Source organism: Hemitrygon akajei, unplaced genomic scaffold (assembly GCF_048418815.1).
Source record: "Hemitrygon akajei unplaced genomic scaffold, sHemAka1.3 Scf000066, whole genome shotgun sequence".
Classification (NCBI taxonomy): domain Eukaryota; kingdom Metazoa; phylum Chordata; class Chondrichthyes; order Myliobatiformes; family Dasyatidae; genus Hemitrygon; species Hemitrygon akajei.
This window is the reverse complement of record NW_027331952.1, coordinates 1,160,369-1,232,457: the sequence shown is the minus strand read 5'-3', so window position 1 is coordinate 1,232,457 and position 72,089 is coordinate 1,160,369.

The following is a 72,089-nucleotide window of genomic DNA, read 5'->3' as shown; positions in this document are numbered from 1 at the left end:
CTGAACCTGTACCCTCCATAACCTCCCTGTCTCACTGGAACGTACCAATGCAGAACTACACACAAATATGCGCTGAACCTGTACCCCTCCATAACCTCCCAATCTGACTGGAACGTACCAATGCAGAACACCACACAAATATGCCCTGAACCTGTAACCTCCATAACCTCCCTGTCTCACTGGAACGTACCAATGCAGAACTACACTCAAATATGCCATGAAACTGTACCCCTCCATAACCTCCATGTCACACCGGAACGCACCATTGCAGAACGCCACACAAATATGCCCTGAACGTGTACCCGCCCATAACCTCCTTGTCTCACTGGAACGTACCATTGCAGAACACCACACAAATATGCCCTGAAACTGTACCCTTCCATAACCTCCCAGTCTCACTAAAACGTACCAATGCAGAACTCCCCACATATATGCCCTGAACCTGTACCCGACCATAACCTCCCTGTCTCACTGGACCGTACCACTGCAGAACTCCACACAAATTTGCCCTGAACCTGTACTCCTCCATAACCTCCCTGTCTCACCGGAACGTACCAATGCAGAACTCCACACAAATATGCCCTGAACCTGTACCCGTCCATAACCTCCCTGTCTCATTGGATCGTCCCACTGCAGAACTCCACACAAATATGCCATGAACCGGTACCCTCCATAACCGCCCTGTCTCACTGGAATGTACCAATGCAGAACTCCACACAAATATGCCCTGAACCTGTACCCGACCATTACCTCCCTGTCTCACTGGACCGTACCACTGCAGAACTGCATACAAATATGCCCTGAACCTGTACCCTCCATAACCTCCCTGTCTCACTGGAAAGCACGAATGCCGAACTCCACTCAAATATGCCCTGATCCTGTACCGTGCATAACCTCCCTGTCTCACTGGAACGTACCATTGCAGAACACCACACAAATATGCGCTGAACCTGTACTCCTCCATAACCTCCCTGTCTCACTGGAACGTACAAATGCAGAACTCCACACAAATATGCCCTGAACCTGTACCCGTCCATAACCTCCCTGTCTCATTGGATCGTCCCACTGCAGAACTACAAAAAATATGCCCTGAACCTGTACCCCGGCATAACCTCCCTGTCTCACTGGAACGTACCAATGCAGAATTCCACACAAATATGCCCTGAACGTGTACCCGCCCATAACCTCCTTGTCTCACTGGAACGCACCCATGCAGAACTCTACACAATTTGCCCTGAACCTGTACCGGTCCATAGCCTCCCTGTCTCATTGGATCGTCCCACTGCAGAACTCCACACAAATATGCCATGAACCTGTATCCTCCATAACCTCCCTGTCTCACTGGAACGTACCAATGCAGAACTACACACAAATATGCCCTGAACATGTACCCCTCCATAACCTCCCTGTCTCATTGGAACGTACCAATGCAGACCTCCGCACAAATATGCACTGAACCGGTACCCTCCATAACCTCCCTGTCTCTCTGGAACGTACCAATGCAGAATTCCACACAAATATGCCCTTTACGTGTACCCTCCCATAATCTCCTTGTCTCACTGGAACGCACCAATGCAGATCTCCAGACAAATTTGCCCTGAACCTGTACCCCTCCATAACCTCCCTGTTTCAATGGAACGTACCAATGCAGAACTCCACTCAAATATGCCCTGATCCTGTACCGTGCATAACCTCCCTGTCTCACTGGAACGTACCAATGCAGAACTCCACACAAAGTTGCCCTGAACCGGTACCCTCCATAACCTCCCTGTCTCACTGGAACGTACCAATGCAGAATTCCACACAAATATGCCCTGTACCTGTACCCGCCCATAACCTCCTTGTCTCACTGGAACGCACCAATGCAGAACGCCACACAAATTTGCCCTGAACCTGTACCCCTCAATAACGTCCCTGTCTCACGGGAAAGTACCAATGCAGAATTCCACACAAATATGCCCTGAACGTGTACCCGCCCATAACCTCCTTGTCTCACTGGAACGCACCAATGCAGAACTCCACACAAATTTGCCCTGAACCTGTACCCCTACATAACCTCCCTGTCTCACTGGAACGTACCAATGCAGAACTCCACACAAATATGCCCTGAACCTGTACCCCTCCATAACTTCCCTGTCTCACTGGAAAGCACGAATGCCGAACTCCACTCAAATATGCCCTGATTCTGTACCGTGCATAAACTCCCTGTCTCACTGGAACGTACCATTGCAGAACACCACACAAATATGCCCTGAACCTGTACCCCTCCATAACCTCCCTGTCTCACTGGAAAGTACCAATGCAGAACTCCACACAAATATGCCCTGAAGCTGTACCCGACCATAACCTCCCTGTCTCACTGGTACGTACCACTGCAGAACTCCACACAAATATGCCCTAAACCTGTACCCTCCATAACCTCCCTGTCTCACTGGAACGTACCAATGCAGAACTACAAACAAATATGCCCTGAACCTGTACCCCTGCATAATCTCCCTGTCTCACTGGAACGTACCAATGCAGAACTACAAAAAATATGCCCTGAACCTGTACCCCGGCATAACCTCCCTGTCTCACTGGAACGTTACCAATGCAGAATTCCACACAAATATGCCCTGAACGTGTACCCGCCCATAACCTCCTTATCTCACTGGAACGCACCCATGCAGAACTCTACACAATTTGCCCTGAACCTGTACCGGTCCATAGCCTCCCTGTCTCATTGGATCGTCCCACTGCAGAACTCCACACAAATATGCCATGAACCTGTACCCTCCATAACCTCCCTGTCTCACTGGAAAGTACCAATGCAGAACTCCACACAAATATGCACTGAACCTGTGCCCGACCATAACCTCCCTGTCTCACTGGAACGTACCACTGCAGAACTCCACACAAATATGCCCTGAACCTGTACCCTCCATTACCTCCCTGTCTCACTGGAACGTACCAATGCAGAACTACACACAAATATGCGCTGAACCTGTACCCCTCCATAACCTCCCAATCTGACTGGAACGTACCAATGCAGAACACCACACAAATATGCCCTGAACCTGTACCCTCCATAACCTCCCTGTCTCACTGGAACGTACCAATGCAGAACTACACTCAAATATGCCATGAAACTGTACCCCTCCATAACCTCCATGTCACACCGGAACGCACCATTGCAGAACACCACACAAATATGCCCTGAAACTGTACCCTTCCATAACCTCCCAGTCTCACTAAAACGTACCAATGCAGAACTCCCCACATATATGCCCTGAACCTGTACCCGACCATAACCTCCCTGTCTCACTGGACCGTACCACTGCAGAACTCCACACAAATTTGCCCTGAACCTGTACTCCTCCATAACCTCCCTGTCTCACCGGAACGTACCAATGCAGAACTCCACACAAATATGCCCTGAACCTGTACCCGTCCATATCCTCCCTGTCTCATTGGATCGTCCCACTGCAGAACTCCACACAAATATGCCATGAACCGGTACCCTCCATAACCTCCCTGTCTCACTGGAATGTACCAATGCAGAACTCCACACAAATATGCCCTGAACCTGTACCCGACCATTACCTCCCTGTCTCACTGGACCGTACCACTGCAGAACTGCATACAAATATGCCCTGAACCTGTACCCTCCATAACCTCCCTGTCTCACTGGAACGTACCAATGCAGAACTACACACAAATATGCCCTGAACCTGTACCCCTCCATAACCTCCCTGTCTCACTGGAAAGCACGAATGCCGAACTCCACTCAAATATGCCCTGAACCTGTACCCTCCATAACCTCCCTGTCTCACTGGAACGTACCAATGCAGAACTACACACAAATATGCGCTGAACCTGTACCCCTCCATAACCTCCCAATCTGACTGGAACGTACCAATGCAGAACACCACACAAATATGCCCTGAACCTGTAACCTCCATAACCTCCCTGTCTCACTGGAACGTACCAATGCAGAACTACACTCAAATATGCCATGAAACTGTACCCCTCCATAACCTCCATGTCACACCGGAACGCACCATTGCAGAACGCCACACAAATATGCCCTGAACGTGTACCCGCCCATAACCTCCTTGTCTCACTGGAACGTACCATTGCAGAACACCACACAAATATGCCCTGAAACTGTACCCTTCCATAACCTCCCAGTCTCACTAAAACGTACCAATGCAGAACTCCCCACATATATGCCCTGAACCTGTACCCGACCATAACCTCCCTGTCTCACTGGACCGTACCACTGCAGAACTCCACACAAATTTGCCCTGAACCTGTACTCCTCCATAACCTCCCTGTCTCACCGGAACGTACCAATGCAGAACTCCACACAAATATGCCCTGAACCTGTACCCGTCCATAACCTCCCTGTCTCATTGGATCGTCCCACTGCAGAACTCCACACAAATATGCCATGAACCGGTACCCTCCATAACCGCCCTGTCTCACTGGAATGTACCAATGCAGAACTCCACACAAATATGCCCTGAACCTGTACCCGACCATTACCTCCCTGTCTCACTGGACCGTACCACTGCAGAACTGCATACAAATATGCCCTGAACCTGTACCCTCCATAACCTCCCTGTCTCACTGGAACGTACCAATGCAGAACTACACACAAATATGCCCTGAACCTGTACCCCACCATAACCTCCCTGTCTCACTGGAAAGCACGAATGCCGAACTCCACTCAAATATGCCCTGATCCTGTACCGTGCATAACCTCCCTGTCTCACTGGAACGTACCATTGCAGAACACCACACAAATATGCGCTGAACCTGTACCCGACCATAACCTCCCTCTCTCAATGGACCGTACCACTGCAGAACTCCACACAAATATGCGCTGAACCTGTACCCGTCCATAACCTCCCAGTCTCTCTGGAACGTACCACTGCAGAACACCACGTAAATATGGCCTGAACGTGTACCCGCCCATATCCTGCTTGTCTCACTGGAACGTACCAACGCAGAACTCCACACAAATTTGCCCTGAACCGCTACACTCCATAACTTCCCTGTCTCACTGGAAAGTACCAATGCAGAACTCCACACAAATATGCCCTGAACCTGCACCCTCCATAACCTCCCTGTCTCACTGGAACGTACCAATGCAGAACTCCACACAGATATGCCCTGAACCTGTACCCCTCCATAACCTCTCTGTCTCAGTGGAACGTACCAATGCAGAACTCCACACAAATATGCCCTGAACCTGTTCCTGTCCATAACCTCCCTGTCTCATTGTATCGTCCCACTGCAGAACTCCACACAAATATGCCATGGACCGGTACCCTCCATAACCTCCCTGTCTCACTGGAAAGTACCAATGCAGAACTCCGCACAAATATGCCCTGAACCTGTACCCGACCATAATCTCCTTGTCTCAAATGAACGTACCACTGCAGAACTCCACAGAAATATGCCCTGAACCTGTACCCTCCATAACCTCCCTGTCTCACTGGAACATACCAATGCAGAACTACAAACAAATATGCCCTGAACCTGTACCCCTCCATAACCTTCTGTCTCACTGGAAAGTACCAATGCAGAACTCCACACAAATATGCCCTGAACCTGTACCCTCCATAACCTCCCTGTCTCACTGGAACGTACCAATGCAGAACTACACACAAATATGCCCTGAACCTGTAGCCCTCCATAACCTCCCTGTCTCACTGGAACGTACCAATGCAGAACTCTTCACAAATATGCCCTGAACCTGCACCCTCCATAACCTCCCTGTCTCACTGGAACGTACAAATGCAGAACTCCACACAGATATGCCCTGACCCTGTACCCCTCCATAACCTCCCTGTCTCACTGGAATGTACCAATGCAGAACTCCACACAAATATGCCCTGAACCTGTACCCCTCCATAACCTCCCTGTCTCATTGGAACGTACCAATGCAGACCTCCGCACAAATATGCACTGAACCGGTACCCTCCATAACCTCCCTGTCTCTCTGGAACGTACCAATGCAGAATTCCACACAAATATGCCCTTTACGTGTACCCTCCCATAATCTCCTTGTCTCACTGGAACGCACCAATGCAGATCTCCAGACAAATTTGCCCTGAACCTGTACCCCTCCATAACCTCCCTGTTTCAATGGAACGTACCAATGCAGAACTCCACTCAAATATGCCCTGATCCTGTACCGTGCATAACCTCCCTGTCTCACTGGAACGTACCAATGCAGAACTCCACACAAAGTTGCCCTGAACCGGTACCCTCCATAACCTCCCTGTCTCACTGGAACGTACCAATGCAGAATTCCACACAAATATGCCCTGTACCTGTACCCGCCCATAACCTCCTTGTCTCACTGGAACGCACCAATGCAGAACGCCACACAAATTTGCCCTGAACCTGTACCCCTCAATAACGTCCCTGTCTCACGGGAAAGTACCAATGCAGAATTCCACACAAATATGCCCTGAACGTGTACCCGCCCATAACCTCCTTGTCTCACTGGAACGCACCAATGCAGAACTCCACACAAATTTGCCCTGAACCTGTACCCCTACATAACCTCCCTGTCTCACTGGAACGTACCAATGCAGAACTCCACACAAATATGCCCTGAACCTGTACCCCTCCATAACTTCCCTGTCTCACTGGAAAGCACGAATGCCGAACTCCACTCAAATATGCCCTGATTCTGTACCGTGCATAAACTCCCTGTCTCACTGGAACGTACCATTGCAGAACACCACACAAATATGCCCTGAACCTGTACCCCTCCATAACCTCCCTGTCTCACTGGAAAGTACCAATGCAGAACTCCACACAAATATGCCCTGAAGCTGTACCCGACCATAACCTCCCTGTCTCACTGGTACGTACCACTGCAGAACTCCACACAAATATGCCCTAAACCTGTACCCTCCATAACCTCCCTGTCTCACTGGAACGTACCAATGCAGAACTACAAACAAATATGCCCTGAACCTGTACCCCTGCATAATCTCCCTGTCTCACTGGAACGTACCAATGCAGAACTACAAAAAATATGCCCTGAACCTGTACCCCGGCATAACCTCCCTGTCTCACTGGAACGTTACCAATGCAGAATTCCACACAAATATGCCCTGAACGTGTACCCGCCCATAACCTCCTTATCTCACTGGAACGCACCCATGCAGAACTCTACACAATTTGCCCTGAACCTGTACCGGTCCATAGCCTCCCTGTCTCATTGGATCGTCCCACTGCAGAACTCCACACAAATATGCCATGAACCTGTACCCTCCATAACCTCCCTGTCTCACTGGAAAGTACCAATGCAGAACTCCACACAAATATGCACTGAACCTGTGCCCGACCATAACCTCCCTGTCTCACTGGAACGTACCACTGCAGAACTCCACACAAATATGCCCTGAACCTGTACCCTCCATTACCTCCCTGTCTCACTGGAACGTACCAATGCAGAACTACACACAAATATGCGCTGAACCTGTACCCCTCCATAACCTCCCAATCTGACTGGAACGTACCAATGCAGAACACCACACAAATATGCCCTGAACCTGTACCCTCCATAACCTCCCTGTCTCACTGGAACGTACCAATGCAGAACTACACTCAAATATGCCATGAAACTGTACCCCTCCATAACCTCCATGTCACACCGGAACGCACCATTGCAGAACACCACACAAATATGCCCTGAAACTGTACCCTTCCATAACCTCCCAGTCTCACTAAAACGTACCAATGCAGAACTCCCCACATATATGCCCTGAACCTGTACCCGACCATAACCTCCCTGTCTCACTGGACCGTACCACTGCAGAACTCCACACAAATTTGCCCTGAACCTGTACTCCTCCATAACCTCCCTGTCTCACCGGAACGTACCAATGCAGAACTCCACACAAATATGCCCTGAACCTGTACCCGTCCATATCCTCCCTGTCTCATTGGATCGTCCCACTGCAGAACTCCACACAAATATGCCATGAACCGGTACCCTCCATAACCTCCCTGTCTCACTGGAATGTACCAATGCAGAACTCCACACAAATATGCCCTGAACCTGTACCCGACCATTACCTCCCTGTCTCACTGGACCGTACCACTGCAGAACTGCATACAAATATGCCCTGAACCTGTACCCTCCATAACCTCCCTGTCTCACTGGAACGTACCAATGCAGAACTACACACAAATATGCCCTGAACCTGTACCCCTCCATAACCTCCCTGTCTCACTGGAAAGCACGAATGCCGAACTCCACTCAAATATGCCCTGAACCTGTACCCTCCATAACCTCCCTGTCTCACTGGAACGTACCAATGCAGAACTACACACAAATATGCGCTGAACCTGTACCCCTCCATAACCTCCCAATCTGACTGGAACGTACCAATGCAGAACACCACACAAATATGCCCTGAACCTGTAACCTCCATAACCTCCCTGTCTCACTGGAACGTACCAATGCAGAACTACACTCAAATATGCCATGAAACTGTACCCCTCCATAACCTCCATGTCACACCGGAACGCACCATTGCAGAACGCCACACAAATATGCCCTGAACGTGTACCCGCCCATAACCTCCTTGTCTCACTGGAACGTACCATTGCAGAACACCACACAAATATGCCCTGAAACTGTACCCTTCCATAACCTCCCAGTCTCACTAAAACGTACCAATGCAGAACTCCCCACATATATGCCCTGAACCTGTACCCGACCATAACCTCCCTGTCTCACTGGACCGTACCACTGCAGAACTCCACACAAATTTGCCCTGAACCTGTACTCCTCCATAACCTCCCTGTCTCACCGGAACGTACCAATGCAGAACTCCACACAAATATGCCCTGAACCTGTACCCGTCCATAACCTCCCTGTCTCATTGGATCGTCCCACTGCAGAACTCCACACAAATATGCCATGAACCGGTACCCTCCATAACCGCCCTGTCTCACTGGAATGTACCAATGCAGAACTCCACACAAATATGCCCTGAACCTGTACCCGACCATTACCTCCCTGTCTCACTGGACCGTACCACTGCAGAACTGCATACAAATATGCCCTGAACCTGTACCCTCCATAACCTCCCTGTCTCACTGGAACGTACCAATGCAGAACTACACACAAATATGCCCTGAACCTGTACCCCACCATAACCTCCCTGTCTCACTGGAAAGCACGAATGCCGAACTCCACTCAAATATGCCCTGATCCTGTACCGTGCATAACCTCCCTGTCTCACTGGAACGTACCATTGCAGAACACCACACAAATATGCGCTGAACCTGTACCCGACCATAACCTCCCTCTCTCAATGGACCGTACCACTGCAGAACTCCACACAAATATGCGCTGAACCTGTACCCGTCCATAACCTCCCAGTCTCTCTGGAACGTACCACTGCAGAACACCACGTAAATATGGCCTGAACGTGTACCCGCCCATATCCTGCTTGTCTCACTGGAACGTACCAACGCAGAACTCCACACAAATTTGCCCTGAACCGCTACACTCCATAACTTCCCTGTCTCACTGGAAAGTACCAATGCAGAACTCCACACAAATATGCCCTGAACCTGCACCCTCCATAACCTCCCTGTCTCACTGGAACGTACCAATGCAGAACTCCACACAGATATGCCCTGAACCTGTACCCCTCCATAACCTCCCTGTCTCAGTGGAACGTACCAATGCAGAACTCCACACAAATATGCCCTGAACCTGTTCCTGTCCATAACCTCCCTGTCTCATTGTATCGTCCCACTGCAGAACTCCACACAAATATGCCATGGACCGGTACCCTCCATAACCTCCCTGTCTCACTGGAAAGTACCAATGCAGAACTCCGCACAAATATGCCCTGAACCTGTACCCGACCATAATCTCCTTGTCTCAAATGAACGTACCACTGCAGAACTCCACAGAAATATGCCCTGAACCTGTACCCTCCATAACCTCCCTGTCTCACTGGAACATACCAATGCAGAACTACAAACAAATATGCCCTGAACCTGTACCCCTCCATAACCTTCTGTCTCACTGGAAAGTACCAATGCAGAACTCCACACAAATATGCCCTGAACCTGTACCCTCCATAACCTCCCTGTCTCACTGGAACGTACCAATGCAGAACTACACACAAATATGCCCTGAACCTGTAGCCCTCCATAACCTCCCTGTCTCACTGGAACGTACCAATGCAGAACTCTTCACAAATATGCCCTGAACCTGCACCCTCCATAACCTCCCTGTCTCACTGGAACGTACAAATGCAGAACTCCACACAGATATGCCCTGACCCTGTACCCCTCCATAACCTCCCTGTCTCACTGGAATGTACCAATGCAGAACTCCACACAAATATGCCCTGAACCTGTTCCTGTCCATAACCTCCCTGTCTCATTGGATCGTCCCACTGCAGAACTCCACACAAATATGCCATGGACCGGTACCCTCCATAACCTCCCTGTCTCACTGGAAAGTACCAATGCAGAACTCCGCAAAAATATGCCCTGAACCTGTACCCGACCATAATCTCCTTGTCTCAAATGAACGTACCACTGCAGAACTCCACAGAAATATGCCCTGAACCTGTACCCTCCATAACCTCCCTGTCTCACTGAAACATACCAATGCAGAACTACATACAAATATGCCCTGAACCTGTACCCCTCCATAACCTTCTGTCTCACTGGAAAGTACCATTGCAGAACACCACACAAATATGCCCTGAAAGTGTACCCGCCCATAAACTCCTTGTCTCACTGGAACGCACCAATGCAGAACTCCACACAAATATGCCCTGAACCTGTACCCTCCATAACCTCCCTGTCTCACTGGAACGTACCAATGCAGAACTACACACAAATATGCCCTGAACCTGTAGCCCTCCATAACCTCCCTGTCTCACTGGAACGTACCAATGCAGAACTCTTCACAAATATGCACTGAACCTGTACCCCTCCATAACTTCCCTGTCTCACTGGAACGCACCAATGCCGAATTCCACTCAAATATGCCCTGAACCTGTACCCCTCCATAACCTTCTGTCTCACTGGAAAATACCATTGCAGAACACCACACAAATATGCCCTGAAAGTGTAACCGCCCATAACCTCCTTGTCTCACTGGAACGCACCAATGCAGAACTCCACACAAATTTGCCCTGAACCTGTACCCCTCCATAACCTCCCTGTCTCACTGGAACGTACCAATGCAGAACTACACACAAATATGCCCTGAACCTGTACCCCACCATAACCTCCCTGTCTCACTGGAAAGCACGAATGCCGAACTCCACTCAAATATGCCCTGATCCTGTACCGTGCATAACCTCCCTGTCTCACTGGAACGTACCATTGCAGAACACCACACAAATATGCCCTGAACCTGTACCCGACCATAACCTCCCTCTCTCAATGGACCGTACCACTGCAGAACTCCACACAAATATGCGCTGAACCTGTACCCGTCCATAACCTCCCAGTCTCTCTGGAACGTACCACTGCAGAACACCACGTAAATATGGCCTGAACGTGTACCCGCCCATATCCTGCTTGTCTCACTGGAACGTACCAACGCAGAACTCCACACAAATATGCCCTGAACCTGTACCCCTCCATAAACTCCCTGCCTCACTGGAAAGTAACAATGCAGAACTCCAAACAAATTTGCCCTGAACCGCTACACTCCATAACTTCCCTGTCTCACTGGAACGTACCAATGCAGAACTCCACACAAATATGCCCTGAACCTGCACCCTCCATAACCTCCCTGTCTCACTGGAACGTACCAATGCAGAACTCCACACAGATATGCCCTGAACCTGTACCCCTCCATAACCTCCCTGTCTCACTGGAACGTACCAATGCAGAACTCCACACAAATATGCCCTGAACCTGTTCCTGTCCATAACCTCCCTGTCTCATTGTATCGTCCCACTGCCGAACTCCACACAAATATGCCATGGACCGGTACCCTCCATAACCTCCCTGTCTCACTGGAAAGTACCAATGCAGAACTCCGCACAAATATGCCCTGAACCTGTACCCGACCATAATCTCCTTGTCTCAAATGAACGTACCACTGCAGAACTCCACAGAAATATGCCCTGAACCTGTACCCTCCATAACCTCCCTGTCTCACTGGAACATACCAATGCAGAACTACAAACAAATATGCCCTGAACCTGTACCCCTCCATAACCTTCTGTCTCACTGGAAAGTACCAATGCAGAACTCCACACAAATATGCCCTGAACCTGTACCCTCCATAACCTCCCTGTCTCACTGGAACGTACCATTGCAGAACCACACACAAATATGCCCTGAACCTGTAGCCCTCCATAACCTCCCTGTCTCACTGGAACGTACCAATGCAGAACTCTTCACAAATATGCCCTGAACCTGCACCCTCCATAACCTCCCTGTCTCACTGGAACGTACAAATGCAGAACTCCACACAGATATGCCCTGACCCTGTACCCCTCCATAACCTCCCTGTCTCACTGGAATGTACCAATGCAGAACTCCACACAAATATGCCCTGAACCTGTTCCTGTCCATAACCTCCCTGTCTCATTGGATCGTCCCACTGCAGAACTCCACACAAATATGCCATGGACCGGTACCCTCCATAACCTCCCTGTCTCACTGGAAAGTACCAATGCAGAACTCCGCAAAAATATGCCCTGAACCTGTACCCGACCATAATCTCCTTGTCTCAAATGAACGTACCACTGCAGAACTCCACAGAAATATGCCCTGAACCTGTACCCTCCATAACCTCCCTGTCTCACTGAAACATACCAATGCAGAACTACATACAAATATGCCCTGAACCTGTACCCCTCCATAACCTTCTGTCTCACTGGAAAGTACCATTGCAGAACACCACACAAATATGCCCTGAAAGTGTACCCGCCCATAAACTCCTTGTCTCACTGGAACGCACCAATGCAGAACTCCACACAAATATGCCCTGAACCTGTACCCTCCATAACCTCCCTGTCTCACTGGAACGTACCAATGCAGAACTACACACAAATATGCCCTGAACCTTTAGCCCTCCATAACCTCCCTGTCTCACTGGAACGTACCAATGCAGAACTCTTCACAAATATGCACTGAACCTGTACCCCTCCATAACTTCCCTGTCTCACTGGAACGCACCAATGCCGAATTCCACTCAAATATGCCCTGAACCTGTACCCCTCCATAACCTTCTGTCTCACTGGAAAATACCATTGCAGAACACCACACAAATATGCCCTGAAAGTGTAACCGCCCATAACCTCCTTGTCTCACTGGAACGCACCAATGCAGAACTCCACACAAATTTGCCCTGAACCTGTACCCCTCCATAACCTCCCTGTCTCACTGGAACGTACCAATGCAGAACTCCACACAAATATGCCCTGAACCTGTACCCGCCCATAACCTCCTTGTCTCACTGGAACGTACCAACGCAGAACTCCACACAAATTTGCCCTGAACCTGTAACCCTCCATAACCTCCCTGTCTCACTGGAACGTACCAATGCAGAACTACAAACAAATATGCCCTGAACCTGTACCCGCCCATAACCTCCCTGTCTCACTGGAACGTACTACTGCAGAAATCCACACAAATATTCCCTGAACCTGTAACCTCCATAACCTCGCTGTCTCACTGGAACGTACCAATGCAGAACTAGAAACAAATATGCCCTGAACCTGTACCCCTCCATAACCTCCCAGTCTCACTGGAACGCAGCAATGCCGAACTCCACTCAAATATGCCCTGAACCTGTACCCCTCCATAACCTTCTGTCTCACTGGAAAGTACCATTGCAGAACACCACACAAATATGCCCTGAAAGTGTACCCGCCCATAAACTCCTTGTCTCACTGGAACGCACCAATGCAGAACTCCACACAAATTTGCCCTGAACCTGTACCCCTCCATAACCTCCCTGTCTCACTGGAACGTACCAATGCAGAACTCCACACAAATATGCCCTGAACGTCTACCCGCTCATAAGCTCCTTGTCTCACTGGAACGTACCAACGCAGAACTCCAAACAAATATGCCCTGAACCTGTACCCTCCATAACCTCCCTGTCTCACTGGAACGTACCAATGCAGAACTACACACAAATATGCCCTGAACCTGAACCCCTCCATAACCTCCCTGTCTCACTGGAACGCACCAATGCCGAACTCCACTCAAATATGCCCTGATCCTGTACCGTGCATAACCTCCCTGTCTCACTGGAACGTACCATTTCAGAACACCACACAAATATGCCCTGAACCTGTATCCCTCCATAACCTCCCTGTCTCACTGGAAAGTACCAATGCAGAACTCCACACAAATATGCCCTGAACCTGTACCCGACCATAACCTCCTTGTCTCAATGGAACGTACCACTGCAGAACTCCACACAAATATGCCCTGAACCTGTATCATCCATAACCTCCCTGTCTCACTGGAACGTACCAATGCAGAACTCCACTCAAATATGCCCTGATCCTGTACCGTGCATAACCTCCCTGTCTCACTTGAAATTACCAATGCAGAATTCCACAGAAATATGCCCTGAACGTGTACACGCCTATAACCTCCTTGTCTCACTGGAACGCACCAATGCAGAAATCCACGCAAATATGCCCTAAACCTGTACCCTCCATAACCTCCCTGTCTCACTGGAACGTACCAATGCAGAACTACACACACATATGCCATGAACCTGTACCCCTCCATAACCTCCCTGTCTCACTGGAACGTACCAACGCAGAACTACAAACAAATATGCCCTGAACCTGTACCACTCCATAACCTCCCGGACTCACTGGAATGTACCAATGCAGAAATCCACACAAATATGCCCTGAACCTGCACCCCTCCATAACTTCCCTGTCTCACTGGAACGCACCAATGCCGAACTCCACTCAAATATGCCCTGAACCTGTACCCCTCCATAACCTTCTGTCTCACTGGAACTTACCATTGCAGAACACCACACAAATATGCCCTGAAAGGGTACCCGCCCATTACCTCCTTGTCTCACTGCAACGCACCAATGCAGAACTCCACACAAATTTGCCCTGAACCTGTACCCCTCCATAACCTCCCTGTCTCCCTGGAACGTACCATTGCAGAACACCACACAAATATGCCCTGAAAGTGTAACCGCCCATAAACTCCTTGTCTCACTGGAACGCACCAATGCAGAACTCCACACAAATTTGCCCTGAACCTGTACCCCTCCATAACCTCCCTGTCTCACTGGAACGTACCAATGCAGAACTCCACACAAATATGCCCTGGACCTGCACCCTCCATAACCTCCCTGACTCACTGGAACGTACAAATGCAGAAATACACTCAAATATGCCCTGAACCTTTACCCCTCCATAACCTCCCAGTCTCACTGGAACGTACCATTGCAGAACACCACACAAATATGCCCTGAACGTCTACCCGCTCATAAGCTCCTTGTCTCACTGGAACGTACCAACGCAGAACTCCAAACAAATATGCCCTGAACCTGTACCCCTCCATAACCTCCCTGTCTCACTGGAACGCACCAAGGCCGAACTCCACTCAAATATGCCCTGATCCTGTACCGTGCATAACCTCCCTGTCTCACTGGAACGTACCATTGCAGAACACCACACAAATATGCCCTGAACCTGTACCCTTCCATAACCTCCCTGTCTCACTGGAACGTACCAATGCAGAACTCCACACAAATATGCCCTGAACCTGTACCCGTCCATAAACTCCCTGTCTCATTGGATCGTCCCACTGCAGAACTCCACACAAATATGCCATGGACCGGTACCCTCCATAACCTCCCTGTCTCACTGGAAAGTACCAATGCAGTACTCCACACAAATATGCCCTGAACCTGTACCCGACCATAACCTCCTTGTCTCAATGGAACGTACCACTGCAGAACTCCACACAAATATGCCCTGAACCTGTACCCTCCATAACCTCCCTGTCTCACTGGAACGTACCAATGCAGAACTCCACTCAAATATGCCCTGATCCTGTACCGTGCATAACCTCCCTGTCTCACTTGAAATTACCAATGCAGAATTCCACAGAAATATGCCCTGAACGTGTACCCGCCCATAAGCTACTTGTCTGACTGGAACGCACCAATGCAGAACTCCACACAAATATGCCCTAAACCTGTACCCTCCATAACCTCCCTGTCTCACTGGAACGTACCAATGCAGATCTACACACACATATGCCCTGAACCTGTACCCCTCCATAACCTCCCTGTCTCACTGGAACGTACCAACGCAGAACTACAAACAAATATGCCCTGAACCTGTACCACTCCATAACCTCCCGGACTCACTGGAACGTACCAATGCAGAAATCCACACAAATATACCCTGAACCTGCACCCCTCCATAACTTCCCTGTCTCACTGGAACGCACCAATGCCGAACTCCACTCAAATATGCCCTGAACCTGTACCCCTCCATAACCTTCTGTCTCACTGGAACTTACCATTGCAGAACACCACACAAATATGCCCTGAAAGTGTACCCGCCCATAACCTCCTTGTCTCACTGGAACGTACCAATGCAGAACTACAAACAAATATGCCCTGAACCTGTACCCCTCCATAACTTCCCAGTCTCACTGGAACGCAGCAATGCCGAACTCCACTCAAATATGCCCTGAACCTGTACCCCTCCATAACCTTCTGTCTCACTGGAAAGTACCATTGCAGAACACCACACAAATATGCCCTGAAAGTGTACCCGCCCATAAACTCCTTGTCTCACTGGAACGCACCAATGCAGAACTCCACACAAATTTGCCCTGAACCTGTACCCCTCCATAACCTCCCTGTCTCACTGGAACGTACCAATGCAGAACTCCACACAAATATGCCCTGAACCTGCACCCTTAATAACCTCCCTGACTCACTGGAACGTACAAATGCAGAAATACACTCAAATATGCCCTGAACCTTTACCCCTCCATAACCTCCCAGTCTCACTGGAACGTACCATTGCAGAACACCACACAAATATGCCCTGAACGTCTACCCGCTCATAAGCTCCTTGTCTCACTGGAACGGACCAACGCAGAACTCCAAACAAATATGCCCTGAACCTGTACCCTCCATAACCTCCCTGTCTCACTGGAACGTACCAATGCAGAACTACACACAAATATGCCCTGAACCTGTACCCCTCCATAACCTCCCTGTCTCACTGGAACGCACCAATGCCGAACTCCACTCAAATATGCCCTGATCCTGTACCGTGCATAACCTCCCTGTCTCACTGGAACGTACCATTGCAGAACACCACACAAATATGCCCTGAACCTGTATCCCTCCATAACCTCCCTGTCTCACTGGAAAGTACCAATGCAGAACTCCACACAAATATGCCCTGAACCTGTACCCGACCATAACCTCCTTGTCTCAATGGAACGTACCACTGCAGAACTCCACACAAATATGCCCTGAACCTGTACCCTCCATAACCTCCCTGTCTCACTGGAACGTACCAATGCAGAACTCCACTCAAATATGCCCTGATCCTGTACCGTGCATAACCTCCCTGTCTCACTTGAAATTACCAATGCAGAATTCCACAGAAATATGCCCTGAACGTGTACCCGCCCATAACCTCCTTGTCTCACTGGAACGCACCAATGCAGAACTCCACGCAAATATGCCCTAAAGCTGTACCCTCCATAACCTCCCTGTCTCACTGGAACGTACCAATGCAGAACTACACACACATATGCCATGAACCTGTACCCCTCCATAACCTCTCTGTCTCACTGGAACGTACCAACGCAGAACTACAAACAAATATGCCCTGAACCTGTACCACTCCATAACATCCCGGACTCACTGGAACGTACCAATGCAGAAATCCACACAAATATGCCCTGAAGCTGCACCCCTCCATAACTTCCCTGTCTCACTGGAACGCACCAATGCCGAACTCCACTCAAATATGCCCTGAACCTGTACCCCTCCATAACCTTCTGTCTCACTGGAACTTACCATTGCAGAACACCACACAAATATGCCCTGAAAGGGTACCCGCCCATTACCTCCTTGTCTCACTGCAACGCACCAATGCAGAACTCCACACAAATTTGCCCTGAACCTGTACCCCTCCATAACCTCCCTGTCTCACTGGAACGTACCATTGCAGAACACCACACAAATATGCCCTGAAAGTGTACCCGCCCATAAACTCCTTGTCTCACTGGAACGCACCAATGCAGAACTCCACACAAATTTGCCCTGAACCTGTACCCCTCCATAACCTCCCTGTCTCACTGGAACGTACCAATGCAGAACTCCACACAAATATGCCCTGGACCTGCACCCTCCATAACCTCCCTGACTCACTGGAACGTACAAATGCAGAAATACACTCAAATATGCCCTGAACCTTTACCCCTCCATAACCTCCCAGTCTCACTGGAACGTACCATTGCAGAACACCACACAAATATGCCCTGAACGTCTACCCGCTCATAAGCTCCTTGTCTCACTGGAACGTACCAACGCAGAACTCCAAACAAATATGCCCTGAACCTGTACCCCTCCATAACCTCCCTGTCTCACTGGAACGCACCAAGGCCGAACTCCACTCAAATATGCCCTGATCCTGTACCGTGCATAACCTCCCTGTCTCACTGGAACGTACCATTGCAGAACACCACACAAATATGCCCTGAACCTGTACCCCTCCATAACCTCCCTGTCTCACTGGAACGTACCAATGCAGAACTCCACACAAATATGCCCTGAACCTGTACCCGTCCATAAACTCCCTGTCTCATTGGATCGTCCCACTGCACAACTCCACACAAATATGCCATGGACCGGTACCCTCCATAACCTCCCTGTCTCACTGGAAAGTACCAATGCAGAACTCCACACAAATATGCCTGAACCTGTACCCGACCATAACCTCCTTGTCTCAATGGAACGTACCACTGCAGAACTCCACACAAATATGCCCTGAACCTGTACCCTCCATAACCTCCCTGTCTCACTGGAACGTACCAATGCAGAACTCCACTCAAATATGCCCTGATCCTGTACCGTGCATAACCTCCCTGTCTCACTTGAAATTACCAATGCAGAATTACACAGAAATATGCCCTGAACGTGTACCCCCCCATAAGCTCCTTGTCTCACTGGAACGCACCAATGCAGAACTCCACACAAATATGCCCTAAACCTGTACCCTCCATAACCTCCCTGTCTCACTGGAACATACCAATGCAGAACTACGCACACATATGCCCTGAACCTGTACCCCTCCATAACCTCCCTGTCTCACTGGAACGTACCAACGTAGAAATACAAACAAATATGCCCTGAACCTGTACCACTCCATAACCTCCCGTACTCACTGGAACGTACCAATGCAGAAATCCACACAAATATACCCTGAACCTGCACCCCTCCATAAATTCCCTGTCTCACTGGAACGCACCAATGCCGAACTCCACTCAAATATGCCCTGAACCTGTAACCCTCCATAACCTTCTGTCTCACTGGAACTTATCATTGCAGAACACCACACAAATATGCCCTGAAAGTGTACCCGCCCATAACCTCCTTGTCTCACTGCAACGCACCAATGCAGAACTACACACAAATTTGCCCTGAACCTGTACCCCTCCATAACTTCCCTGTCTCACTGGAACGCACCAATGCCGAACTCCACTCAAATATGCCCTGAACCTGTACCCCTCCATAACCTTCTGTCTCACTGGAAAGTACCATTGCAGAACACCACACAAATATGCCCTGAAACTGTACCCCTCCATAAACTCCTTGTCTCACTGGAACGCACCAATGCAGAACTCCACACAAATTTGCCCTGAACCTGTACCCGCCCATAACCTCCCTGTCTCACTGGAACGTACCACTGCAGAACTCCACACAAATATGCCCTGAACCTGCACCCTCCATAACCTCCCTGTCTCACTGGAACGTACCAATGCAGAACTCCACACAGATATGCCCTGAACCTGTACCCCTCCATAACCTCCCTGTCTCACTGGAACGTACCAATGCAGAACTCCACACAAATATGCCCTGAACCTGTTCCTGTCCATAACCTCCCTGTCTCATTGGATCGTCCCACTGCAGAACTCCACACAAATATGCCATGGACCGGTACCCTCCATAACCTCCCTGTCTCACAGGAAAGTACCAATGCAGAACTCCACACAAATATGCCCTGAACCTGTACCCGACCATAACCTCCTTGTCTCAAATGAACGTACCACTGCAGAACTCCACAGAAATATGCCCTGAACCTGTACCCTCCATAACCTCCCTGTCTCACTGGAACGTACCAATGCAGAACTCCACACAAATATGCCCTGGACCTGCACCCTCCATAACCTCCCTGACTCACTGGAACGTACAAATGCAGAAATACACTCAAATATGCCCTGAACCTTTACCCCTCCATAACCTCCCAGTCTCACTGGAACGTACCATTGCAGAACACCACACAAATATGCCCTGAACGTCTACCCGCTCATAAGCTCCTTGTCTCACTGGAACGTACCAACGCAGAACTCCAAACAAATATGCCCTGAACCTGTACCCCTCCATAACCTCCCTGTCTCACTGGAACGCACCAAGGCCGAACTCCACTCAAATATGCCCTGATCCTGTACCGTGCATAACCTCCCTGTCTCACTGGAACGTACCATTGCAGAACACCACACAAATATGCCCTGAACCTGTACCCCTCCATAACCTCCCTGTCTCACTGGAACGTACCAATGCAGAACTCCACACAAATATGCCCTGAACCTGTACCCGTCCATAAACTCCCTGTCTCATTGGATCGTCCCACTGCACAACTCCACACAAATATGCCATGGACCGGTACCCTCCATAACCTCCCTGTCTCACTGGAAAGTACCAATGCAGAACTCCACACAAATATGCCTGAACCTGTACCCGACCATAACCTCCTTGTCTCAATGGAACGTACCACTGCAGAACTCCACACAAATATGCCCTGAACCTGTACCCTCCATAACCTCCCTGTCTCACTGGAACGTACCAATGCAGAACTCCACTCAAATATGCCCTGATCCTGTACCGTGCATAACCTCCCTGTCTCACTTGAAATTACCAATGCAGAATTACACAGAAATATGCCCTGAACGTGTACCCCCCCATAAGCTCCTTGTCTCACTGGAACGCACCAATGCAGAACTCCACACAAATATGCCCTAAACCTGTACCCTCCATAACCTCCCTGTCTCACTGGAACATACCAATGCAGAACTACGCACACATATGCCCTGAACCTGTACCCCTCCATAACCTCCCTGTCTCACTGGAACGTACCAACGTAGAAATACAAACAAATATGCCCTGAACCTGTACCACTCCATAACCTCCCGTACTCACTGGAACGTACCAATGCAGAAATCCACACAAATATACCCTGAACCTGCACCCCTCCATAAATTCCCTGTCTCACTGGAACGCACCAATGCCGAACTCCACTCAAATATGCCCTGAACCTGTAACCCTCCATAACCTTCTGTCTCACTGGAACTTATCATTGCAGAACACCACACAAATATGCCCTGAAAGTGTACCCGCCCATAACCTCCTTGTCTCACTGCAACGCACCAATGCAGAACTACACACAAATTTGCCCTGAACCTGTACCCCTCCATAACTTCCCTGTCTCACTGGAACGCACCAATGCCGAACTCCACTCAAATATGCCCTGAACCTGTACCCCTCCATAACCTTCTGTCTCACTGGAAAGTACCATTGCAGAACACCACACAAATATGCCCTGAAACTGTACCCCTCCATAAACTCCTTGTCTCACTGGAACGCACCAATGCAGAACTCCACACAAATTTGCCCTGAACCTGTACCCGCCCATAACCTCCCTGTCTCACTGGAACGTACCACTGCAGAACTCCACACAAATATGCCCTGAACCTGCACCCTCCATAACCTCCCTGTCTCACTGGAACGTACCAATGCAGAACTCCACACAGATATGCCCTGAACCTGTACCCCTCCATAACCTCCCTGTCTCACTGGAACGTACCAATGCAGAACTCCACACAAATATGCCCTGAACCTGTTCCTGTCCATAACCTCCCTGTCTCATTGGATCGTCCCACTGCAGAACTCCACACAAATATGCCATGGACCGGTACCCTCCATAACCTCCCTGTCTCACAGGAAAGTACCAATGCAGAACTCCACACAAATATGCCCTGAACCTGTACCCGACCATAACCTCCTTGTCTCAAATGAACGTACCACTGCAGAACTCCACAGAAATATGCCCTGAACCTGTACCCTCCATAACCTCCCTGTCTCACTGGAACATACCAATGCAGAACTACAAACAAATATGCCCTGAACCTGTACCCCTCCATAACCTTCTGTCTCACTGGAAAGTACCATTGCAGTACACCACACAAATATGCCCTGAAAGTGTACCCGCCCATAAACTCCTCGTCTCACTGGAACGCACCAATGCAGAACTCCACACAAATTTGCCCTGAACCTGTACCCCTCCATAACCTCCCTGTCTCACTGGAACGTACCAATGCAGAACTCCACACAAATATACCCTGAACCTGCACCCTCCATAACCTCCCTGTCTCACTGGAACGTACCAATGCAGAACTCCACACAAATATGCCCTGTACCTGTACCCTCCATAACCTCCCTGTCTCACTGGAACGTACCAATGCAGAACTACACACAAATATGCCCTGAACCTGTAGCCCTCCATAACCTCCCTGTCTCACTGGAACGTACCTATGCAGAACTCCTCACAAATATGCACTGAACCTGTACCCCTCCATAACTTCCCTGTCTCACTGGAACGCACCAATGCCGAATTCCACTCAAATATGCCCTGAACCTGTACCCCTCCATAACCTTCTGTCTCACTGGAACGTACCATTGCAGAACACCACACAAATATGCCATGAAAGTGTAACCGCCCATAACCTCCTTGTCTCACTGGAACGCACCAATGCAGAACTCCACACAAATTTGCCCTGAACCTGTACCCCTCCATAACCTCCCTGTCTCACTGGAACGTACCAATGCAGAACTCCACACAAATATGCCCTGAACCTGTACCCGCCCATAACCTCCTTGTCTCACTGGAACGTACCAACGCAGAACTCCACACAAATTTGCCCTGAACCTGTAACCCTCCATAACCTCCCTGTCTCACTGGAACGTACCAATGCAGAACTACAAACAAATATGCCCTGAACCTGTACCCGCCCATAACCTCCCTGTCTCACTGGAAAGTACCACTGCAGAAATCCACACAAATATTCCCTGAACCTGTAACCTCCATAACCTCCCTGTCTCACTGGAACGTACCAATGCAGAACTACAAACAAATATGCCCTGAACCTGTACCCCTCCATAACTTCCCAGTCTCACTGGAACGCAGCAATGCCGAACTCCACTCAAATATGCCCTGAACCTGTACCCCTCCATAACCTTCTGTCTCACTGGAAAGTACCATTGCAGAACACCACACAAATATGCCCTGAAAGTGTACCCGCCCATAAACTCCTTGTCTCACTGGAACGCACCAATGCAGAACTCCACACAAATTTGCACTGAACCTGTACCCCTCCATAACCTCCCTGTCTCACTGGAACGTACCAATGCAGAACTCCACACAAATATGCCCTGAACCTGCACCCTCCATAACCTCCCTGACTCACTGGAACGTACAAATGCAGAAATACACTCAGATATGCCCTGAACCTTTACCCCTCCATGACCTCCCAGTCTGACTGGAACGTACCATTGCAGAACACCACACAAATATGCCCAGAACGTCTACCCGCTCATAAGCTCCTTGTCTCACTGGAACGTACCAACGCAGAACTACACACAAATATGACCTGAACCTGTACCCCTCCATAACCTCCCTGTCTCACTGGAACGCACCAATGCCGAACTCCACTCAAATATGCCCTGATCCTGTACCGTGCATAACCTCCCTGTCTCACTGGAACGTACCATTGCAGAACACCACACAAATATGCCCTGAACCTGTACCCCTCCATAACCTCCCTGTCTCACTGGAACGTACCAATGCAGAACTCCACACAAATATGCCCTGAACCTGTACCCGTCCATAAACTCCCTGTCTCACTGGAACGTACCAATGCAGAACTCCTCACAAATATGCACTGAACCTGCACCCCTCCATAACTTCCCTGTCTCACTGGAACGCACCAATGCCGAATTCCACTCAAATATGCCCTGAACCTGTACCCCTCCATAACCTTCTGTCTCACTGGAACGTACCATTGCAGAACACCACACAAATATGCCCTGAAATTGTAACCGCCCATAACCTCCTTGTCTCACTGGAACGCACCAATGCAGAACTCCACACAAATTTGCCCTGAACCTGTACCCCTCCATAACCTCCCTGTCTCATTGGAACGTACCAATGCAGAGCTCCACACAAATATGCCCTGAACCTGTACCCGCCCATAACCTCCTTGTCTCACTGGAACGTACCAACGCGGAACTCCACACAAATTTGCCCTGAACCTGTAACCCTCCATAACCTCCCTGTCTCACTGGAACGTACCAATGCAGAACTACAAACAAATATGCCCTGAACCTGTACCCGCCCATAACCTCCCTGTCTCACTGGAACGTACCACAGCAGAAATCCACACAAATATTCCCTGAACCTGTAACCTCCATAACCTCCCTGTCTCACTGGAACGTACCAATGCAGAACTACAAACAAATATGCCCTGAACCTGTACCCCTCCATAACTTCCCAGTCTCACTGGAACGCAGCAATGCCGAACTCCACTCAAATATGCCCTGAACCTGTACCCCTCCATAACCTTCTGTCTCACTGGAAAGTACCATTGCAGAACACCACACAAATATGCCCTGAACGTCTACCCGCTCATAAGCTCCTTGTCTCACTGGAACGTACCAATGCAGAACTACAAACAAATATGCCCTGAACCTGTACCCCTCCATAACTTCCCAGTCTCACTGGAACGCAGCAATGCCGAACTCCACTCAAATATGCCCTGAACCTGTACCCCTCCATAACCTTCTGTCTCACTGGAAAGTACCATTGCAGAACACCACACAAATATGCCCTGAAAGTGTACCCGCCCATAAACTCCTTGTCTCACTGGAACGCACCAATGCAGAACTCCACACAAATTTGCCCTGAACCTGTACCCCTCCATAACCTCCCTGTCTCACTGGAACGTACCAATGCAGAACTCCACACAAATATGCCCTGAACCTGCACCCTCCATAACCTCCCTGACTCACTGGAACGTACCATTGCAGAACACCACACAAATATGCCCTGAACGTCTACCCGCTCATAAGCTCCTTGTCTCACTGGAACGTACCAACGCAGAACTCCAAACAAATATGCCCTGAACCTGTACCCTCCATAACCTCCCTGTCTCACTGGAACGTACCAATGCAGAACTACACACAAATATGACCTGAACCTGTACCCCTCCATAACCTCCCTGTCTCACTGGAACGTACCAATGCCGAACTCCACTCAAATATGCCCTGATCCTGTACCGTGCATAACCTCCCTGTCTCACTGGAACGTACCATTGCAGAACACCACACAAATATGCCCTGAACCTGTACCCCTCCATAACCTCCCTGTCTCACTGGAACGTACCAATGCAGAACTCCACACAAATATGCCCTGAACCTGTACCCGTCCATAAACTCCCTGTCTCACTGGAACGTACCAATGCAGAACTCCTCACAAATATGCACTGAACCTGTACCCCTCCATAACTTCCCTGTCTCACTGGAACGCACCAATGCCGAATTCCACTCAAATATGCCCTGAACCTGTACCCCTCCATAACCTTCTGTCTCACTGGAACGTACCATTGCAGAACACCACACAAATATGCCCTGAAAGTGTAACCGCCCATAACCTCCTTGTCTCACTGGAACGCACCAATGCAGAACTCCACACAAATTTGCCCTGAACCTGTACCCCTCCATAACCTCCCTGTCTCATTGGAACGTACCAATGCAGAGCTCCACACAAATATGCCCTGAACCTGTACCCGCCCATAACCTCCTTGTCTCACTGGAACGTACCAACGCAGAACTCCACACAAATTTGCCCTGAACCTGTAACCCTCCATAACCTCCCTGTCTCACTGGAACGTACCAATGCAGAACTACAAACAAATATGCCCTGAACCTGTACCCGCCCATAACCTCCCTGTCTCACTGGAACGTACCACAGCAGAAATCCACACAAATATTCCCTGAACCTGTAACCTCCATAACCTCCCTGTCTCACTGGAACGTACCAATGCAGAACTACAAACAAATATGCCCTGAACCTGTACCCCTCCATAACTTCCCAGTCTCACTGGAACGCAGCAATGCCGAACTCCACTCAAATATGCCCTGAACCTGTACCCCTCCATAACCTTCTGTCTCACTGGAAAGTACCATTGCAGAACACCCCACAAATATGCCCTGAACGTCTACCCGCTCATAAGCTCCTTGTCTCACTGGAACGTACCAACGCAGAACTCCAAACAAATATGCCCTGAACCTGTACCCTCCATAACCTCCCTGTCTCACTGGAACGTACCAATGCAGAACTACACACAAATATGCCCTGAACCTGTACCCCTCCATAACCTCCCAGTCTCACTGGAACGTACCATTGCAGAACACCACACAAATATGCCCTGAACGTCTACCCGCTCATAATCTCCTTGTCTCACTGGAACGTACCAACGCAGAACTCCAAACAAATATGCCCTGAACCTGTACCCTCCTTAACCTCACTGTCTCACTGGAACGTACCAATGCAGAACTACACACAAATATGCCCTGAACCTGTACCCCTCCATAACCTCCCTGTCTCACTGGAACGCACCAATGCCGAACTCCACTCAAATATGCCCTGATCCTGTACCGTGCATAACCTCCCTGTCTCACTGGAACGTACCATTGCAGAACCCCACACAAATATGCCCTAAACCTGTACCCCTCCATAACCTTCTGTCTCACTGGAAAGTACCATTGCAGAACACCACACAAATATGCCCTGAAAGTGTACCCGCCCATAAACTCCTTGTCTCACTGGAACGCACCAATGCAGAACTCCACACAAATTTGCCCTGAACCTGTACCCCTCCATAACCTCCCTGTCTCACTGGAACGTACCAATGCAGAACTCCACACAAATATGCCCTGAACCTGCACCCTCCATAACCTCCCTGACTCACTGGAACGTACAAATGCAGAAATACACTCAAATATGCCCTGAACCTTTACCCCTCCATAACCTCCCAGTCTCACTGGAACGTACCATTGCAGAACACCACACAAATATGCCCTGAACGTCTACCCGCTCATAAGCTCCTTGTCTCACTGGAACGTACCAACGCAGAACTCCAAACAAATATGCCCTGAACCTGTACCCTCCATAACCTCCCTGTCTCACTGGAACGTACCAATGCAGAACTACACACAAATATGCCCTGAACCTGTACCCCTCCATAACCTCCCAGTCTCACTGGAACGTACCATTGCAGAACACCACACAAATATGCCCTGAACGTCTACCCGCTCATAAGCTCCTTGTCTCACTGGAACGTACCAACGCAGAACTCCAAACAAATATGCCCTGAACCTGTACCCTCCATAACCTCCCTGTCTCACTGGAACGTACCAATGCAGAACTACACACAAATATGCCCTGAACCTGTACCCCTCCATAACCTCCCAGTCTCACTGGAACGCAGCAATGCCGAACTCCACTCAAATATGCCCTGAACCTGTACCCCTCCATAACCTTCTGTCTCACTGGAAAGTACCATTGCAGAACACCACACAAATATGCCCTGAACGTCTACCCGCTCATAAGCTCCTTGTCTCACTGGAACGTACCAACGCAGAACTCCAAACAAATATGCCCTGAACCTGTACCCTCCATAACCTCCCTGTCTCACTGGAACGTACCAATGCAGAACTACACACAAATATGCACTGAACCTGTACCCCTCCATAACCTCCCAGTCTCACTGGAACGTACCATTGCAGAACACCACACAAATATGCCCTGAACGTCTACCCGCTCATAAGCTCCTTGTCTCACTGGAACGTACCAACGCAGAACTCCAAACAAATATGCCCTGAACCTGTACCCTCCATAACCTCCCTGTCTCACTGGAACGTACCAATGCAGAACTACACACAAATATGCCCTGAACCTGTACCCCTCCATAACCTCCCTGTCTCACTGGAACGCACCAATGCCGAACTCCACTCAAATATGCCCTGATCCTGTACCGTGCATAACCTCCCTGTCTCACTGGAACGTACCATTGCAGAACACCACACAAATATGCCCTAAACCTGTACCCCTCCATAACCTTCTGTCTCACTGGAAAGTACCATTGCAGAACACCACACAAATATGCCCTGAAAGTGTACCCGCCCATAAACTCCTTGTCTCACTGGAACGCACCAATGCAGAACTCCACACAAATTTGCCCTGAACCTGTACCCCTCCATAACCTCCCTGTCTCACTGGAACGTACCAATGCAGAACTCCACACAAATATGCCCTGAACCTGCACACTCCATAACCTCCCTGACTCACTGGAACGTACAAATGCAGAAATACACTCAAATATGCCCTGAACCTTTACCCCTCCATAACCTCCCAGTCTCACTGGAACGTACCATTGCAGAACACCACACAAATATGCCCTGAACGTCTACCCGCTCATAAGCTCCTTGTCTCACTGGAACGTACCAACGCAGAACTCCAAACAAATATGCCCTGAACCTGTACCCTCCATAACCTCCCTGTCTCACTGGAACGTACCAATGCAGAACTACACACAAATATGCCCTGAACCTGTACCCCTCCATAACCTCCCTGTCTCACTGGAACGCACCAATGCCGAACTCCACTCAAATATGCCCTGATCCTGTACCGTGCATAACCTCCCTGTCTCACTGGAACGTACCATTGCAGAACACCACACAAATATGCCCTGAACCTGTACCCCTCCATAACCACCCTGTCTCACTGGAACGTACCAATGCAGAACTCCACACAAATATGCCCTGAACCTGTAACCCTCCATAACCTCCCTGTCTCACTGGAACGTACCAATGCAGATCTACAAACAAATATGCCCTGAACCTGTACCCGCCCATAACCACCCTGTCTCACTGGAACGTACCACTGCAGAAATCCACACAAATATTCCCTGAACCTGTAACCTCCATAACCTCCTTGTCTCACTGGAACGTACCAATGCAGAACTACAAACAAATATGCCCTGAACCTGTACCCCTGCATAACTTCCCAGTCTCACTGGAACGCAGCAATGCCGAACTCCACTCAAATATGCCCTGAACCTGTACCCTCCATAACCTCCCTGACTCACTGGAACGTACAAATGCAGAAATACACTCAAATATGCCCTGAACCTTTACCCCTCCATAACCTCCCAGTCTCACTGGAACGTACCATTGCAGAACACCACACAAATATGCCCTGAACGTCTACCCGCTCATAAGCTCCTTGTCTCACTGGAACGTACCAACGCAGAACTCCAAACAAATATGCCCTGAACCTGTACCCTCCATAACCTCCCTGTCTCACTGGAACGTACCAATGCAGAACTACACACAAATATGCCCTGAACCTGTACCCCTCCATAACCTCCCTGTCTCACTGGAACGCACCAATGCCGAACTCCACTCAAATATGCCCTGATCCTGTACCATGCATAACCTCCCTGTCTCACTGGAACGTACCATTGCAGAACACCACACAAATATGCCCTGAACCTGTACCACTCCATAACCTCCCTGTCTCACTGGAACGTACCAATGCAGAACTCCACACAAATATGCCCTGAACCTGTACCCGTCCATAAACTCCCTGTCTCATTGGATCGTCCCACTGCAGAACTCCACACAAATATGCCCTGAACCTGTACCCTCCATAACCTCCCTGTCTCACTGGAACGTACCAATGCAGAACTCCACTCAAATATGCCCTGATCCTGTACCGTGCATAACCTCCCTGTCTCACTTGAAATTACCAATGCAGAATTCCACAGAAATATGCCCTGAACGTGTACCCGCCCATAACCTCCTTGTCTCACTGGAACGCACCAATGCAGAATTCCACACAAATATGCCCTAAACCTGTACCCTCCATAACCTCCCTGTCTCACTGGAACGTACCAATGCAGAACTACACACACATATGCCATGAACCTGTACCCCTCCATAACCTCCCTGTCTCACTGGAACGTACCAACGCAGAACTACAAACAAATATGCCCTGAACCTGTACCACTCCATAACCTCCCGGACTCACTGGAACGCACCAATGCCGAACTCCACTCAAATATGCCCTGATCCTGTACCGTACATAACCTCCCTGTCTCACTGGAACGTACCATTGCAGAACACCACACAAATATGCCCTGAACCTGTACCCCTCCATAACCTCCCTGTCTCACTGGAACGTACCAGTGCAGAACTCCACACAAATATGCCCTGAACCTGTACCCGCCCATAACCTCCCTGTCTCACTGGAACGTACCACTGCAGAAATCCACACAAATATTCCCTGAACCTGTAACCTCCATAACCTCCCTGTCTCACTGGAACGTACCAATGCAGAACTACAAACAAATATGCCCTGAACCTGTACCCTCCATAACCTCCCTGACTCACTGGAACGTACAAATGCAGAAATACACTCAAATATGCCCTGAACCTTTACCCCTCCATAACCTCCCAGTCTCACTGGAACGTACCATTGCAGAACACCACACAAATATGCCCTGAACGTCTACCCGCTCATAAGCTCCTTGTCTCACTGGAACGTACCAACGCAGAACTCCAAACAAATATGCCCTGAACCTGTACCCTCCATAACCTCCCTGTCTCACTGGAACGTACCAATGCAGAACTACACACAAATATGCCCTGAACCTGTACCCCTCCATAACCTCCCTGTCTCACTGGAACGCACCAATGCCGAACTCCACTCAAATATGCCCTGATCCTGTACCATGCATAACCTCCCTGTCTCACTGGAACGTACCATTGCAGAACACCACACAAATATGCCCTGAACCTGTACCACTCCATAACCTCCCTGTCTCACTGGAACGTACCAATGCAGAACTCCACACAAATATGCCCTGAACCTGTACCCGTCCATAAACTCCCTGTCTCATTGGATCGTCCCACTGCAGAACTCCACACAAATATGCCCTGAACCTGTACCCTCCATAACCTCCCTGTCTCACTGGAACGTACCAATGCAGAACTCCACTCAAATATGCCCTGATCCTGTACCGTGCATAACCTCCCTGTCTCACTTGAAATTACCAATGCAGAATTCCACAGAAATATGCCCTGAACGTGTACCCGCCCATAACCTCCTTGTCTCACTGGAACGCACCAATGCAGAATTCCACACAAATATGCCCTAAACCTGTACCCTCCATAACCTCCCTGTCTCACTGGAACGTACCAATGCAGAACTACACACACATATGCCATGAACCTGTACCCCTCCATAACCTCCCTGTCTCACTGGAACGTACCAACGCAGAACTACAAACAAATATGCCCTGAACCTGTACCACTCCATAACCTCCCGGACTCACTGGAACGCACCAATGCCGAACTCCACTCAAATATGCCCTGATCCTGTACCGTACATAACCTCCCTGTCTCACTGGAACGTACCATTGCAGAACACCACACAAATATGCCCTGAACCTGTACCCCTCCATAACCTCCCTGTCTCACTGGAACGTACCAATGCAGAACTCCACACAAATATGCCCTGAACCTGTACCCGCCCATAACCTCCCTGTCTCACTGGAACGTACCACTGCAGAAATCCACACAAATATTCCCTGAACCTGTAACCTCCATAACCTCCCTGTCTCACTGGAACGTACCAATGCAGAACTACAAACAAATATGCCCTGAACCTGTACCCCTCCATAACTTCCCAGTCTCACTGGAACGCAGCAATGCCGAACTCCACTCAAATATGCCCTGAACCTGTACCCCTCCATAACCTTCTGTCTCACTGGAAAGTACCATTGCAGAACACCACACAAATATGCCCTGAAAGTGTACCCGCCCATAAACTCCTTGTCTCACTGGAACGCACCAATGCAGAACTCCACACAAATTTGCCCTGAACCTGTACCCCTCCATAACCTCCCTGTCTCACTGGAACGTACCAATGCAGAACTCCACACAAATATGCCCTGAACCTGCACCCTCCATAACCTCCCTGACTCACTGGAACGTACAAATGCAGAAATACACTCAAATATGCCCTGAACCTTTACCCCTCCATAACCTCCCAGTCTCACTGGAACGTACCATTGCAGAACACCACACAAATATGCCCTGAACGTCTAACCGCTCATAAGCTCCTTGTCTCACTGGAACGCACCAACGCAGAACTCCAAACAAATATGCCCTGAACCTGTACCCTCCATAACCTCCCTGTCTCACTGGAACGTACCAATGCAGAACTACACACAAATATGCCCTGAACCTGTACCCCTCCATAACCTCCCTGTCTCACTGGAACGCACCAATGCCGAACTCCACTCAAATATGCCCTGATCCTGTACCGTGCATAACCTCCCTGTCTCACTGGAACGTACCATTGCAGAACACCACACAAATATGCCCTGAACCTGTACCCCTCCATAACCTCCCTGTCTCACTGGAACGTACCAATGCAGAACTCCACACAAATATGCCCTGAACCTGTACCCCTCCATAACCTTCTGTCTCACTGGAACGTACCATTGCAGAACACCACACAAATATGCCCTGAAAGTGTAACCGCCCATAACCTCCTTGTCTCACTGGAACGCACCAATGCAGAACTCCACACAAATTTGCCCTGAACCTGTACCCCTCCATAACCTCCCTGTCTCATTGGAACGTACCAATGCAGAACTCCACACAAATATGCCCTGAACCTGTACCCGCCCATAACATCCTTGTCTCACTGGAACGTACCAACGCAGAACTCCACACAAATTTGCCCTGAACCTGTAACCCTCCATAACCTCCCTGTCTCACTGGAACGTACCAATGCAGAACTACAAACAAATATGCCCTGAACCTGTACCCGCCCATAACCTCCCTGTCTCACTGGAACGTACCACTGCAGAAATCCACACAAATATTCCCTGAACCTGTAACCTCCATACCCTCCCTGTCTCACTGGAACGTACCAATGCAGAACTACAAACAAATATGCCCTGAACCTGTACCCCTCCATAACTTCCCAGTCTCACTGGAACGCAGCAATGCCGAACTCCACTCAAATATGCCCTGAACCTGTACCCCTCCATAACCTTCTGTCTCACTGGAAAGTACCATTGCAGAACACCACACAAATATGCCCTGAAAGTGTACCCGCCCATAAACTCCTTGTCTCACTGGAACGCACCAATGCAGAACTCCACACAAATTTGCCCTGAACCTGTACCCCTCCATAACCTCCCTGTCTCACTGGAACGTACCAATGCAGAACTCCACACAAATATGCCCTGAACCTGCACCCTCCATAACCTCCCTGACTCACTGGAACGTACAAATGCAGAAATACACTCAAATATGCCCTGAACCTTTACCCCTCCATAACCTCCCAGTCTCACTGGAACGTACCATTGCAGAACAACACACAAATATGCCCTGAACGTCTACCCGCTCATAAGCTCCTTGTCTCACTGGAACGTACCAACGCAGAACTCCAAACAAATATGCCCTGAACCTGAACCCTCCATAACCTCCCTGTCTCACTGGAACGTACCAATGCAGAACTACACACAAATATGCCCTGAACCTGTACCCCTCCATAACCTCCCTGTCTCACTGGAACGCACCAATGCCGAACTCCACTCAAATATGCCCTGATCCTGTACCGTGCATAACCTCCCTGTCTCACTGGAACGTACCATTGCAGAACACCACACAAATATGCCCTGAACCTGTACCCCTCCATAACCTCCCTGTCTCACTGGAACGTACCAATGCAGAACTCCACACAAATATGCCCTGAACCTGTACCCGTCCATAAACTCCCTGTCTCACTGGAACGTACCAATGCAGAACTCCTCACAAATATGCACTGAACCTGTACCCCTCCATAACTTCCCTGTCTCACTGGAACGCACCAATGCCGAATTCCACTGAAATATGCCCTGAACCTGTACCCCTCCATAACCTTCTGTCTCACTGGAACGTACCATTGCAGAACACCACACAAATATGCCCTGAAAGTGTAACCGCCCATAACCTCCTTGTCTCACTGGAACGCACCAATGCAGAACTCCACACAAATTTGCCCTGAACCTGTACCCCTCCATAACCTCCCTGTCTCATTGGAACGTACCAATGCAGAACTCCACACAAATATGCCCTGAACCTGTACCCGCCCATAACCTCCTTGTCTCACTGGAACGTACCAACGCAGAACTCCACACAAATTTGCCCTGAACCTGTAACCCTCCATAACCTCCCTGTCTCACTGGAACGTACCAATGCAGAACTAAAAAAAAATATGCCCTGAACCTGTACCCGCCCATAACCTCCCTGTCTCACTGGAACGTACCACTGCAGAAATCCACACAAATATTCCCTGAACCTGTAACCTCCATAACCTCCCTGTCTCACTGGAACGTACCAATGCAGAAATACACTCAAATATGCCCTGAACCTTTACCCCTCCATAACCTCCCAGTCTCACTGGAACGTACCATTGCAGAACACCACACAAATATGCCCTGAACGTCTACCCGCTCATAAGCTCCTTGTCTCACTGGAACGTACCAACGCAGAACTCCAAACAAATATGCCCTGAACCTGTACCCTCCATAACCTCCCTGTCTCACTGGAACGTACCAATGCAGAACTACACACAAATATGCCCTGAACCTGTACCCCTCCATAACCTCCCTGTCTCACTGGAACGCACCAATGCCGAACTCCACTCAAATATGCCCTGATCCTGTACCGTGCATAACCTCCCTGTCTCACTGGAACGTACCATTGCAGTACACCACACAAATATGCCCTTAACCTGTACCCCTCCATAACCTCCCTGTCTCACTGGAACGTACCAACGCAGAACTCCACACAAATTTGCCCTGAACCTGTAACCCTCCATAACCTCCCTGTCTCACTGGAACGTACCAATGCAGAACTACAAACAAATATGCCCTGAACCTGTACCCGCCCATAACCTCCCTGTCTCACTGGAACGTACCACTGCAGAAATCCACACAAATATTCCCTGAACCTGTAACCTCCATACCCTCCCTGTCTCACTGGAACGTACCAATGCAGAACTACACACACATATGCCATGAACCTGTACCCCTCCATAACCTCCCTGTCTCACTGGAACGTACCAACGCAGAACTACAAACAAATATGCCCTGAACCTGTACCACTCCATAACCTCCCGGACTCACTGGAACGCACCAATGCCGAACTCCACTCAAATATGCCCTGATCCTGTACCGTACATAACCTCCCTGTCTCACTCGAACGTACCATTGCAGAACACCACACAAATATGCCCTGAACCTGTACCCCTCCATAACCTCCCTGTCTCACTGGAACGTACCAATGCAGAACTCCACACAAATATGCCCTGAACCTGTACCCGCCCATAACCTCCCTGTCTCACTGGAACGTACCACTGCAGAAATCCACACAAATATTCCCTGAACCTGTAACCTCCATAACCTCCCTGTCTCACTGGAACGTACCAATGCAGAACTACAAACAAATATGCCCTGAACCTGTACCCCTCCATAACTTCCCAGTCTCACTGGAACGCAGCAATGCCGAACTCCACTCAAATATGCCCTGAACCTGTACTCCTCCATAACCTTCTGTCTCACTGGAAAGTACCATTGCAGAACACCACACAAATTTGCCCTGAACCTGTACCCGCCCATAACCTCCCTGTCTCACTGGAACGTACCACTGCAGAACTCCACACAAATATGCCCTGAACCTGCACCCTCCATAACCTCCCTGTCTCACTGGAACGTACCAATGCAGAAATCCACACAGATATGCCCTGAACCTGTACCCCTCCATAACCTCCCTGTCTCACTGGAACGTACCAATGCAGAACTCCACACAAATATGCCCTGAACCTGTTCCTGTCCATAACCTCCCTGTCTCATTGGATCGTCCCACTGCAGAACTCCACACAAATATGCCATGGACCGGTACCCTCCATAACCTCCCTGTCTCACAGGAAAGTACCAATGCAGAACTCCACACAAATATGCCCTGAACCTGTACCCGACCATAACCTCCTTGTCTCAAATGAACGTACCACTGCAGAACTCCACAGAAATATGCCCTGAACCTGTACCCTCCATAACCTCCCTGTCTCACTGGAACATACCAATGCAGAACTACAAACAAATATGCCCTGAACCTGTACCCCTCCATAACCTTCTGTCTCACTGGAAAGTACCATTGCAGAACACCACACAAATATGCCCTGAAAGTGTACCCGCCCATAAACTCCTCGTCTCACTGGAACGCACCAATGCAGAACTCCACACAAATTTGCCCTGAACCTGTACCCCTCCATAACCTCCCTGTCTCACTGGAACGTACCAATGCAGAACTCCACACAAATATACCCAGAACCTGCACCCTCCATAACCTCCCTGTCTCACTGGAACGTACCAATGCAGAACTCCACACAAATATGCCCTAAACCTGTACCCTCCATAACCTCCCTGTCTCACTGGAACGTACCAATGCAGAACTACACACAAATATGCCCTGAACCTGTAGCCCTCCATAACCTCCCTGTCTCACTGGAACGTACCTATGCAGAACTCCTCACAAATATGCACTGAACCTGTACCCCTCCATAACTTCCCTGTCTCACTGGAACGCACCAATGCCGAATTCCACTCAAATATGCCCTGAACCTGTACCCCTCCATAACCTTCTGTCTCACTGGAACGTACCATTGCAGAACACCACACAAATATGCCCTGAAAGTGTAACCGCCCATAACCTCCTTGTCTCACTGGAACGCACCAATGCAGAACTCCACACAAATTTGCCCTGAACCTGTACCCCTCCATAACCTCCCTGTCTCACTGGAACGTACCAATGCAGAACTCCACACAAATATGCCCTGAACCTGTACCCGCCCATAACCTCCTTGTCTCACTGGAACGTACCAACGCAGAACTCCACACAAATTTGCCCTGAACCTGTAACCCTCCATAACCTCCCTGTCTCACTGGAACGTACCAATGCAGAACTACAAACAAATATGCCCTGAACCTGTACCCGCCCATAACCTCCCTGTCTCACTGGAAAGTACCACTGCAGAAATCCACACAAATATTCCCTGAACCTGTAACCTCCATAACCTCCCTGTCTCACTGGAACGTACCAATGCAGAACTACAAACAAATATGCCCTGAACCTGTACCCCTCCATAACTTCCCAGTCTCACTGGAACGCAGCAATGCCGAACTCCACTCAAATATGCCCTGAACCTGTACCCCTCCATAACCTTCTGTCTCACTGGAAAGTACCATTGCAGAACACCACACAAATATGCCCTGAAAGTGTACCCGCCCATAAACTCCTTGTCTCACTGGAACGCACCAATGCAGAACTCCACACAAATTTGCACTGAACCTGTACCCCTCCATAACCTCCCTGTCTCACTGGAACGTACCAATGCAGAACTCCACACAAATATGCCCTGAACCTGCACCCTCCATAACCTCCCTGACTCACTGGAACGTACAAATGCAGAAATACACTCAGATATGCCCTGAACCTTTACCCCTCCATGACCTCCCAGTCTGACTGGAACGTACCATTGCAGAACACCACACAAATATGCCCTGAACGTCTACCCGCTCATAAGCTCCTTGTCTCACTGGAACGTACCAATGCAGAACTACAAACAAATATGCCCTGAACCTGTACCCCTCCATAACTTCCCAGTCTCACTGGAACGCAGCAATGCCGAACTCCACTCAAATATGCCCTGAACCTGTACCCCTCCATAACCTTCTGTCTCACTGGAAAGTACCATTGCAGAACACCACACAAATATGCCCTGAAAGTGTACCCGCCCATAAACTCCTTGTCTCACTGGAACGCACCAATGCAGAACTCCACACAAATTTGCCCTGAACCTGTACCCCTCCATAACCTCCCTGTCTCACTGGAACGTACCAATGCAGAACTCCACACAAATATGCCCTGAACCTGCACCCTCCATAACCTCCCTGACTCACTGGAACGTACAAATGCATAAATACACTCAGATATGCCCTGAACCTTTACCCCTCCATGACCTCCCAGTCTCACTGGAACGTACCATTGCAGAACACCACACAAATATGCCCTGAACGTCTACCCGCTCATAAGCTCCTTGTCTCACTGGAACGTACCAACGCAGAACTCCAAACAAATATGCCCTGAACCTGTACCCCTCCATAACCTTCTGTCTCACTGGAACGTACCATTGCAGAACACCACACAAATATGCCCTGAAAGTGTAACCGCCCATAACCTCCTTGTCTCACTGGAACGCACCAATGCAGAACTCCACACAAATTTGCCCTGAACCTGTACCCCTCCATAACCTCCCTGTCTCATTGGAACGTACCAATGCAGAGCTCCACACAAATATGCCCTGAACCTGTACCCCTCCATAACTTCCCTGTCTCACTGGAACGCACCAATGCCGAATTCCACTCAAATATGCCCTGAACCTGTACCCCTCCATAACCTTCTGTCTCACTGGAACGTACCATTGCAGAACACCACACAAATATGCCCTGAAAGTGTAACCGCCCATAACCTCCTTGTCTCACTGGAACGCACCAATGCAGAACTCCACACAAATTTGCCCTGAACCTGTACCCCTCCATAACCTCCCTGTCTCATTGGAACGTACCAATGCAGAGCTCCACACAAATATGCCCTGAACCTGTACCCGCCCATAACCTCCTTGTCTCACTGGAACGTACCAACGCAGAACTCCACACAAATTTGCCCTGAACCTGTAACCCTCCATAACCTCCCTGTCTCACTGGAACGTACCAATGCAGAACTACAAACAAATATGCCCTGAACCTGTACCCGCCCATAACCTCCCTGTCTCACTGGAACGTACCACAGCAGAAATCCACACAAATATTCCCTGAACCTGTAACCTCCATAACCTCCCTGTCTCACTGGAACGTACCAATGCAGAACTGCAAACAAATATGCCCTGAACCTGTACCCCTCCATAACTTCCCAGTCTCACTGGAACGCAGCAATGCCGAACTCCACTCAAATATGCCCTGAACCTGTACCCCTCCATAACCTTCTGTCTCACTGGAAAGTACCATTGCAGAACACCACACAAATATGCCCTGAACGTCTACCCGCTCATAAGCTCCTTGTCTCACTGGAACGTACCAATGCAGAACTACAAACAAATATGCCCTGAACCTGTACCCCTCCATAACTTCCCAGTCTCACTGGAACGCAGCAATGCCGAACTCCACTCAAATATGCCCTGAACCTGTACCCCTCCATAACCTTCTGTCTCACTGGAAAGTACCATTGCAGAACACCACACAAATATGCCCTGAAAGTGTACCCGCCCATAAACTCCTTGTCTCACTGGAACGCACCAATGCAGAACTCCACACAAATTTGCCCTGAACCTGTACCCCTCCATAACCTCCCTGTCTCACTGGAACGTACCAATGCAGAACTCCACACAAATATGCCCTGAACCTGCACCCTCCATAACCTCCCTGACTCACTGGAACGTACAAATGCATAAATACACTCAGATATGCCCTGAACCTTTACCCCTCCATGACCTCCCAGTCTCACTGGAACGTACCATTGCAGAACACCACACAAATATGCCCTGAACGTCTACCCGCTCATAAGCTCCTTGTCTCACTGGAACGTACCAACGCAGAACTCCAAACAAATATGCCCTGAACCTGTACCCTCCATAACCTCCCTGTCTCACTGGAACGTACCAATGCAGAACTACACACAAATATGCCCTGAACCTGTACCCCTCCATAACCTCCCAGTCTCACTGGAACGTACCATTGCAGAACACCACACAAATATGCCCTGAACGTCTACCCGCTCATAATCTCCTTGTCTCACTGGAACGTACCAACGCAGAACTCCAAACAAATATGCCCTGAACCTGTACCCTCCATAACCTCCCTGTCTCACTGGAACGTACCAATGCAGAACTACACACAAATATGCCCTGAACCTGTACCCCTCCATAACCTCCCTGTCTCACTGGAACGCACCAATGCCGAACTCCACTCAAATATGCCCTGATCCTGTACCGTGCATAACCTCCCTGTCTCACTGGAACGTACCATTGCAGAACCCCACACAAATATGCCCTAAACCTGTACCCCTCCATAACCTTCTGTCTCACTGGAAAGTACCATTGCAGAACACCACACAAATATGCCCTGAAAGTGTACCCGCCCATAAACTCCTTGTCTCACTGGAACGCACCAATGCAGAACTCCACACAAATTTGCCCTGAACCTGTACCCCTCCATAACCTCCCTGTCTCACTGGAACGTACCAATGCAGAACTCCACACAAATATGCCCTGAACCTGCACCCTCCATAACCTCCCTGACTCACTGGAACGTACAAATGCAGAAATACACTCAAATATGCCCTGAACCTTTACCCCTCCATAACCTCCCAGTCTCACTGGAACGTACCATTGCAGAACACCACACAAATATGCCCTGAACGTCTACCCGCTCATAAGCTCCTTGTCTCACTGGAACGTACCAACGCAGAACTCCAAACAAATATGCCCTGAACCTGTACCCTCCATAACCTCCCTGTCTCACTGGAACGTACCAATGCAGAACTACACACAAATATGCCCTGAACCTGTACCCCTCCATAACCTCCCAGTCTCACTGGAACGCAGCAATGCCGAACTCCAGTCAAATATGCCCTGAACCTGTACCCCTCCATAACCTTCTGTCTCACTGGAAAGTACCATTGCAGAACACCACACAAATATGCCCTGAACGTCTACCCGCTCATAAGCTCCTTGTCTCACTGGAACGTACCAACGCAGAACTCCAAACAAATATGCCCTGAACCTGTACCCTCCATAACCTCCCTGTCTCACTGGAACGTACCAATGCAGAACTACACACAAATATGCACTGAACCTGTACCCCTCCATAACCTCCCAGTCTCACTGGAACGTACCATTGCAGAACACCACACAAATATGCCCTGAACGTCTACCCGCTCATAAGCTCCTTGTCTCACTGGAACGTACCAACGCAGAACTCCAAACAAATATGCCCTGAACCTGTACCCTCCATAACCTCCCTGTCTCACTGGAACGTACCAATGCAGAACTACACACAAATATGCCCTGAACCTGTACCCCTCCATAACCTCCCTGTCTCACTGGAACGCACCAATGCCGAACTCCACTCAAATATGCCCTGATCCTGTACCGTGCATAACCTCCCTGTCTCACTGGAACGTACCATTGCAGAACACCACACAAATATGCCCTAAACCTGTACCCCTCCATAACCTTCTGTCTCACTGGAAAGTACCATTGCAGAACACCACACAAATATGCCCTGAAAGTGTACCCGCCCATAAACTCCTTGTCTCACTGGAACGCACCAATGCAGAACTCCACACAAATTTGCCCTGAACCTGTACCCCTCCATAACCTCCCTGTCTCACTGGAACGTACCAATGCAGAACTCCACACAAATATGCCCTGAACCTGCACACTCCATAACCTCCCTGACTCACTGGAACGTACAAATGCAGAAATACACTCAAATATGCCCTGAACCTTTACCCCTCCATAACCTCCCAGTCTCACTGGAACGTACCATTGCAGAACACCACACAAATATGCCCTGAACGTCTACCCGCTCATAAGCTCCTTGTCTCACTGGAACGTACCAACGCAGAACTCCAAACAAATATGCCCTGAACCTGTACCCTCCATAACCTCCCTGTCTCACTGGAACGTACCAATGCAGAACTACACACAAATATGCCCTGAACCTGTACCCCTCCATAACCTCCCTGTCTCACTGGAACGCACCAATGCCGAACTCCACTCAAATATGCCCTGATCCTGTACCGTGCATAACCTCCCTGTCTCACTGGAACGTACCATTGGAGAACACCACACAAATATGCCCTGAACCTGTACCCCTCCATAACCACCCTGTCTCACTGGAACGTACCAATGCAGAACTCCACACAAATATGCCCTGAACCTGTAACCCTCCATAACCTCCCTGTCTCACTGGAACGTACCAATGCAGATCTACAAACAAATATGCCCTGAACCTGTACCCGCCCATAACCTCCCTGTCTCACTGGAACGTACCACTGCAGAAATCCACACAAATATTCCCTGAACCTGTAACCTCCATAACCTCCTTGTCTCACTGGAACGTACCAATGCAGAACTACAAACAAATATGCCCTGAACCTGTACCCCTGCATAACTTCCCAGTCTCACTGGAACGCAGCAATGCCGAACTCCACTCAAATATGCCCTGAACCTGTACCCTCCATAACCTCCCTGACTCACTGGAACGTACAAATGCAGAAATACACTCAAATATGCCCTGAACCTTTACCCCTCCATAACCTCCCAGTCTCACTGGAACGTACCATTGCAGAACACCACACAAATATGCCCTGAACGTCTACCCGCTCATAAGCTCCTTGTCTCACTGGAACGTACCAACGCAGAACTCCAAACAAATATGCCCTGAACCTGTACCCTCCATAACCTCCCTGTCTCACTGGAACGTACCAATGCAGAACTACACACAAATATGCCCTGAACCTGTACCCCTCCATAACCTCCCTGTCTCACTGGAACGCACCAATGCCGAACTCCACTCAAATATGCCCTGATCCTGTACCATGCATAACCTCCCTGTCTCACTGGAACGTACCATTGCAGAACACCACACAAATATGCCCTGAACCTGTACCACTCCATAACCTCCCTGTCTCACTGGAACGTACCAATGCAGAACTCCACACAAATATGCCCTGAACCTGTACCCGTCCATAAACTCCCTGTCTCATTGGATCGTCCCACTGCAGAACTCCACACAAATATGCCCTGAACCTGTACCCTCCATAACCTCCCTGTCTCACTGGAACGTACCAATGCAGAACTCCACTCAAATATGCCCTGATCCTGTACCGTGCATAACCTCCCTGTCTCACTTGAAATTACCAATGCAGAATTCCACAGAAATATGCCCTGAACGTGTACCCGCCCATAACCTCCTTGTCTCACTGGAACGCACCAATGCAGAATTCCACACAAATATGCCCTAAACCTGTACCCTCCATAACCTCCCTGTCTCACTGGAACGTACCAATGCAGAACTACACACACATATGCCATGAACCTGTACCCCTCCATAACCTCCCTGTCTCACTGGAACGTACCAACGCAGAACTACAAACAAATATGCCCTGAACCTGTACCACTCCATAACCTCCCGGACTCACTGGAACGCACCAATGCCGAACTCCACTCAAATATGCCCTGATCCTGTACCGTACATAACCTCCCTGTCTCACTGGAACGTACCATTGCAGAACACCACACAAATATGCCCTGAACCTGTACCCCTCCATAACCTCCCTGTCTCACTGGAACGTACCAATGCAGAACTCCACACAAATATGCCCTGAACCTGTACCCGCCCATAACCTCCCTGTCTCACTGGAACGTACCACTGCAGAAATCCACACAAATATTCCCTGAACCTGTAACCTCCATAACCTCCCTGTCTCACTGGAACGTACCAATGCAGAACTACAAACAAATATGCCCTGAACCTGTACCCCTCCATAACTTCCCAGTCTCACTGGAACGCAGCAATGCCGAACTCCACTCAAATATGCCCTGAACCTGTACCCCTCCATAACCTTCTGTCTCACTGGAAAGTACCATTGCAGAACACCACACAAATATGCCCTGAAAGTGTACCCGCCCATAAACTCCTTGTCTCACTGGAACGCACCAATGCAGAACTCCACACAAATTTGCCCTGAACCTGTACCCCTCCATAACCTCCCTGTCTCACTGGAACGTACCAATGCAGAACTCCACACAAATATGCCCTGAACCTGCACCCTCCATAACCTCCCTGACTCACTGGAACGTACAAATGCAGAAATACACTCAAATATGCCCTGAACCTTTACCCCTCCATAACCTCCCAGTCTCACTGGAACGTACCATTGCAGAACACCACACAAATATGCCCTGAACGTCTAACCGCTCATAAGCTCCTTGTCTCACTGGAACGCACCAACGCAGAACTCCAAACAAATATGCCCTGAACCTGTACCCTCCATAACCTCCCTGTCTCACTGGAACGTACCAATGCAGAACTACACACAAATATGCCCTGAACCTGTACCCCTCCATAACCTCCCTGTCTCACTGGAACGCACCAATGCCGAACTCCACTCAAATATGCCCTGATCCTGTACCGTGCATAACCTCCCTGTCTCACTGGAACGTACCATTGCAGAACACCACACAAATATGCCCTGAACCTGTACCCCTCCATAACCTCCCTGTCTCACTGGAACGTACCAATGCAGAACTCCACACAAATATGCCCTGAACCTGTACCCGTCCATAAACTCCCTGTCTCACTGGAACGTACCAATGCAGAACTCCTCACAAATATGCACTGAACCTGTACCCCTCCATAACTTCCCTGTCTCACTGGAACGCACCAATGCCGAATTCCACTGAAATATGCCCTGAACCTGTACCCCTCCATAACCTTCTGTCTCACTGGAACGTACCATTGCAGAACACCACACAAATATGCCCTGAAAGTGTAACCGCCCATAACCTCCTTGTCTCACTGGAACGCACCAATGCAGAACTCCACACAAATTTGCCCTGAACCTGTACCCCTCCATAACCTCCCTGTCTCATTGGAACGTACCAATGCAGAACTCCACACAAATATGCCCTGAACCTGTACCCGCCCATAACATCCTTGTCTCACTGGAACGTACCAACGCAGAACTCCACACAAATTTGCCCTGAACCTGTAACCCTCCATAACCTCCCTGTCTCACTGGAACGTACCAATGCAGAACTACAAACAAATATGCCCTGAACCTGTACCCGCCCATAACCTCCCTGTCTCACTGGAACGTACCACTGCAGAAATCCACACAAATATTCCCTGAACCTGTAACCTCCATACCCTCCCTGTCTCACTGGAACGTACCAATGCAGAACTACAAACAAATATGCCCTGAACCTGTACCCCTCCATAACTTCCCAGTCTCACTGGAACGCAGCAATGCCGAACTCCACTCAAATATGCCCTGAACCTGTACCCCTCCATAACCTTCTGTCTCACTGGAAAGTACCATTGCAGAACACCACACAAATATGCCCTGAAAGTGTACCCGCCCATAAACTCCTTGTCTCACTGGAACGCACCAATGCAGAACTCCACACAAATTTGCCCTGAACCTGTACCCCTCCATAACCTCCCTGTCTCACTGGAACGTACCAATGCAGAACTCCACACAAATATGCCCTGAACCTGCACCCTCCATAACCTCCCTGACTCACTGGAACGTACAAATGCAGAAATACACTCAAATATGCCCTGAACCTTTACCCCTCCATAACCTCCCAGTCTCACTGGAACGTACCATTGCAGAACAACACACAAATATGCCCTGAACGTCTACCCGCTCATAAGCTCCTTGTCTCACTGGAACGTACCAACGCAGAACTCCACACAAATATGCCCTGAACCTGTACCCGCCCATAACCTCCTTGTCTCACTGGAACGTACCAACGCAGAACTCCACACAAATTTGCCCTGAACCTGTACCCCTCCATAACCTCCCTGTCTCACTGGAACGCACCAATGCCGAACTCCACTCAAATGTGCCCTGATCCTGTACCGTGCATAACCTCCCTGTCTCACTGGAACGTACCATTGCAGAACACCACACAAATATGCCCTGAACCTGTACCCCTCCATAACCTCCCTGTCTCACTGGAACGTACCAATGCAGAACTCCACACAAATATGCCCTGAACCTGTACCCGTCCATAAACTCCCTGTCTCACTGGAACGTACCAATGCAGAACTCCTCACAAATATGCACTGAACCTGTACCCCTCCATAACTTCCCTGTCTCACTGGAACGCACCAATGCCGAATTCCACTGAAATATGCCCTGAACCTGTACCCCTCCATAACCTTCTGTCTCACTGGAACGTACCATTGCAGAACACCACACAAATATGCCCTGAAAGTGTAACCGCCCATAACCTCCTTGTCTCACTGGAACGCACCAATGCAGAACTCCACACAAATTTGCCCTGAACCTGTACCCCTCCATAACCTCCCTGTCTCATTGGAACGTACCAATGCAGAACTCCACACAAATATGCCCTGAACCTGTACCCGCCCATAACCTCCTTGTCTCACTGGAACGTACCAACGCAGAACTCCACACAAATTTGCCCTGAACCTGTAACCCTCCATAACCTCCCTGTCTCACTGGAACGTACCAATGCAGAACTAAAAAAAAATATGCCCTGAACCTGTACCCGCCCATAACCTCCCTGTCTCACTGGAACGTACCACTGCAGAAATCCACACAAATATTCCCTGAACCTGTAACCTCCATAACCTCCCTGTCTCACTGGAACGTACCAATGCAGAAATACACTCAAATATGCCCTGAACCTTTACCCCTCCATAACCTCCCAGTCTCACTGGAACGTACCATTGCAGAACACCACACAAATATGCCCTGAACGTCTACCCGCTCATAAGCTCCTTGTCTCACTGGAACGTACCAACGCAGAACTCCAAACAAATATGCCCTGAACCTGTACCCTCCATAACCTCCCTGTCTCACTGGAACGTACCAATGCAGAACTACACACAAATATGCCCTGAACCTGTACCCCTCCATAACCTCCCTGTCTCACTGGAACGCACCAATGCCGAACTCCACTCAAATATGCCCTGATCCTGTACCGTGCATAACCTCCCTGTCTCACTGGAACGTACCATTGCAGTACACCACACAAATATGCCCTTAACCTGTACCCCTCCATAACCTCCCTGTCTCACTGGAACGTACCAACGCAGAACTCCACACAAATATGCCCTTAACCTGTACCCCTCCATAACCTCCCTGTCTCACTGGAACGTACCACTGCAGAAATCCACACAAATATTCCCTGAACCTGTAACCTCCATACCCTCCCTGTCTCACTGGAACGTACCAATGCAGAACTACACACACATATGCCATGAACCTGTACCCCTCCATAACCTCCCTGTCTCACTGGAACGTACCAACGCAGAACTACAAACAAATATGCCCTGAACCTGTACCACTCCATAACCTCCCGGACTCACTGGAACGCACCAATGCCGAACTCCACTCAAATATGCCCTGATCCTGTACCGTACATAACCTCCCTGTCTCACTGGAACGTACCATTGCAGAACACCACACAAATATGCCCTGAACCTGTACCCCTCCATAACCTCCCTGTCTCACTGGAACGTACCAATGCAGAACTCCACACAAATATGCCCTGAACCTGTACCCGCCCATAACCTCCCTGTCTCACTGGAACGTACCACTGCAGAAATCCACACAAATATTCCCTGAACCTGTAACCTCCATAACCTCCCTGTCTCACTGGAACGTACCAATGCAGAACTACAAACAAATATGCCCTGAACCTGTACCCCTCCATAACTTCCCAGTCTCACTGGAACGCAGCAATGCCGAACTCCACTCAAATATGCCCTGAACCTGTACCCCTCCATAACCTTCTGTCTCACTGGAAAGTACCATTGCAGAACACCACACAAATATGCCCTGAAAGTGTACCCGCCCATAAACTCCTTGTCTCACTGGAACGCACCAATGCAGAACTCCACACAAATTTGCCCTGAACCTGTACCCCTCCATAACCTCCCTGTCTCACTGGAACGTACCAATGCAGAACTCCACACAAATATGCCCTGAACCTGCACCCTCCATAACCTCCCTGACTCACTGGAACGTACAAATGCAGAAATACACTCAAATATGCCCTGAACCTTTACCCCTCCATAACCTCCCAGTCTCACTGGAACGTACCATTGCAGAACACCACACAAATATGCCCTGAACGTCTAACCGCTCATAAGCTCCTTGTCTCACTGGAACGCACCAACGCAGAACTCCAAACAAATATGCCCTGAACCTGTACCCTCCATAACGTCCCTGTCTCACTGGAACGTACCAATGCAGAACTACACACAAATATGCCCAGAACCTGTACCCCTCCATAACCTCCCTGTCTCACTGGAACGCACCAATGCCGAACTCCACTCAAATATGCCCTGATCCTGTACCGTGCATAACCTCCCTGTCTCACTGGAACGTACCATTGCAGAACACCACACAAATATGCCCTGAACCTGTACCCCTCCATAACCTCCCTGTCTCACTGGAACGTACCAATGCAGATCTACAAACAAATATGCCCTGAACCTGTACCCGCCCATAACCTCCCTGTCTCACTGGAACGTACCACTGCAGAAATCCACACAAATATTCCCTGAACCTGTAACCTCCATAACCTCCTTGTCTCACTGGAACGTACCAATGCAGAACTACAAACAAATATGCCCTGAACCTGTACCCCTGCATAACTTCCCAGTCTCACTGGAACGCAGCAATGCCGAACTCCACTCAAATATGCCCTGAACCTGTACCCTCCATAACCTCCCTGACTCACTGGAACGTACAAATGCAGAAATACACTCAAATATGCCCTGAACCTTTACCCCTCCATAACCTCCCAGTCTCACTGGAACGTACCATTGCAGAACACCACACAAATATGCCCTGAACGTCTACCCGCTCATAAGCTCCTTGTCTCACTGGAACGTACCAACGCAGAACTCCAAACAAATATGCCCTGAACCTGTACCCTCCATAACCTCCCTGTCTCACTGGAACGTACCAATGCAGAACTACACACAAATATGCCCTGAACCTGTACCCCTCCATAACCTCCCTGTCTCACTGGAACGCACCAATGCCGAACTCCACTCAAATATGCCCTGATCCTGTACCATGCATAACCTCCCTGTCTCACTGGAACGTACCATTGCAGAACACCACACAAATATGCCCTGAACCTGTACCACTCCATAACCTCCCTGTCTCACTGGAACGTACCAATGCAGAACTCCACACAAATATGCCCTGAACCTGTACCCGTCCATAAACTCCCTGTCTCATTGGATCGTCCCACTGCAGAACTCCACACAAATATGCCCTGAACCTGTACCCTCCATAACCTCCCTGTCTCACTGGAACGTACCAATGCAGAACTCCACTCAAATATGCCCTGATCCTGTACCGTGCATAACCTCCCTGTCTCACTTGAAATTACCAATGCAGAATTCCACAGAAATATGCCCTGAACGTGTACCCGCCCATAACCTCCTTGTCTCACTGGAACGCACCAATGCAGAATTCCACACAAATATGCCCTAAACCTGTACCCTCCATAACCTCCCTGTCTCACTGGAACGTACCAATGCAGAACTACACACACATATGCCATGAACCTGTACCCCTCCATAACCTCCCTGTCTCACTGGAACGTACCAACGCAGAACTACAAACAAATATGCCCTGAACCTGTACCACTCCATAACCTCCCGGACTCACTGGAACGCACCAATGCCGAACTCCACTCAAATATGCCCTGATCCTGTACCGTACATAACCTCCCTGTCTCACTGGAACGTACCATTGCAGAACACCACACAAATATGCCCTGAACCTGTACCCCTCCATAACCTCCCTGTCTCACTGGAACGTACCAATGCAGAACTCCACACAAATATGCCCTGAACCTGTACCCGCCCATAACCTCCCTGTCTCACTGGAACGTACCACTGCAGAAATCCACACAAATATTCCCTGAACCTGTAACCTCCATAACCTCCCTGTCTCACTGGAACGTACCAATGCAGAACTACAAACAAATATGCCCTGAACCTGTACCCCTCCATAACTTCCCAGTCTCACTGGAACGCAGCAATGCCGAACTCCACTCAAATATGCCCTGAACCTGTACCCCTCCATAACCTTCTGTCTCACTGGAAAGTACCATTGCAGAACACCACACAAATATGCCCTGAAAGTGTACCCGCCCATAAACTCCTTGTCTCACTGGAACGCACCAATGCAGAACTCCACACAAATTTGCCCTGAACCTGTACCCCTCCATAACCTCCCTGTCTCACTGGAACGTACCAATGCAGAACTCCACACAAATATGCCCTGAACCTGCACCCTCCATAACCTCCCTGACTCACTGGAACGTACAAATGCAGAAATACACTCAAATATGCCCTGAACCTTTACCCCTCCATAACCTCCCAGTCTCACTGGAACGTACCATTGCAGAACACCACACAAATATGCCCTGAACGTCTAACCGCTCATAAGCTCCTTGTCTCACTGGAACGCACCAACGCAGAACTCCAAACAAATATGCCCTGAACCTGTACCCTCCATAACCTCCCTGTCTCACTGGAACGTACCAATGCAGAACTACACACAAATATGCCCTGAACCTGTACCCCTCCATAACCTCCCTGTCTCACTGGAACGCACCAATGCCGAACTCCACTCAAATATGCCCTGATCCTGTACCGTGCATAACCTCCCTGTCTCACTGGAACGTACCATTGCAGAACACCACACAAATATGCCCTGAACCTGTACCCCTCCATAACCTCCCTGTCTCACTGGAACGTACCAATGCAGAACTCCACACAAATATGCCCTGAACCTGTACCCGTCCATAAACTCCCTGTCTCACTGGAACGTACCAATGCAGAACTCCTCACAAATATGCACTGAACCTGTACCCCTCCATAACTTCCCTGTCTCACTGGAACGCACCAATGCCGAATTCCACTGAAATATGCCCTGAACCTGTACTCCTCCATAACCTTCTGTCTCACTGGAACGTACCATTGCAGAACACCACACAAATATGCCCTGAAAGTGTAACCGCCCATAACCTCCTTGTCTCACTGGAACGCACCAATGCAGAACTCCACACAAATTTGCCCTGAACCTGTACCCCTCCATAACCTCCCTGTCTCATTGGAACGTACCAATGCAGAACTCCACACAAATATGCCCTGAACCTGTACCCGCCCATAACCTCCTTGTCTCACTGGAACGTACCAACGCAGAACTCCACACAAATTTGCCCTGAACCTGTAACCCTCCATAACCTCCCTGTCTCACTGGAACGTACCAATGCAGAACTAAAAAAAAATATGCCCTGAACCTGTACCCGCCCATAACCTCCCTGTCTCACTGGAACGTACCACTGCAGAAATCCACACAAATATTCCCTGAACCTGTAACCTCCATAACCTCCCTGTCTCACTGGAACGTACCAATGCAGAAATACACTCAAATATGCCCTGAACCTTTACCCCTCCATAACCTCCCAGTCTCACTGGAACGTACCATTGCAGAACACCACACAAATATGCCCTGAACGTCTACCCGCTCATAAGCTCCTTGTCTCACTGGAACGTACCAACGCAGAACTCCAAACAAATATGCCCTGAACCTGTACCCTCCATAACCTCCCTGTCTCACTGGAACGTACCAATGCAGAACTACACACAAATATGCCCTGAACCTGTACCCCTCCATAACCTCCCTGTCTCACTGGAACGCACCAATGCCGAACTCCACTCAAATATGCCCTGATCCTGTACCGTGCATAACCTCCCTGTCTCACTGGAACGTACCATTGCAGTACACCACACAAATATGCCCTTAACCTGTACCCCTCCATAACCTCCCTGTCTCACTGGAACGTACCAACGCAGAACTCCACACAAATTTGCCCTGAACCTGTAACCCTCCATAACCTCCCTGTCTCACTGGAACGTACCAATGCAGAACTACAAACAAATATGCCCTGAACCTGTACCCGCCCATAACCTCCCTGTCTCACTGGAACGTACCACTGCAGAAATCCACACAAATATTCCCTGAACCTGTAACCTCCATACCCTCCCTGTCTCACTGGAACGTACCAATGCAGAACTACACACACATATGCCATGAACCTGTACCCCTCCATAACCTCCCTGTCTCACTGGAACGTACCAACGCAGAACTACAAACAAATATGCCCTGAACCTGTACCACTCCATAACCTCCCGGACTCACTGGAACGCACCAATGCCGAACTCCACTCAAATATGCCCTGATCCTGTACCGTACATAACCTCCCTGTCTCACTGGAACGTACCATTGCAGAACACCACACAAATATGCCCTGAACCTGTACCCCTCCATAACCTCCCTGTCTCACTGGAACGTACCAATGCAGAACTCCACACAAATATGCCCTGAACCTGTACCCGCCCATAACCTCCCTGTCTCACTGGAACGTACCACTGCAGAAATCCACACAAATATTCCCTGAACCTGTAACCTCCATAACCTCCCTGTCTCACTGGAACGTACCAATGCAGAACTACAAACAAATATGCCCTGAACCTGTACCCCTCCATAACTTCCCAGTCTCACTGGAACGCAGCAATGCCGAACTCCACTCAAATATGCCCTGAACCTGTACCCCTCCATAACCTTCTGTCTCACTGGAAAGTACCATTGCAGAACACCACACAAATATGCCCTGAAAGTGTACCCGCCCATAAACTCCTTGTCTCACTGGAACGCACCAATGCAGAACTCCACACAAATTTGCCCTGAACCTGTACCCCTCCATAACCTCCCTGTCTCACTGGAACGTACCAATGCAGAACTCCACAGAAATATGCCCTGAACCTGCACCCTCCATAACCTCCCTGACTCACTGGAACGTACAAATGCAGAAATACACTCAAATATGCCCTGAACCTTTACCCCTCCATAACCTCCCAGTCTCACTGGAACGTACCATTGCAGAACACCACACAAATATGCCCTGAACGTCTAACCGCTCATAAGCTCCTTGTCTCACTGGAACGCACCAACGCAGAACTCCAAACAAATATGCCCTGAACCTGTACCCTCCATAACGTCCCTGTCTCACTGGAACGTACCAATGCAGAACTACACACAAATATGCCCTGAACCTGTACCCCTCCATAACCTCCCTGTCTCACTGGAACGCACCAATGCCGAACTCCACTCAAATATGCCCTGATCCTGTACCGTGCATAACCTCCCTGTCTCACTGGAACGTACCATTGCAGAACACCACACAAATATGCCCTGAACCTGTACACCTCCATAACCTCCCTGTCTCACTGGAACGTACCAATGCAGAACTCCACACAAATATGCCCTGAACCTGTACCCGTCCATAAACTCCCTGTCTCACTGGAACGTACCAATGCAGAACTCCTCACAAATATGCACTGAACCTGTACCCCTCCATAACTTCCCTGTCTCACTGGAACGCACCAATGCCGAATTCCACTCAAATATGCCCTGAACCTGTACCCGTCCATAACCTTCTGTCTCACTGGAACGTACCATTGCAGAACACCACACAAATATGCCCTGAAAGTGTAACCGCCCATAACCTCCTTGTCTCACTGGAACGCACCAATGCAGAACTCCACACAAATTTGCCCTGAACCTGTACCCCTCCATAACCTCCCTGTCTCATTGGAACGTACCAATGCAGAACTCCACACAAATATGCCCTGAACCTGTACCCGCCCATAACATCCTTGTCTCACTGGAACGTACCAACGCAGAACTCCACACAAATTTGCCCTGAACCTGTAACCCTCCATAACCTCCCTGTCTCACTGGAACGTACCAATGCAGAACTACAAACAAATATGCCCCGAACCTGTACCCGCCCATAACCTCCCTGTCTCACTGGAACGTACCACTGCAGAAATCCACACAAATATTCCCTGAACCTGTAACCTCCATACCCTCCCTGTCTCACTGGAACGTACCAATGCAGAACTACAAACAAATATGCCCTGAACCTGTACCCCTCCATAACTTCCCAGTCTCACTGGAACGCAGCAATGCCGAACTCCACTCAAATATGCCCTGAACCTGTACCCCTCCATAACCTTCTGTCTCACTGGAAAGTACCATTGCAGAACACCACACAAATATGCCCTGAAAGTGTACCCGCCCATAAACTCCTTGTCTCACTGGAACGCACCAATGCAGAACTCCACACAAATTTGCCCTGAACCTGTACCCCTCCATAACCTCCCTGTCTCACTGGAACGTACCAATGCAGAACTCCACACAACTATGCCCTGAACCTGCACCCTCCATAACCTCCCTGACTCACTGGAACGTACAAATGCAGAAATACACTCAAATATGCCCTGTACCTTTACCCCTCCATAACCTCCCAGTCTCACTGGAACGTACCATTGCAGAACAACACACAAATATGCCCTGAACGTCTACCCGCTCATAAGCTCCTTGTCTCACTGGAACGTACCAACGCAGAACTCCAAACAAATATGCCCTGAACCTGTACCCTCCATAACCTCCCTGTCTCACTGGAACGTACCAATGCAGAACTACACACAAATATGCCCTGAACCTGTACCCCTCCATAACCTCCCTGTCTCACTGGAACGCACCAATGCCGAAATCCACTCAAATATGCCCTGATCCTGTACCGTGCATAACCTCCCTGTCTCACTGGAACGTACCATTGCAGAACACCACACAAATATGCCCTGAACCTGTACCCCTCCATAACCTCCCTGTCTCACTGGAACGTACCAATGCAGAACTCCACACAAATATGCCCTGAACCTGTACCCGTCCATAAACTCCCTGTCTCACTGGAACGTACCAATGCAGAACTCCTCACAAATATGCACTGAACCTGTACCCCTCCATAACTTCCCTGTCTCACTGGAACGCACCAATGCCGAATTCCACTGAAATATGCCCTGAACCTGTACCCCTCCATAACCTTCTGTCTCACTGGAACGTACCATTGCAGAACACCACACAAATATGCCCTGAAAGTGTAACCGCCCATAACCTCCTTGTCTCACTGGAACGCACCAATGCAGAACTCCACACAAATTTGCCCTGAACCTGTACCCCTCCATAACCTCCCTGTCTCATTGGAACGTACCAATGCAGAACTCCACACAAATATGCCCTGAACCTGTACCCGCCCATAACCTCCTTGTCTCACTGGAACGTACCAACGCAGAACTCCACACAAATTTGCCCTGAACCTGTAACCCTCCATAACCTCCCTGTCTCACTGGAACGTACCAATGCAGAACTAAAAAAAAATATGCCCTGAACCTGTACCCGCCCATAACCTCCCTGTCTCACTGGAACGTACCACTGCAGAAATCCACACAAATATTCCCTGAACCTGTAACCTCCATAACCTCCCTGTCTCACTGGAACGTACCAATGCAGAAATACACTCAAATATGCCCTGAACCTTTACCCCTCCATAACCTCCCAGTCTCACTGGAACGTACCATTGCAGAACACCACACAAATATGCCCTGAACGTCTACCCGCTCATAAGCTCCTTGTCTCACTGGAACGTACCAACGCAGAACTCCAAACAAATATGCCCTGAACCTGTACCCTCCATAACCTCCCTGTCTCACTGGAACGTACCAATGCAGAACTACACACAAATATGCCCTGAACCTGTACCCCTCCATAACCTCCCTGTCTCACTGGAACGCACCAATGCCGAACTCCACTCAAATATGCCCTGATCCTGTACCGTGCATAACCTCCCTGTCTCACTGGAACGTACCATTGCAGTACACCACACAAATATGCCCTTAACCTGTACCCCTCCATAACCTCCCTGTCTCACTGGAACGTACCAATGCAGAACTCCACACAAATATGCCCTGAACCTGTACCCGCCCATAACCTCCCTGTCTCACTGGAACGTACCACTGCAGAAATCCACACAAATATTCCCTGAACCTGTAACCTCCATAACCTCCCTGTCTCACTGGAACGTACCAATGCAGAACTACAAACAAATATGCCCTGAACCTGTACCCCTCCATAACTTCCCAGTCTCACTGGAACGCAGCAATGCCGAACTCCACTCAAATATGCCCTGAACCTGTACCCCTCCATAACCTTCTGTCTCACTGGAAAGTACCATTGCAGAACACCACACAAATATGCCCTGAAAGTGTACCCGCCCATAAACTCCTTGTCTCACTGGAACGCACCAATGCAGAACTCCACACAAATTTGCCCTGAACCTGTACCCCTCCATAGCCTCCCTGTCTCACTGGAACGTACCAATGCAGAACTCCACACAAATATGCCCTGAACCTGCACCCTCCATAACCTCCCTGACTCACTGGAACGTACAAATGCAGAAATACACTCAAATATGCCCTGAACCTTTACCCCTCCATAACCTCCCAGTCTCACTGGAACGTACCATTGCAGAACACCACACAAATATGCCCTGAACGTCTACCCGCTCATAAGCTCCTTGTCTCACTGGAACGTACCAACGCAGAACTCCAAACAAATATGCCCTGAACCTGTACCCTCCATAACCTCCCTGTCTCACTGGAACGTACCAATGCAGAACTACACACAAATATGCCCTGAACCTGTACCCCTCCATAACCTCCCTGTCTCACTGGAACGCACCAATGCCGAACTCCACTCAAATATGCCCTGATCCTGTACCGTGCATAACCTCCCTGTCTCACTGGAACGTACCATTGCAGAACACCACACAAATATGCCCTGAACCTGTACCCCTCCATAACCACCCTGTCTCACTGGAACGTACCAATGCAGAACTCCACACAAATATGCCCTGAACCTGTAACCCTCCATAACCTCCCTGTCTCACTGGAACGTACCAATGCAGAACTACAAACAAATATGCCCTGAACCTGTACCCGCCCATAACCTCCCTGTCTCACTGGAACGTACCACTGCAGAAATCCACACAAATATTCCCTGAACCTGTAACCTCCATAACCTCCCTGTCTCACTGGAACGTACCAATGCAGAACTACAAACAAATATGCCCTGAACCTGTACCCCTCCATAACTTCCCAGTCTCACTGGAACGCAGCAATGCCGAACTCCACTCAAATATGCCCTGAACCTGTACCCCTCCATAACCTTCTGTCTCACTGGAAAGTACCATTGCAGAACACCACACAAATATGCCCTGAACCTGCACCCTCCATAACCTCCCTTACTCACTGGAACGTACAAATGCAGAAATACACTCAAATATGCCCTGAACCTTTACCCCTCCATAACCTCCCAGTCTCACTGGAACGTACCATTGCAGAACACCACACAAATATGCCCTGAACCTGTACCCCTCCATAAACTCCTTGTCTCACTGGAACGCACCAATGCAGAACTCCACACAAATTTGCCCTGAACCTGTACCCCTCCATAACCTCCCTGTCTCACTGGAACGTACCAATGCAGAACTCCACACAAATATGCCCTGCACCTGCACCCTCCATAACCTCCCTGACTCACTGGAACGTACAAATGCAGAAATACACTCAAATATGCCCTGAACCTTTACCCCTCCATAACCTCCCAGTCTCACTGGAACGTACCATTGCAGAACACCACACAAATATGCCCTGAACGTCTACCCGCTCATAAGCTCGTTGTCTCACTGGAACGTACCAAAGCAGAACTCCACACAAATATGCCCTGAACCTGTACCCCTCCATAACCTCCCTGTCTCACTGGAACGCACCAATGCCGAACTCCACTCAAATATGCCCTGATCCTGTACCATGCATAAGCTCCCTGTCTCACTGGAACGTACCATTGCAGAACACCACACAAATATGCCCTGAACCTGTACCCCTCCATAACCTCCCTGTCTCACTGGAACGTACCAATGCAGAACTCCACACAAATATGCCCTGAACCTGTACCCGTCCATAAACTCCCTGTCTCATTGGATCGTCCCACTGCAGAACTCCACACAAATATGCCCTGAACCTGTACCCTCCATAACCTCCCTGTCTCACTGGAACGTACCAATGCAGAACTCCACTCAAATATGCCCTGATCCTGTACCGTGCATAACCTCCCTGTCTCACTTGAAATTACCAATGCAGAATTCCACAGAAATATGCCCTGAACGTGTACCCGCCCATAACCTCCTTGTCTCACTGGAACGCACCAATGCAGAACTCCACACAAATATGCCCTAAACCTGTACCCTCCATAACCTCCCTGTCTCACTGGAACGTACCAATGCAGAACTACACACACATATGCCATGAACCTGTACCCCTCCATAACCTCCCTGTCTCACTGGAACGTACCAACGCAGAACTACAAACAAATATGCCCTGAACCTGTACCACTCCATAACCTCCCGGACTCACTGGAACGCACCAATGCCGAACTCCACTCAAATATGCCCTGATCCTGTACCGTGCATAACCTCCCTGTCTCACTGGAACGTACCATTGCAGAACACCACACAAATATGCCCTGAACCTGTACCCCTCCATAACCTCCCTGTCTCACTGGAACGTACCAATGCAGAACTCCACACAAATATGCCCTGAACCTGTACCCGTCCATAAACTCCCTGTCTCAATGGATCGTCCCACTGCAGAACTCCACACAAATATGCCATGGACCGGTACCCTCCATAACCTCCCTGTCTCACTGGAAAGTACCAATGCAGAACTCCACACAAATATGCCCTGAACCTGTACCCGACCATAACATCCTTGTCTCAATGGAACGTACCACTGCAGAACTCCACACAAATATGCCCTGAACCTGTACCACTCCATAACCTCCCGGACTCACTGGAACGTACCAATGCAGAAATCCACACAAATATGCCCTGAACCTGCACCCCTCCATAACTTCGCTGTCTCACTGGAACGCACCAATGCCGAGCTCCACTCAAATATGCCCTAAACCTGTACCCCTCCATAACCTTCTGTCTCACTGGAACTTACCATTGCAGAACACCACACAAATATGCCCTGAAACTGTACCCGCCCATAACCTCCTTGTCTCACTGCAACGCACCAATGCAGAACTCCACACAAATTTGCCCTGAACCTGTACCCCTCCATAACCTCCCTGTCTCACTGGAACGTACCATTGCAGAACACCACACAAATATGCCCTGAAAGTGTACCCGCCCATAAACTCCTTGTCTCACTGGAACGCACCAATGCAGAACTCCACACAAATTTGCCCTGAACCTGTACCCCTCCATAACCTCCCTGTCTCACTGGAACGCACCAATGCCGAACTCCACTCAAATATGCCCTGATCCTGTACCGTGCATAACCTCCCTGTCTCACTGGAACGTACCATTGCAGAACACCACACAAATATGCCCTGAACCTGTACCCCTCCATAACCTCCCTGTCTCACTGGAACGTACCAATGCAGAACTCCACACAAATTTGCCCTGAACCTGTAACCCTCCATAACCTCCCTGTCTCACTGGAACGTACCAATGCAGAACTACAAACAAATATGCCCTGAACCTGTACCCGCCCATAACCTCCCTGTCTCACTGGAACGTACCACTGCAGAAATCCACACAAATATTCCCTGAACCTGTAACCTCCATACCCTCCCTGTCTCACTGGAACGTACCAATGCAGAACTACAAACAAATATGCCCTGAACCTGTACCCCTCCATAACTTCCCAGTCTCACTGGAACGCAGCAATGCCGAACTCCACTCAAATATGCCCTGAACCTGTACCCCTCCATAACCTTCTGTCTCACTGGAAAGTACCATTGCAGAACACCACACAAATATGCCCTGAAAGTGTACCCGCCCATAAACTCCTTGTCTCACTGGAACGCACCAATGCAGAACTCCACACAAATTTGCCCTGAACCTGTACCCCTCCATAACCTCCCTGTCTCACTGGAACGTACCAATGCAGAACTCCACACAAATATGCCCTGAACCTGCACCCTCCATAACCTCCCTGACTCACTGCAACGTACAAATGCAGAAATACACTCAAATATGCCCTGAACCTTTACCCCTCCATAACCTCCCAGTCTCACTGGAACGTACCATTGCAGAACACCACACAAATATGCCCTGAACGTCTACCCGCTCATAAGCTCCTTGTCTCACTGGAACGTACCAACGCAGAACTCCAAACAAATATGCCCTGAACCTGTACCCTCCATAACCTCCCTGTCTCACTGGAACGTACCAATGCAGAACTACACACAAATATGCCCTGAACCTGTACCCCTCCATAACCTCCCTGTCTCACTGGAACGCACCAATGCCGAACTCCACTCAAATATGCCCTGATCCTGTACCGTGCATAACCTCCCTGTCTCACTGGAACGTACCATTGCAGAACACCACACAAATATGCCCTGAACCTGTACCCCTCCATAACCTCCCTGTCTCACTGGAACGTACCAATGCAGAACTCCACACAAATATGCCCTGAACCTGTACCCGTCCATAAACTCCCTGTCTCACTGGAACGTACCAATGCAGAACTCCTCACAAATATGCACTGAACCTGTACCCCTCCATAACTTCCCTGTCTCAATGGAACGCACCAATGCCGAATTCCACTCAAATATGCCCTGAACCTGTACCCCTCCATAACCTTCTGTCTCACTGGAACGTACCATTGCAGAACACCACACAAATATGCCCTGAAAGTGTAACCGCCCATAACCTCCTTGTCTCACTGGAACGCACCAATGCAGAACTCCACACAAATTTGCCCTGAACCTGTACCCCTCCATAACCTCCCTGTCTCATTGGAACGTACCAATGCAGAACTCCACACAAATATGCCCTGAACCTGTACCCGCCCATAACCTCCTTGTCTCACTGGAACGTACCAACGCAGAACTCCACACAAATTTGCCCTGAACCTGTAACCCTCCATAACCTCCCTGTCTCACTGGAACGTACCAATGCAGAACTAAAAAAAAATATGCCCTGAACCTGTACCCGCCCATAACCTCCCTGTCTCACTGGAACGTACCACTGCAGAAATCCACACAAATATTCCCTGAACCTGTAACCTCCATAACCTCCCTGTCTCACTGGAACGTACCAATGCAGAAATACACTCAAATATGCCCTGAACCTTTACCCCTCCATAACCTCCCAGTCTCACTGGAACGTACCATTGCAGAACACCACACAAATATGCCCTGAACGTCTACCCGCTCATAAGCTCCTTGTCTCACTGGAACGTACCAACGCAGAACTCCAAACAAATATGCCCTGAACCTGTACCCTCCATAACCTCCCTGTCTCACTGGAACGTACCAATGCAGAACTACACACAAATATGCCCTGAACCTGTACCCCTCCATAACCTCCCTGTCTCATTGGAACGTACCAATGCAGAACTCCACACAAATATGCCCTGAACCTGCACCCTCCATAACCTCCCTGTCTCACTGGAACGTACCAATGCAGAACTACACACAAATATGCCCTGAACCTGTACCCCTCCATAACCTCCCTGTCTCACTGGAACGCACCAATGCCGAACTCCACTCAAATATGCCCTGATCCTGTAACGTGCATAACCTCCCTGTCTCACTGGAACGTACCATTGCAGAACACCACACAAATATGCCCTGAACCTGTACCCCTCCATAACCTCCCTGTCTCACTGGAACGTACCAATGTAGAACTCCACACAAATATGCCCTGAACCTGTACCCGTCCATAAACTCCCTGTCTCACTGGAACGTACCAATGCAGAACTCCTCACAAATATGCACTGAACCTGTACCCCTCCATAACTTCCCTGTCTCACTGGAACGCACCAATGCCGAATTCCACTCAAATATGCCCTGAACCTGTACCCCTCCATAACCTTCTGTCTCGCTGGAACGTACCATTGCAGAACACCACACAAATATGCCCTGAAAGTGTAACCGCCCATAACCTCCTTGTCTCACTGGAACGCACCAATGCAGAACTCCACACAAATTTGCCCTGAACCTGTACCCCTCCATAACCTCCCTGTCTCATTGGAACGTACCAATGCAGAACTCCACACAAATATGCCCTGAACCTGTACCCGCCCATAACCTCCTTGTCTCACTGGAACGTACGAACGCAGAACTCCACACAAATTTGCCCTGAACCTGTAACCCTCCATAACCTCCCTGTCTCACTGGAACGTACCAATGCAGAACTACAAACAAATATGCCCTGAACCTGTACCCGCCCATAACCTCCCTGTCTCACTGGAACGTACCACTGCAGAAATCCACACAAATATTCCCTGAACCTGTAACCTCCATACCCTCCCTGTCTCACTGGAACGTACCAATGCAGAACTACAAACAAATATGCCCTGAACCTGTACCCCTCCATAACTTCCCAGTCTCACTGGAACGCAGCAATGCCGAACTCCACTCAAATATGCCCTGAACCTGTACCCCTCCATAACCTTCTGTCTCACTGGAAAGTACCATTGCAGAACACCACACAAATATGCCCTGAAAGTGTACCCGCCCATAAACTCCTTGTCTCACTGGAACGCACCAATGCAGAACTCCACACAAATTTGCCCTGAACCTGTACCCCTCCATAACCTCCCTGTCTCACAGGAACGTACCAATGCAGAACTCCACACAAATATGCCCTGAACCTGCACCCTCCATAACCTCCCTGACTCACTGGAACGTACAAATGCAGAAATACACTCAAATATGCCCTGAACCTTTACCCCTCCATAACCTCCCAGTCTCACTGGAACGTACCATTGCAGAACACCACACAAATATGCCCTGAACGTCTACCCGCTCATAAGCTCCTTGTCTCACTGGAACGTACCAACGCAGAACTCCAAACAAATATGCCCTGAACCTGTACCCTCCATAACCTCCCTGTCTCACTGGAACGTACCAATGCCGAACTACACACAAATATGCCCTGAACCTGTACCCCTCCATAACCTCCCTGTCTCACTGGAACGCACCAATGCCGAACTCCACTCAAATATGCCCTGATCCTGTACCGTGCATAACCTCCCTGTCTCACTGGAACGTACCATTGCAGAACACCACACAAATATGCCCTGAACCTGTACCCCTCCATAACCTCCCTGTCTCACTGGAACGTACCAATGCAGAACTCCACACAAATATGCCCTGAACCTGTACCCGTCCATAAACTCCCTGTCTCACTGGAACGTACCAATGCAGAACTCCTCACAAATATGCACTGAACCTGTACCCCTCCATAACTTCCCTGTCTCACTGGAAAGCACCAATGCCGAATTCCAATCAAATATGCCCTGAACCTGTACCCCTCCATAACCTTCTGTCTCACTGGAACGTACCATTGCAGAACACCACACAAATATGCCCTGAAAGTGTAACCGCCCATAACCTCCTTGTCTCACTGGAACGCACCAATGCAGAACTCCACACAAATTTGCCCTGAACCTGTACCCCTCCATAACCTGCCTGTCTCATTGGAACGTACCAATGCAGAACTCCACACAAATATGCCCTGAACCTGTACCCGCCCATAACCTCCTTGTCTCACTGGAACGTACCAACGCAGAACTCCACACAAATTTGCCCTGAACCTGTAACCCTCCATAACCTCCCTGTCTCACTGGAACGTACCAATGCAGAACTAAAAAAAAATATGCCCTGAACCTGTACCCGCCCATAACCTCCCTGTCTCACTGGAACGTACCACTGCAGAAATCCACACAAATATTCCCTGAACCTGTAACCTCCATAACCTCCCTGTCTCACTGGAACGTACCAATGCAGAACTACAAACAAATATGCCCTGAACCTGTACCCCTCAATAACTTCCCAGTCTCACTGGAACGCAGCAATGCCGAACTCCACTCAAATATGCCCTGAACCTGTACCCCTCCATAACCTTCCGTCTCACTGGAAAGTACCATTGCAGAACACCACACAAATATGCCCTGAAAGTGTACCCGCCCATAAACTCCTTGTCTCACTGGAACGCACCAATGCAGAACTCCACACAAATTTGCCCTGAACCTGTACCCCTCCATAGCCTCCCTGTCTCACTGGAACGTACCAATGCAGAACTCCACACAAATATGCCCTGAACCTGCACCCTCCATAACCTCCCTGACTCACTGGAACGTACAAATGCAGAAATACACTCAAATATGCCCTGAACCTTTACCCCTCCATAACCTCCCAGTCTCACTGGAACGTACCATTGCAGAACACCACACAAATATGCCCTGAACGTCTACCCGCTCATAAGCTCCTTGTCTCACTGGAACGTACCAACGCAGAACTCCAAACAAATATGCCCTGAACCTGTACCCTCCATAACCTCCCTGTCTCACTGGAACGTACCAATGCAGAACTACACACAAATATGCCCTGAACCTGTACCCCTCCATAACCTCCCTGTCTCACTGGAACGCACCAATGCAGAACTCCACTCAAATATGCCCTGATCCTGTACCGTGCATAACCTCCCTGTCTCACTGGAACGTACCATTGCAGAACACCACACAAATATGCCCTGAACCTGTACCCCTCCATAACCACCCTGTCTCACTGGAACGTACCAATGCAGAACTCCACACAAATATGCCCTGAACCTGTAACCCTCCATAACCTCCCTGTCTCACTGGAACGTACCAATGCAGAACTACAAACAAATATGCCCTGAACCTGTACCCGCCCATAACCTCCCTGTCTCACTGGAACGTACCACTGCAGAAATCCACACAAATATTCCCTGAACCTGTAACCTCCATAACCTCCCTGTCTCACTGGAACGTACCAATGCAGAACTACAAACAAATATGCCCTGAACCTGTACCCCTCCATAACTTCCCAGTCTCACTGGAACGCAGCAATGCCGAACTCCACTCAAATATGCCCTGAACCTGTACCCCTCCATAACCTTCTGTATCACTGGAAAGTACCATTGCAGAACACCACACAAATATGCCCTGAACCTGCACCCTCCATAACCTCCCTGACTCACTGGAAAGTACAAATGCAGAAATACACTCAAATATGCCCTGAACCTTTACCCCTCCATAACCTCCCAGTCTCACTGGAACGTACCATTGCAGAACACCACACAAATATGCCCTGAACCTGTACCCCTCCATAAACTCCTTGTCTCACTGGAACGCACCAATGCAGAACTCCACACAAATTTGCCCTGAACCTGTACCCCTCCATAACCTCCCTGTCTCACTGGAACGTACCAATGCAGAACTCCACACAAATATGCCCTGAACCTGCACCCTCCATAACCTCCCTGACTCACTGGAACGTACAAATGCAGAAATACACTCAAATATGCCCTGAACCTTTACCCCTCCATAACCTCCCAGTCTCACTGGAACGTACCATTGCAGAACACCACACAAATATGCCCTGAACGTCTACCCGCTCATAAGCTCGTTGTCTCACTGGAACGTACCAACGCAGAACTCCACACAAATATGCCCTGAACCTGTACCCCTCCATAACCTCCCTGTCTCACTGGAACGCAACAATGCCGAACTCCACTCAAATATGCCCTGATCCTGTACCATGCATAAGCTCCCTGTCTCACTGGAACGTACCATTGCAGAACACCACACAAATATGCCCTGAACCTGTACCCCTCCATAACCTCCCTGTCTCACTGGAACGTACCAATGCAGAACTCCACACAAATATGCCCGGAACCTGTACCCGTCCATAAACTCCCTGTCTCATTGGATCGTCCCACTGCAGAACTCCACACAAATATGCCCTGAACCTGTACCCTCCATAACCTCCCTGTCTCACTGGAACGTACTAATGCAGAACTCCACTCAAATATGCCCTGATCCTGTACCGTGCATAACCTCCCTGTCTCACTTGAAATTACCAATGCAGAATTCCACAGAAATATGCCCTGAACGTGTACCCGCCCATAACCTCCTTGTCTCACTGGAACGCACCAATGCAGAACTCCACACAAATATGCCCTAAACCTGTACCCTCCATAACCTCCCTGTCTCACTGGAACGTACCAATGCAGAACTACACACACATATGCCATGAACCTGTACCCCTCCATAACCTCCCTGTCTCACTGGAACGTACCAACGCAGAACTACAAACAAATATGCCCTGAACCTGTACCACTCCATAACCTCCCGGACTCACTGGAACGCACCAATGCCGAACTCCACTCAAATATGCCCTGATCCTGTACCGTGCATAACCTCCCTGTCTCACTGGAACGTACCATTGCAGAACACCACACAAATATGCCCTGAACCTGTACCCCTCCATAACCTCCCTGTCTCACTGGAACGTACCAATGCAGAACTCCACACAAATATGCCCTGAACCTGTACCCGTCCATAAACTCCCTGTCTCAATGGATCGTCCCACTGCAGAACTCCACACAAATATGCCATGGACCGGTACCCTCCATAACCTCCCTGTCTCACTGGAAAGTACCAATGCAGAACTCCACACAAATATGCCCTGAACCTGTACCCGACCATAACATCCTTGTCTCAATGGAACGTACCACTGCAGAACTCCACACAAATATGCCCTGAACCTGTACCACTCCATAACCTCCCGGACTCACTGGAACGTACCAATGCAGAAATCCACACAAATATGCCCTGAACCTGCACCCCTCCATAACTTCGCTGTCTCACTGGAACGCACCAATGCCGAGCTCCACTCAAATATGCCCTAAACCTGTACCCCTCCATAACCTTCTGTCTCACTGGAACTTACCATTGCAGAACACCACACAAATATGCCCTGAAACTGTACCCGCCCATAACCTCCTTGTCTCACTGCAACGCACCAATGCAGAACTCCACACAAATTTGCCCTGAACCTGTACCCCTCCATAACCTCCCTGTCTCACTGGAACGTACCATTGCAGAACACCACACAAATATGCCCTGAAAGTGTACCCGCCCATAAACTCCTTGTCTCACTGGAACGCACCAATGCAGAACTCCACACAAATTTGCCCTGAACCTGTACCCCTCCATAACCTCCCTGTCTCACTGGAACGCACCAATGCCGAACTCCACTCAAATATGCCCTGATCCTGTACCGTGCATAACCTCCCTGTCTCACTGGAACGTACCATTGCAGAACACCACACAAATATGCCCTGAACCTGTACCCCTCCATAACCTCCCTGTCTCACTGGAACGTACCAATGCAGAACTCCACACAAATATGCCCTGAACCTGTACCCGTCCATAAACTCCCTGTCTCATTGGATCGTCCCACTGCAGAACTCCACACAAATATGCCATGGACCGGTACCCTCCATAACCTCCCTGTCTCACTGGAAAGTACCAATGCAGAACTCCACACAAATATGCCCTGAACCTGTACCCGACCATAACATCCTTGTCTCAATGGAACGTACCACTGCAGAACTCCACACAAATATGCCCTAAACCTGTACCCTCCATAACCTCCCTGACTCACTGGAACGTACAAATGCAGAAATACACTCAAATATGCCCTGAACCTTTACCCCTCCATAACCTCCCAGTCTCACTGGAACGTACCATTGCAGAACACCACACAAATATGCCCTGAACGTCTACCCGCTCATAAGCTCCTTGTCTCACTGGAACGTACCAACGCAGAACTCCAAACAAATATGCCCTGAACCTGTACCCTCCATAACCTCCCTGTCTCACTGGAACGTACCAATGCAGAACTACACACAAATATGCCCTGAACCTGTACCCCTCCATAACCTCCCTGTCTCACTGGAACGCACCAATGCCGAACTCCACTCAAATATGCCCTGATCCTGTACCGTGCATAACCTCCCTGTCTCACTGGAACGTACCATTGCAGAACACCACACAAATATGCCCTGAACCTGTACCCCTCCATAACCACCCTGTCTCACTGGAACGTACCAATGCAGAACTCCACACAAATATGCCCTGAACCTGTAACCCTCCATAACCTCCCTGTCTCACTGGAACGTACCAATGCAGAACTACAAACAAATATGCCCTGAACCTGTACCCGCCCATAACCTCCCTGTCTCACTGGAACGTACCACTGCAGAAATCCACACAAATATTCCCTGAACCTGTAACCTCCATAACCTCCCTGTCTCACTGGAACGTACCAATGCAGAACTACAAACAAATATGCCCTGAACCTGTACCCCTCCATAACTTCCCAGTCTCACTGGAACGCAGCAATGCCGAACTCCACTCAAATATGCCCTGAACCTGTACCCCTCCATAACCTTCTGTATCACTGGAAAGTACCATTGCAGAACACCACACAAATATGCCCTGAACCTGCACCCTCCATAACCTCCCTGACTCACTGGAACGTACAAATGCAGAAATACACTCAAATATGCCCTGAACCTTTACCCCTCCATAACCTCCCAGTCTCACTGGAACGTACCATTGCAGAACACCACACAAATATGCCCTGAACCTGTACCCCTCCATAAACTCCTTGTCTCACTGGAACGCACCAATGCAGAACTCCACACAAATTTGCCCTGAACCTGTACCCTTCCATAACCTCCCTGTCTCACTGGAACGTACCAATGCAGAACTCCACACAAATATGCCCTGAACCTGCACCCTCCATAACCTCCCTGACTCACTGGAACGTACAAATGCAGAAATACACTCAAATATGCCCTGAACCTTTACCCCTCCATAACCTCCCAGTCTCACTGGAACGTACCATTGCAGAACACCACACAAATATGCCCTGAACGTCTACCCGCTCATAAGCTCGTTGTCTCACTGGAACGTACCAACGCAGAACTCCACACAAATTTGCCCTGAACCTGTACCCCTCCATAACCTCCCTGTCTCACTGGAACGTACCAATGCAGAACTCCACACAAATATGCCCTGAACCTGCACCCTCCATAACCTCCCTGACTCACTGGAACGTACAAATGCAGAAATACACTCAAATATGCCCTGAACCTTTACCCCTCCATAACCTCCCAGTCTCACTGGAACGTACCATTGCAGAACACCACACGAATATGCCCTGAACGTCTACGCGCTCATAAGCTCCTTGTCTCACTGGAACGCACCAACGCAGAACTCCAAACAAATATGCCCTGAACCTGTACCCTCCATAACCTCCCTGTCTCACTGGAACGTACCAATGCAGAACTACACACAAATATGCCCTGAACCTGTACCCCTCCATAACCTCCCTGTCTCACTGGAACGCACCAATGCCGAACTCCACTCAAATATGCCCTGATCCTGTACCGTGCATAACCTCCCTGTCTCACTGGAACGTACCATTGCAGAACACCACAGAAATATGCCCTGAACCTGTACCCCTCCATAACCTCCCTGTCTCACTGGAACGTACCAATGTAGAACTCCACACAAATATGCCCTGAACCTGTACCCGTTCATAAACTCCCTGTCTCACTGGAACGTACCAATGCAGAACTCCTCACAAATATGCACTGAACCTGTACCCCTCCATAACTTCCCTGTCTCACTGGAACGCACCAATGCCGAATTCCACTCAAATATGCCCTGAACCTGTACCCCTCCATAACCTTCCGTCTCACTGGAACGTACCATTGCAGAACACCACACAAATATGCCCTGAAAGTGTAACCGCCCATAACCTCCTTGTCTCACTGGAACGCACCAATGCAGAACTCCACACAAATTTGCCCTGAACCTGTACCCCTCCATAACCTCCCTGTCTCACTGGAAAGTACCAATGCAGAACTCCACACAAATATGCCCTGAACCTGTACCCGACCATAACATCCTTGTCTCAATGGAACGTACCACTGCAGAACTCCACACAAATATGCCCTGAACCTGTACCACTCCATAACCTCCCGGACTCACTGGAACGTACCAATGCAGAAATCCACACAAATATGCCCTGAACCTGCACCCCTCCATAACTTCGCTGTCTCACTGGAACGCACCAATGCCGAGCTCCACTCAAATATGCCCTAAACCTGTACCCCTCCATAACCTTCTGTCTCACTGGAACTTACCATTGCAGAACACCACACAAATATGCCCTGAAACTGTACCCGCCCATAACCTCCTTGTCTCACTGCAACGCACCAATGCAGAACTCCACACAAATTTGCCCTGAACCTGTACCCCTCCATAACCTCCCTGTCTCACTGGAACGTACCATTGCAGAACACCACACAAATATGCCCTGAAAGTGTACCCGCCCATAAACTCCTTGTCTCACTGGAACGCACCAATGCAGAACTCCACACAAATTTGCCCTGAACCTGAACCCCTCCATAACCTCCCTGTCTCACTGGAACGCACCAATGCCGAACTCCACTCAAATATGCCCTGATCCTGTACCGTGCATAACCTCCCTGTCTCACTGGAACGTACCATTGCAGAACACCACACAAATATGCCCTGAACCTGTACCCCTCCATAACCTCCCTGTCTCACTGGAACGTACCAATGCAGAACTCCACACAAATATGCCCTGAACCTGTACCCGTCCATAAACTCCCTGTCTCATTGGATCGTCCCACTGCAGAACTCCACACAAATATGCCATGGACCGGTACCCTCCATAACCTCCCTGTCTCACTGGAAAGTACCAATGCAGAACTCCACACAAATATGCCCTGAACCTGTACCCGACCATAACATCCTTGTCTCAATGGAACGTACCACTGCAGAACTCCACACAAATATGCCCTAAACCTGTACCCTCCATAACCTCCCTGTCTCACTGGAACGTACCAATGCAGAACTACACACACATATGCCATGAACCTGTACCCCTCCATAACCTCCCTGTCTCACTGCAACGTACCAATGCAGAACTACAAACAAATATGCCCTGAACCTGTACCACTCCATAACCTCCCGGACTCACTGGAACGTACCAATGCAGAAATCCACACAAATATGCCCTGAACCTGCACCCCTCCATAACTTCCCTGTCTCACTGGAACGCACCAATGCCGAACTCCACTCAAATATGCCCTGAACCTGTACCCCTCCATAACCTTCTGTCTCACTGGAACTTACCATTGCAGAACACCACACAAATATGCCCTGAAAGGGTACCCGCCCATAACCTCCTTGTCTCATTGCAACGCACCAATGCAGAACTCCACACAAATTTGCCCTGAACCTGTACCCCTCCATAACCTCCCTGTCTCACTGGAACGTACCATTGCAGAACACCACACAAATATGCCCTGAAAGTGTACCCGCCCATAAACTCCTTGTCTCACTGGAACGCACCAATGCAGAACTCCACACAAATCTGCCCTGAACCTGTACCCCTCCATAACCTCCCTGTCTCACTGGAACGTACCAATGCAGAACTCCACACAAATATGCCCTGGACCTGCACCCTCCATAACCTCCCTGACTCACTGGAACGTACAAATGCAGAAATACACTCAAATATGCCCTGAACCTTTACCCCTCCATAACCTCCCAGTCTCACTGGAACGTACCATTGCAGAACTCCACACAAATATGCCCTGAACCTGTACCCGCCCATAACCTCCCTGCCTCACTGGAACGTACCACTGCAGAAATCCACACAAATATTCCCTGAACCTGTAACCTCCATAACCTCCCTGTCTCACTGGAACGTACCAATGCAGAACTACAAACAAATATGCCCTGAACCTGTACCCCTCCATAACTTCCCAGTCTCACTGGAACGCAGCAATGCCGAACTCCACTCAAATATGCCCTAAACCTGTACCCCTCCATAACCT